General features: G+C 40.5%; 5 protein-coding genes across 8 annotated transcripts in view; 1 reads left to right on the top strand and 4 right to left on the bottom strand.

Annotated features, from left to right (window-relative positions):
• The window catches only part of LOC113030424 (uncharacterized), a 16,041-nt gene extending 5,391 nt beyond the window's left edge, over window positions 1-10,650 (bottom strand). The window contains exons 1-19 of one of the 2 annotated variants that reach the window (XM_026181868.2): window positions 10,425-10,650; window positions 9,503-9,582; window positions 8,856-8,930; window positions 6,540-6,610; window positions 5,476-6,452; window positions 3,966-4,005; window positions 3,846-3,883; window positions 3,635-3,765; window positions 3,470-3,548; window positions 3,276-3,334; window positions 2,584-2,634; window positions 2,411-2,478; window positions 2,249-2,292; window positions 2,108-2,147; window positions 1,596-1,630; window positions 1,347-1,474; window positions 1,106-1,220; window positions 575-996; window positions 283-487 (exon numbers count right to left, since the gene is read on the bottom strand). In XM_026181868.2, coding sequence (XP_026037653.2) covers window positions 283-487; window positions 575-996; window positions 1,106-1,220; window positions 1,347-1,474; window positions 1,596-1,630; window positions 2,108-2,147; window positions 2,249-2,292; window positions 2,411-2,478; window positions 2,584-2,634; window positions 3,276-3,334; window positions 3,470-3,548; window positions 3,635-3,765; window positions 3,846-3,883; window positions 3,966-4,005; window positions 5,476-6,452; window positions 6,540-6,610; window positions 8,856-8,930; window positions 9,503-9,582; window positions 10,425-10,516 — 2,750 coding nt within the window. In that variant the 5' untranslated portion in view covers window positions 10,517-10,650. The remainder of the gene's footprint in view (window positions 1-282; window positions 488-574; window positions 997-1,105; window positions 1,221-1,346; window positions 1,475-1,595; window positions 1,631-2,107; window positions 2,148-2,248; window positions 2,293-2,410; window positions 2,479-2,583; window positions 2,635-3,275; window positions 3,335-3,469; window positions 3,549-3,634; window positions 3,766-3,845; window positions 3,884-3,965; window positions 4,006-5,475; window positions 6,453-6,539; window positions 6,611-8,855; window positions 8,931-9,502; window positions 9,583-10,424) is intronic. The other variant, XM_026181869.2, reaches the window with a different exon arrangement.
• A 4,688-nt stretch (window positions 10,651-15,338) lies between these two features.
• On the bottom strand, window positions 15,339-28,438 carry gabrr3a (gamma-aminobutyric acid type A receptor subunit rho3a). 2 transcript variants are annotated; one of them, XM_026182634.2, is made up of 9 exons: window positions 28,072-28,438; window positions 27,384-27,496; window positions 20,851-20,918; window positions 20,530-20,753; window positions 19,231-19,313; window positions 18,453-18,590; window positions 17,502-17,654; window positions 16,143-16,336; window positions 15,339-16,031 (listed from the first exon to the last, which is right to left on the bottom strand). In XM_026182634.2, exons 1-9 carry the CDS (start codon window positions 28,212-28,214, stop codon window positions 15,735-15,737), a joined length of 1,413 nt encoding a protein of 470 aa, XP_026038419.1. In that variant the 5' UTR covers window positions 28,215-28,438; the 3' UTR covers window positions 15,339-15,734. The 2 variants fall into 2 exon arrangements, with proteins under 2 accessions (XP_026038419.1, XP_026038423.1); XM_026182638.2 differs by lacking the exon at window positions 18,453-18,590 and having other exon boundaries at window positions 28,072-28,362.
• A 13,509-nt stretch (window positions 28,439-41,947) lies between these two features.
• phldb2a (pleckstrin homology-like domain, family B, member 2a) lies at window positions 41,948-57,723 on the top strand. Of its 2 annotated transcripts, none has more exons than XM_026182102.2 (17): window positions 41,948-42,096; window positions 44,559-44,633; window positions 45,477-46,426; window positions 46,560-46,892; window positions 50,532-50,666; window positions 51,292-51,429; window positions 51,651-51,797; window positions 52,584-52,694; window positions 52,774-52,863; window positions 52,953-53,090; window positions 53,776-53,875; window positions 54,830-55,025; window positions 55,128-55,218; window positions 55,305-55,451; window positions 55,572-55,791; window positions 55,930-56,015; window positions 56,177-57,723. In XM_026182102.2, the coding sequence occupies exons 2-17, from the start codon at window positions 44,579-44,581 to the stop codon at window positions 56,315-56,317; spliced, it is 3,078 nt and encodes a 1,025-aa protein (XP_026037887.1). In that variant the 5' UTR covers window positions 41,948-42,096; window positions 44,559-44,578; the 3' UTR covers window positions 56,318-57,723. The 2 variants fall into 2 exon arrangements, with proteins under 2 accessions (XP_026037887.1, XP_026037886.1); XM_026182101.2 differs by having other exon boundaries at window positions 54,827-55,025.
• Window positions 57,724-59,673: 1,950 nt separating this feature from the next.
• Window positions 59,674-64,459, bottom strand: LOC113030556 (uncharacterized). The gene has a single exon (XM_026182098.2). The coding sequence runs from the start codon at window positions 63,792-63,794 to the stop codon at window positions 60,663-60,665; it is 3,132 nt and encodes a 1,043-aa protein (XP_026037883.2). The 5' UTR covers window positions 63,795-64,459; the 3' UTR covers window positions 59,674-60,662.
• A 1,447-nt stretch (window positions 64,460-65,906) lies between these two features.
• On the bottom strand, window positions 65,907-69,961 carry LOC113030636 (organic solute transporter subunit alpha-like). Its single transcript, XM_026182250.2, has 8 exons — window positions 69,886-69,961; window positions 69,636-69,787; window positions 69,374-69,447; window positions 67,949-68,107; window positions 67,684-67,795; window positions 67,422-67,568; window positions 66,290-66,395; window positions 65,907-66,179 (listed from the first exon to the last, which is right to left on the bottom strand). The coding sequence occupies exons 1-8, from the start codon at window positions 69,956-69,958 to the stop codon at window positions 66,025-66,027; spliced, it is 978 nt and encodes a 325-aa protein (XP_026038035.1). The 5' UTR covers window positions 69,959-69,961; the 3' UTR covers window positions 65,907-66,024.
• Between the last annotated feature and the right edge of the window lie 383 nt (window positions 69,962-70,344).

Raw genomic sequence — 70,344 nt, 5'->3', positions numbered from 1 at the left:
TCAATTTACAGACAGAAATGTCAAAAATGTTACAACTATCCCCGGTCTCCCCTACTGGTTAAAAAAAGATGAAAATAAGAGTTGGAATTGAGGTGTTTTGTCCTCCTATGGATGGAAGAGGAAAACTGGGGTTTTGTTGGTGTTCTTTAGAGCCCATATCTGGTTATTGTTGTGAGTAAAATAAAAATAAAAACAGTATGGGTCAAATGCATTGTCCACCCCATGAAATATTAATGTAAAAAGACCACAATAAATAAATAAATAAATAAATAAATCTGTAACCTGTTGGAGGACTGTGACAGCACAGATGGAGAAGCACCCAGGAGATTGCTGACAATGTTGACTGATGTGTTCCCCAGCCCTATGCTGACATTTGGGCCTGATAACAGAGCCTCCAGCTTAGACACCAGCTGATTCACCTGGCTGGAGTTCAGTTTGGACACGTCTTTCGTCTCGTCAAGCAGTGCGTTGGCTTGGGCCTCAGCTGCTGTCAACACAATTTGACGAGACAGTGACGCTATGATAAGGAAAGCATTGCCACAGAGTTGTGCACGCAACTGAAGTGATCACAAACCTGACGAATTTGTTGTTGTACTTCCAGTTGTCGTCACAGAAGTGTTCGGATTTGTGGTGGCTGTAGTAACGGTGAGTGTAGGAGACTTGGTTGTAGTTGTGTTACCCGTACTTGAGTTATTAGCGGTAGTGATAGCTGTAGTTGTAGTAGTGTTGACTGTTGCTGGCACTGAGACATTAGCAGCACTGGTGGTGGTGGTTAGATTCACTCCTTGTGTTGTATTCAGCGGCATTGAAGTTGCATTTACAGCAATTGTAGTGCTATTAGCAGAGCTGGTGGTAGTGGCAGTGCTGTTGTTGGTGGTGCTGGTGGCAGTGCTGTTTGGTTGCACGGTTGTCACATTTGGGCTGGTTGTGGTGGTAGACACGTTTTGAAGATCACAACTGTCCTGCAGCTGCATAACCACATTGTTTTGTTTTTGACTATTAAAAAGAAATAAAGAAGTAACATTTTACTTTGGATCCTTTTGATCTGTTGCAGCACATTTTGTATAAATGTGGTTAGTGTGCAGGATATTAAGGTCATACAAACCAAGTGAGGCTGCTAGACTTTGCTGCAGCACAGAAATCTGCAGGCTTTATGTCCGTGCTGACCCATGTGAACTCAGACTGCAGGCTGACATTGGCTTGTAAATTTCCACAAATTGCTGTGGAAACACAAAAGCACCAATGAGAAGCTTTGCACAAGCTTTGCACAAGTCGTCACTTATTTTTTGACTGCTTGAGCTGATATTTCAGTCCTCATCTTGTTTTATTTTGGTTAGTATACACACCCGCTCGGATCACATGCCCGCTGAAACTGATTTGTTCCTTAGACTGAAGCAGATACACCACAGCATTTGCTACATCACAGACGGGGACCTCACGGGCAAAGGCCAGAATCACGCTACAGCTTTGAAGGCTATAACGGAAAAAACAAAAAGACAACAACAACAATTTTAGCCTAGTGTTCAAATGCAACAGATGCATCAGTGAGATTTAATGTGAGTTTTAGACAAATGTTCTAACATAGCTGGACTCACTTTGTTGACGTGCTTGCACATGCCACGTTTGCGTCCTGTGTAGAAATGTCAGTTTTAGAAAAATAACTTTAAATGAACGTAATAAAGGAAACTACTAAAACGTGTTAATATAATAATAACACATGAAATGCAAATTCCTTTTGGACATAAACTATATTTTTCCTGTGAGATTCCATTACATGGTGAGTTTCTTGTCATGTGAAACTGGAGTATTTTTGGGGTAAAAGTCAGTAATGTTCAAAAAGACATTACTGACAAAATGACATCTCTACAGCTGATATCTTCAAAAATGAACAACTCAAAAGATGTTAATCTAGATGAATAGATTGAATCTCCTTTAAGTCAAATAAAGAAATTCAATTCAGTTTAATTGGTTTTTTTAAGGTTATCTTTTTCCCTAATGCACCCTAAATGCCTTACTTACATTTTGAAAACTTGCTTTGGCCCTAAATCATCATAACAGAGATAGAAAAACATGAAGGCAATAATATCATAATTTGGTGGTTGAATACCTTGTACTCAGATGCATTAATGGACACTGGACATAGACCTCTGCAAGGGAATATTACAAGATTGTTATTATTTTTTGTATTTTACATGTGATAAAAAGGTATTTATTTATTTAAAAACTGGTGACAAAAAACAAAACTTACTCTACACTTGGAGAGCAAGGTGGAAGCTGTCGCAGCTGAGAAATCTGTTACAGTTGAAGATATTAATGATTCATTGATGCTCCAAGAATTTATTCATATGATTTTTACATTAATGATTTGTTTATTTATATGTATTTGTGTTCTGTGTGAATGGAAGATTACCAGGTTGGTGACATTTAAATAGTTTATATTGGGATCTTGTATGGAAATATTAAAAGTGTAGTATGCATCTAAAAAACAAAGAAACAAAAAAAAGGAAAGATAATCAAGTCACCAAGCTTTCAGACTGTGTGATTTACATCATAATGCAAATGGTTTTGATAGGTGACACTAACCTGATCCACTGCAGTAGTCAGAGCAGTTGCAGTTGCTTGTGGTGATGTTGCCTGAAACAAAGTCAAAGCATGATGGTTTACAGTGTGGATCGAATCAAGGCACCTTCAAGACTCTACTTTTACACTTTAAGGGAAAAATACATTTAGAAAAAATATTTAGAAGAATCTTGTGCATTTTGCTTTTTTACAATCTTATTTGTTCAGTTTTTAATTGTCTGTGTTGCAAGTATGAAGCAACCCCGAGCTGCTGGCTAACCTGGCATGCAATCAAAAGCTTAATGAGTTTCCTTATGTTTCCAGTTATTATGATAAGCTAAATTAACCAGATGCTTTGTACAGAACAGGGTTTTTAACCATTTTCTATTTTTAGGCATCTGCTAAAACACTCACAGAACAATTAATCCTATATAATCCGCAAATGCTCTGTAGCGTGTCCACACGATTTGGTATCCAGGTATAATGTTAACTGTAACTGAGACTTAATTAATATTATTCTTTTGAAATGTGTGTTTCCTGACATGCCCTGAAGTACTTCCTGGTGTCTTTTAACACAAGTGTGTTGCTTCATCAGGTTTCAGTAGCAGTAACAGTCTAATTCATGTATTGATGCAATGATGTTGTTTGTTTGTTTTCATGGTTGGTCCATTTAAACTGAGCTTAACTATGCTTACATTGAATAGTTTGGAGCTCACCTGCACTGCAGTTAGTTGAATTACTTGGTGGAACCACATATGCAGCTGCAGACTCATTACTGTAAAAAACAAACAAACAAACATGGAATTTCACAAAACTAAAGTATGAATTTAAAAAGTATAATTTATCTTTGATTAATCAGTTAACATTTAGCACTTGGGAAAGCACAGACTGCCCGTACTGAGGATCTTACCATGCTGCGTTGTCTTGACCAGTGTAAATGCAGCTGTTTTCTACTGTGCTGCTGTTATTGCACACATTTTGAAGCTGACCTGTTAAGCGACACAGAGGATTTATTACATTGTTACTTTTATAACATCCTGCAAACGTATCAGGTAGGTAACTATGCATCACTCACCCACTCTATCTGCCTTTTTCCCCAGCACGTAAAAATCAGATGAAGTGTTAGTGGCTGCGCAGAGAGTGCGGAGGATACAACATGAAGACACCGCCTGACTCAGCTTCAGCGTCACAGAGCACGTGGTGTTTCTGCAGCATAAGATCAGTGTTAATGTAGGGATCATGAGATAAGCTTATTTCAATGACTTGAATGTCTTTACTTCACTTACCTTATTTCAGTTTTTGTCACGCATGACACTTCCATTCCCTGGTAAAACACAAATCAGGCTAAATTCAAGTGATCTTTTTCATTTACAGAAACCTACAGACACAATTATGTGCTCACTCACTTGAAATAGGCCCGTTGTATTTATGACATTAGTGTTCGAACTGAAAAGTAAATGGAGATAAGGTTAATGGGTGTCAGGACTAACTGATATGATTCGTCATCTCAGTGGAATTAGGACTGATTGTGCAACTGCTCATATGATCTCCAGCTTTATGAAAAAGTCAAACAAGCGTTGCTTATTTTGCTTAATGCTTATTCAAGGGGATACAAGAGGGGGGAAATATTGGAAATTCAGTGTGCAGGCATCTCATTAGCTGCAACTTTTGGCTGCTGTCAGCAAAGGAAATAATCAAAGTTAAAACTAAACTAAAACTAAAGTAAAAGCAGATGTGAAAAAAAACTTTTTGTTAACAATAATAAACTATAACATGACTAGAATAAAAGTAAAAAATGTGAAAAAATGAAAAACTAGCTGAAAAGATTTTGTTAACTTGGAAATCGAACTAAAATTAAAAAAAATTCTTAGTTTGAGCTTTTTTTTAGTTTGGTAAAAATGTTAAACTAAGAATGAAATTAATAAAAACTAAACTAAAACAAAATATTTTTACAAAAACTAAACTGAAATGAAAAAACAAAGAAACTAAGTGAAACTAAACTGATTTAAAACAAAAAGTCGAAAATGAAATAACAAAAAAACCACATTTTAAAAATACAAAACTACAATAACTCTGAATGTGTCACGGCTGCACAGCAGTCGTGTGGTGAATTGAGTAAAGGATCCAAGATGCAGGCACTGACTGGGGTGCGAGTGAATATTTATTTGCAGAGGTGATAAGGGGACAAAAACAGGAGGAGCAGAGCGGGGAGTAAACCAACCTAAACTGGGGAAAACTAAAGAACTCAACTTAAACCAAACACGCACAGGGGGAGGAACAAAATACACAATGAAAGATGGCGGAGAGACGCAGACTAAACACCAGGTTACACAGACTGATGCAGACGGACACGGCGTTAAACAGACGACGCGACAGAGAGCACAGGAAAACACAGGGCTTAAATACACGGGGAGTAATCAGGGAATGGGCCACAGGAGGGAGACACAGCTGGGAGCAATAAGGCTAACGAGACAGGGGAGAGGTAAAACTGAACACACTGACATGAGACATGAACTTTCAGAATAAAACAGGAAACTAACAGACACAGAGAATCAGACAGGACACTGAACATGACAGGCAGACTCATGAGCAGACACAATAACACCATGGACAGACAGAGGGAACACAGAGAAGTGGGAGCAGGCAGGCAAAGAACAGAAACCTAACAAATGGCAAAATCACAACAGAATACACACTCGGAATGAACAAAAGCATAAGGAAACACAAAACACTGAGTCCTCAGACTCAGGACCATGACAGAATGTAATCTCACCTTAAATGATAAACGTAACAAATCTTCACAGTGTGGGTTCGACAACACAGTTGCCACAATATATTACAGAAAGTGCTCCATGAAAATTCATAATCTCATTTTCCATCTGTTCATTTATTTGATAGAAATAGTTGCACTCATACCTGCTTTGTGTCCCATTGCCACTAACGTCCCGAGCTACACGTATCAAGCTTCTTTTCCGTTTTCTTTTTCTTGCTAATGGTGTTGTAGTGGTTGTGAAGTTGCCTCCTGTTGGTGTTGCTGCTGTAGTTGTCCCGTTGCCTTGTAATGTTGTTGCAGTGGTTGTGAAGTTGCCTCCTGTTGGTGTTGCTGCTGTAGTTGTCCCGTTGCCTTGTAATGTTGTTGCAGTGGTTGTGAAGTTGCCTCCTGTTGGTGTTGCTGTTGTAGTTGTCCCGTTGCCTTGTAATGTTGTTGCAGTGGTTGTGAAGTTGCCTCCTGTTGGTGTTGCTGTTGTAGTTGTCCCGTTGCCTTGTAATGTTGTTGCAGTGGTTGTGAAGTTGCCTCCTGTTGGTGTTGCTGTTGTAGTTGTCCCGTTGCCTTGTAATGTTGTTGCAGTGGTTGTGAAGTTGCCTCCTGTTGGTATTGCTGTTGTAGTTGTCCCGTTGCCTTGTAATGTTGTTGCAGTGGTTGTGAAGTTGCCTCCTGTTGGTGTTGCTGTTGTAGTTGTCCCGTTGCCTTGTAATGTTGTTGCAGTGGTTGTGAAGTTGCCTCCTGTTGGTGTTGCTGTTGTAGTCGTCCCGTTGCCTTGTAATGTTGTTGCAGTGGTTGTGAAGTTGCCTCCTGTTGGTGTTGCTGTTGTAGTCGTCCCGTTGCCTTGTAATGTTGTTGCAGTGGTTGTGAAGTTGTTGCCTCCCGTAGGTGTTGCTGCTGTAGTGCTGTTGCCTTCTAAGGCCGTGGATGTTGCACCTGTACTATTGCTCTGTAATGTGGTTACTGCAGTTGTTGTGCTGTTGTAAGTGTTCAGTGTTGATGAGGCCACTTGTGTTGTCTTACTGACAGTACTTGCAGGTGTAGTTTGTGGGGAGGTCGGTGTGGCAGTAGTTTCTGGAGGGTTTGGAGGCACGCAGTTCTCCAGCTTGGTGCTGAAAACCTGCTTGAGCTGAGGAAAAGAGCATATGGTTTGCTGACAGGATTTAAGCATTACATCTGGTGTTTTAATAAGCCTGCTGTCGTACATGTTACATACCCAGGCAATGATTTCAGATTCGTTCTTGATCTGTCCAGTGACATCCACCGTAATGTCAACAAAGTAGTATACTGCATTACAAAGCAAAGAGAATCATTGGCAAAAGTTGCTAAACTCTATAACGGAGGACAACATACCAGCTGCTTGTAACAAAGAGGCAATCTAAGGGCTGAGAAAGGGAGCCAAAAATAGAAATACCAAAAATGAAGTGACTCACAGTCACCTGATGTGTTGCAACTGAAGCTGGCTGCTCATTTTAAATGTCAAACTATATTTAATTTCCATGGCAAATATTGTGCTCTGTGGTAATTTTAACAGGGGTGGAGTTTTAGATAGTTAGCTTGTTTGTGTTGTTCTTGCCATTTGGAGCACTTTTGTTCTGTTACATTCCAAATTATATGGCTTTCATGGTGGTTAATGTTAACAGGCCATTCAAAAATGTGCCCCAGTTTTGAGAATTTTTTGTATTTTTATTTAGCCTAATTTACTTAAATACTATTACCTGTACAAGTCAACTACAGTGGGGGAAATAATTATTTGATCCCCTGCTGGAAGTGGAAGTGCTCACTTGCAAAAAAATGAACAGCCTCTAATTTTCAAATAAATAAATACATTTAAAAATAACATAAAAGTTATGAATTCATTTGTATGTCATTTAGAGAAATAAACATTATTTCTACCCAACCAGAAATCCGGCTCCTGCAGACTGACTGCGTTCCCATGTGACACACAGATTTCAATACATCGATCAATCAAGAGCAGATTCACCTGCTCTCAATTCATTATGTGTATAAAGCACACAGAATCAGTTTCTTTCATTTAAACCTCTCCGCCATCATGAGCACAACCAAAGAACGGTCAAAGGATGTCAGGGACAAGATTGTAGACCTACATGATCATCCTGGGGGAGGAGAAGCCTTGGGAGAAAGTGCTGTGGTCAGATGACGCCAAAAGGGAAGAGAAATGCTGAGTATGACCCAAAGAAAATCTCCCCACAGTCAAGCACGGAGGTGGAAACATCATGCTTTGGGCTAGGTACAGGGGACTTCGCTGCATTGAGCGGCTATTGACAGGGTCATGTACCATAAAACCTAGGATGAGAACCTTCTTCCCTGAGCCAGAATACTGAAGACGGGTCATGGATGGAACTTCCAACATGACAGTGGCTTAAAATATGCTGCAGAGGAACAAAGGTGTGGCTAAAGAAGCATATTAAGGTCATGGAGTGGCATAGATGGGCTCCACACCCTCGGGCTGCGCCATCTCCTACACACCTGCATCCCATTCGAGACAATCGCCGGGGGACTACTTCACCCGGCGCAGATGGCTGCTCCTCGCCAGTCCGTTAGTCACCCCTCGGTGGTAACTAGGCTCTTCGTAAGTTCTGTATTTACTGGAGAACTTCGGAATTCATCTTCATCTTGTGTCTATGTACTTAGGGAAGGACGTTCGGCGCTGGAATCCTGCCACCTGCCTGTCCCCATGCCTGTTCACCTCCCATCCTCGTTCCTGCCTCCTCAGACTCCCTCCATGGACTCTTCCCCCTCTGAGTTTCACGGTCCGGCTCTAATCATAAGCCCTGACGTTTAACTTTTTCTGGCTGTTACGTGCCATTCCTCAGTACTCTAGTAATTGTGTTTCTCCTCTCTGTTGCAGTTTTCCCTCAGTCCAGATTACGGGCGCTCCAGGGTTTTCTGTTCCCAGTTTTTCCCTGGCTTGAGTTTGTAGTTTTGGTTCCCTTGTTTTCATCAAGTTGCTTTGTTTATTAATAAACCTGTACATAGTTCTGAGTGGCTGCACATTAATCTGCTTCCAGGGTCCTTATCGTAAGTGTACACTGAGGTTCTTGACAGTGTGAGTTTTCCCCTGACCTTTGTCGTCGCGTCTGCTTTACCCCCGTGGCTCTTCTGTGTTCTGTTTCCCCAGTTCAGGCATACCTCTGTTTAGTTGCTTTCCCCCCGTTTGGTGTATCTGCCTTAATAAATGGCACACTTTTAGTTAATTCCCATTTTCGTCTCACTGTGGTCTGCATATGGGTCCTCACATAAAAGAATCCACCCAATCTGCCTCCGCATATCGTGCGGAGTCGCCCCAAATCCTTCCTGAGGTGTGTGCAAACCTTGTGACCAGCTATCAGTAAACTTGTTATCTCTGTGCTTGTTTCTCAACCAAATACTAAGTCAACCAAGTATTAAAGTTTTGCTTGAAGATCAAACACTTATATCACTGAGTGACATACAAATCAGTAACACAGATTAAACAAACGTTTTTCCTACAAAGCCAAGGGGTGAGCAGATTTTATCAGGGTTCATTTACCTGATATTTGTGGAGCTGTAGTAGAAACAGTAAAAGGGGAAGGAGTTGTAGTGGTCTGGTTGCAGGAGGCTTGCCCTGATTGGAAAAGAAAAAAGTTCTCAGTTACCACTGTTGGCAACTTCATGGAGAGTTTTGGGACCAAAAGCCAATCGTGTGTATTGAACACTAGACACCACGTTGATGGACATTAACATGATCCAGTTTCAGTGTACAAAGTTCCTAATGTGGTTTTTAAATCCTACACGCTGGAAAATGGGAATTCTGAATTTTTTCAGCACATAAACTCTGTTTTTAAAAAAACAGAACACTTTAAAAATTAATGCACTTTGTGGTAGTTGCACAAAGTCATTGAAATGCATTTCCATTCCCTCACTTCCTGTTCTCTGTGTGGTCTTTTTTAGTCTTCTCCATTTGTGCCTTTCTCAGAATAGCAGTACGACTAATAAACAAAACTAGACTAACTGGTTACAGTATATTATGAAAGAGTTCAAGGTATTTGTGTGCGTACTGTATGTGTGTGCGTGTGCATGCCATGCATTGCAGGTTATAATTAGAGGTTCAAAGCTGTTGGTCCACTAAACAGCCGCCTCCGCTCAATTGTCTTCGTGTTTTTTCATCTCTTTTGTGTCACAGCTGATGTCAGATACCTGCTAAGAGGACAACGATGACCACCAGGTGTGTCTGCAGCAAGTGGAAACATCTGATAAGCGAGCCTGGCTTCTTCACCCTGTTAAGTTGAAGAAGTTTAAGTTTAGTAAATAAACACAGGGGGCTAAAGCTTTATTATATTTATTCTGACATATGACAGAAGAAAGAGTCAGACTGAGTCATACTAATCTAGAAAAGCCCTACCATCACACCCATGCTAACAAATGCTGAAAGGCTGTAATTAAAATGTGTCTTAAAGGTTTTATCTCCAGTTCTGGTTGTTAACAGATGAGTAATGCCAAATGAAACACTTGAACGATTTCAAGATAGTGAGCGCGGTCTAATAGAACAAATTCATTACCTTCAAAGTGCACATGATGTATGGAGTACATACACCATGAATCAATAGTTATTTTTTCATGTTCATTTGAATCTCTTATTATTAGGCAGCAAATAATTTGCATGTACAATTCTCCAAACTTTGCCTCCTATTTTTTTAAATAACAAGCAGAATAACAGTGAGTAGGTGGACTGACTGTATAACTAAATGTCTTCTTTCACATCCATGGAAAGCGTCATTGTTATTGGCACATAGGGTGCATCCTCTCCTATATTCTTATATAACCAGTAACATCAGTCCTTAAAAAATGCGTGACTACTTTGCAAATACAAAATAACAACAAATAAAAAATGTAAATAATTCGATTCTGTGACTTAAAAAATGACTTTAATGTTATTTGATGCCGCATAAGGAAGTGATTTATAGATATGAGCGCATCTGTATGAACCATCTGGATTAATAATCCTGACTGAAAACCGATCCAGCTGCTGTTTCTGAGTTAAGATGTGTTTCCCTCCACATTAAGGAAAAGGAGAGACACCGCCACCAACACCACCTCCACCGCCACCATCTCGCTTTACCTGACTAAAGGAGCAGATATTTGCTGGCAAGGAAGTCTGCCTGAAGAAATCCTTGGATCCTTCATGACTCTGTCTTCATTTTTGTGGAACATAGCTTCCGATGGGCGAAGTAAAACGTTCAACAACAAACATTAACAGTCATAAATCTAGCCAGTGCTCTCGGCTGTGTGCTTTGTCAATTCTCCACCACTTTCTCATGCACAATCAATAGCTGACACATGTGGCACGCCCATGAGACGTCAAGGTGAGCGGGTGGACGTCACATACATTCTCTTCAGCTCTGGCACCTTTGGTTTAACATTTCAACACCACCCAAAGAGGAAGCTGTCTGATTGTAAAACTAGACCCAAAAATAATAACACAGTCCGATCGTCTGCCTTTAAAGTTCCCTGTAGGTTTTTGGAAGGAAGAGATTTGTGTGTTTCTTTTTCTTTTTTGTTTGTCAGTACAGGTGTGCCTCAGGGTGTGTCATAAACCTGTGTTTTCAGTAATAGAAACAACTGAAAGTGTTTCCAGGACAACACTGCAGGGCTCTAACATTGTGGCCCGACTGCTACGAAAAAAAAAAGAAGTCACGCACCATTACTCTGTAAGTGCCTGTTTTTCAGGACTGTGAGCAGTCTGTCAGAGTCTGTCTGTCACACACCACCACATGAGCACGCTCTCTTATTTCCTTCTCTGTTCTGCCTCTTATGCTTGTGTTTACAGTTTTTCTCAGTCCCTTTGGTGCTTTTCTCAGATCAGAATAATAATTCTCAAAACCATTAGTGCAACCTCCATAACATTTAGTCATTTCTGCACATTATGGTACCAATTTCTCCTTCCCCTGAACAAATTGCAAATGCTCTTGGACATGTATCAGTTGCTTTCATACAATTCTCTGCGGTCGACAACATTATCATTTTCTTATGTCATGTCAGTCAAAATGAACTATACCTTTGGATGCTGAAAGACTATTAGTTCCCAATAAAACTAATAGTCTTCATTTCATTGCTTGAGTCATTACATACAAAATTGGTGAAATGCTGTCAAGCAAATTTTATACCTTTTTTAAATGATTTTTTCCTGGAAATGTCCCCGAAATTGAACAATTTCTCTCAGGTGAACTTCAGCTTTCACTGATGAGGAGGTGTGTGAAGTATTAATTGTAACCACTGACAAGCCTCTTGTTCACAGTCACTCATGGATCAATCCCATGAACCCTCAATTGGCAAGCAAATATGAACCGAGCAGGACATAGTTTGTACCATCCATTCACGTCCGCTTATCCTTTTCAGGGTCGCGGGGGGCGCTGGAGCCTATCCCAGCTGTCATGGGGCGAGAGGCGGGGTACACCCTGGACAGGTCGCCCGTCTGTCGCAGGGCCAACACACAGGGACAGACAACCATTTGCACTCACATTCGCTCGCACATTCACACCTATGGGAAATTTGGATTAACCAATTAACCTATCCCCACTAAGTGCATGTCTTTGGACGGTGGGAGGAAGCCGGACTACCCGGAGAGAACCCACGCAAACACGGGGAGAACATGCAAACTCCGTTTGTACCATTTTTTACAATTCTGTGACACAGAAATGGGAGGTCAGCATGGTGGAAGAGGGGCAAGGATGTGTGTGTGTGTGGGGGGGGGGGGGGGGTTGTCAATCACAACCTCACAATGGATGAGGGCGGTCGGAAGATGCAACCAAATGTTGGAAGAACCACTGTGAACAACCTCGCAGAGGTGGAAGAAGGCCTGTTTTTACCCAGCAGCAAGAGGAAGCCATTTGTGCAAGGGTGATTGCATACAATGCAATAAAGTTGAAAGAATTCAAAGTGCTGTCATAGAGGATAACGGTGTATTTGGCCACATTGGATCTGTGTCTGACACATGATAGAATGCTGGTTGAATATCTCCCTCCCTACTCCCCATTCCTTAATCCGATAGAGGAGTTTTTCTCTGTCTGGAGGTGGAAGGTTTTTGACCGGCATTCACATGCGCAAATGGCACTGCTAGCAGCCGTGGATGCAGCATGTGACGACATCACAGCAGAGTCATGCAGAGGGTGGATTCGTCACTCAGAGGAGATACTTTCCTCATTGCATTGCAAGGGATGATATCCGTTGTGATGTAGATGAGAATATGTGGTCAGACAGACAGGAACGTCTGGATGTGCCAGCAGGATTTACGTATGTTCAGTTACAATATGTACCGTTATATTGTTCACATTTGTGCACAGCTCTACCAAAAGGGTGTTTCTTATGTTTATTCTAAATAGGTGACTGTAGAGTATTTTTCTTTTGCACAGTGTTGTAGAATTACAAACAGCCCACACAGTAAAAATGTGAAACATACATATTCAGTGTCTTGTACTCACTTACTTCCCTAACTACAGGAATGTCTAACTTTTCTGTAGATTTTCCTGTAAATGGCTGTACAAAAAGTGTATAGTGCTGTCTTGAGCATTTTTAGGTAGCGTCACCGAGTTCTGACCTTTTTTGGATTGGAAAACACTGAGAGAATACTGTGAACTGTCATAATGAAAACATGACAAAGCCATTTGACTATCTTGTTCATAAAGATGGTGTCAAGACTTCTCACTTTGATGACACCGGCAGTTTCATTGACATGAATACTTGCTTTTGAGGAATGGATTATCGATTTTGCAGGTTATCCACTAGGTTTTGCAGTTTGCACCAAATGTTTTGAGAAATACACTAACTGCTGTGCAAATGTTAATAGTGATTTGAGAAAAGCACCAAAGCGACTGAGAAAAACTGTAATTAAGGAAATGCACCGCAAAATACAGTTACAACCTCAAAATGTGGGTGAAAGCACTGCACAATATTCATGGTATAGCTTTAAAATGCTGACATTGTCAGAGCTTCTGTTTCTGATCTGAATAACATAAGACATCAAGCAAGAGGGATGAAAAGCTGAGTGATTTTGATATTCATGGAGCTCAGGTGTAGTGTGTTTCAGTAGGTTGTGAGGACTGTAGATAGATAGATAGATAGATAGATAGATAGATAGATAGATAGATAGATAGATAGATAGATAGATAGATAGATAGATAGATAGATAGATAGATAGATAGATAGATAGATAGATAGATAGATAGATAGATAGATAGATAGATAGATAGATGTAAAACTATTGCGGTAAAACTTTGATCAGGAAAGAATTAACTGAGAATGCAACAATGTGTGTATTATTTATTAAAGTAGATGCCCAGTGATACTAGTTGGATAACCTTGTAAGAGAGTAGCTATATGATTAGAGATGTTGCTAGCCCAATTTTTTTGTATCCTTTAGCTACTTCCCCTGTTTTTAATGGCTTTGCTTAGCTAGGTAATCATTTCCTAGCTGCGGTATCGTGCTAAAGATATAGAAATGAGCAGTATCTATGTTGCTCCTCACCAAAAGAGGAAATTAGTGCATATTTCTCAAGATGTTTAACTGTAAAAAAAACAAAGGGCTTTTTTTTTTGTAAAGCTTTAATATCTAATGGTCACATTTAGACCTAATTTGAATTAAGATGCCTCCCGCTGAGCTCTTCCATTGCAGGTATTATCAGTCTGGTGTCCTGCTGGCTTTCTGTTCCACAGCACACTGTTATGCAACTGAGTGAACCTTTTCCATTTCCCCCTCACATTCTACATCCACTAATAAATTTAACATATTTCCATGCGATTGCCTTGGAGGCTCAAAGCCCTTTGGGGTTACATCAGGTAGTCAGGTAAAATGCACCAAAATAAACATGCGGCATGGCTTGCTGTTGTGACCCCTTGTGAATAAGGGAGTGGCTGAAAATGTCTTTCTTTTATTTCCATGCAGTTATTGTGCACCGGATATTACCCAAGATATTTCATTTCGTATAGAAAAACCTGTGTTGCTTTCAGGACTGTGTGCAGCCTGCAACTTAGTCCTTATTTGGATGTAAGGTCAGATGTGTCTATTTTATAATTTGTGTCAACCTGTGAAGACCATTAAGTTTCCCATTGTGGTCATGAGAAGGTGTAGGTATGATTGCATGATTTTAATACCGAGTCACTAACACAGGGCACACATTTGACACCTGAAGAGCCAGGAGTTCTGAGGAAAAACAAAAGCTGTGTTCTCCTGAACATGCTTAGTGTTTTTGGTTTGATCTGCAGAGAGTGTTCAAGATATTCACAGAGGTCAGTAAAAGAACACACTACTGTCAAATAGATATGGATCTATAGCAGGATGTCAAATTTATACAGCCCAGTTTGATAAGTGGGGCAGATTGGAAAAACCCAGGTTGGGGTTTAACAACATATTTAATTCTTCAGATATCTTAATATAACAAAAAGAATGCTGCTGTAGTAAATGAAAGAAACCTGTCAGCATGAGTCTTTGGGCTTAAATTTTAGGACGTAATTGTGTAAAATTAAAGAAAACGTTTTTTTAACTCATTGCTAAGACTGTAATTATACAACAGTTAATTCACAGAAAATATCCCTTTTTCCCACTGTGAGTCCACAGAAAAAACAAAGTTCTACAGTAGATACTGCAAAAGGGGAAATTTTCTTTCATTGTACTGTTTATCTATTACTTCATTTCTTTGGTGTGGTATGAATGGCCCTGGGGGAAATGCAATTACAAGTCCAAAATTTATGCCCTTTTTCACATTTTCCCATTGGGTTAGATTGGGGTGTTAGCCAGGCTGATGAAGGCCCCCCGAGTCTTATCTTTGAAACCATTTAAATGAAATGTTTTTGAAATTCAACACATTCAGCAAATTTTTTAAGTTTTTGCAAATTTTACACACAATTTTCTGTCTGGTGAGGATGATATTAAACATGAACTTGTTTATAAGTGCTCCACTGGGCCCCTTCAGTTGAAAGTGTGATGCACTAAATATCAATAAAGTTCAAGGCAAAGAGAATGTGAAGCCCGAGTCAGACATTTAAGAGCATACACATATTTATTTTCTATATGTACTGTATTTAATGTACGTATGGATGTATCTGATCCAGCAATAAAACAAAATCCTACAAATGTTTATGCATTTTGGATAAAAACTCTTTCTGTTATAAAATCAAGCATGCCAGAAACACACGTAAACATTCATTAAACTATCAGCCGTTCACTTCCACGGCCGCTCTCAGGTTTTCTTCAAGTTACAGCCGAACACTTTTTCATTAGACATCAAGAAGGACATCTATACTCAGCAGACTTGAATTCATGTCATCAATTAATTATTATTATTATTATCCGTCTGTTTTTGTTCATTTGTGCAGTTGTGACAAGAGTCAAAAAAGGAACAGTTCTTTTGTTTTTTTCAGCTGCTTACTCAATGTGCTATGCATACATGCTCCAGTAAATGATGTTGAAGAGCAGGTAAGCCAGCGGGAATAATACCCTGGAGTATGAGTCGATCATGTAGCTGTTGCTCATGATGAAGCTGAGGTTTCGTTTTAAAGGGTGCTTGCGATGTAGCCTGGTGCCTTCTGTGGGTGCGGAGACAGTCGAGTTTCGAGACTGGATGTTCCTCTCTGTATTTGGGGTGCTGGCAGGGAGGGAGGCCAGGTCAATTTCATTGTCGTGGAAACACCCATCAAAGGCCATAGCCTCAGCAGCATTGTAAGAGGTGGGCATCTGCAGAGAGAGGAGAGCAGATCACTGTTAGTTTCTGGAGATTGCCTTATGGCTGCATACCGTAGCCTAAATAGGACAGGAGATTTGAGAAGATTTTAGAAAGAACTTGACCTTTGCTCTCTTCAGCTTCTTCATCTCCTCCACTGTGGTGAAATAGTTGACCGCAGCGTACTCGATGACTGACAGAAAGACAAACAGGAAGCTCGCCCATAGATAGATGTCTACAGCTTTTACGTAAGACACCTGTGGCATAGAGGCCGACACACCGGTGATGATGGTGGACATTGTCAGTACGGTGGTGATGCCTGAATACAGAAAAACCAGTTGTGACTGTTGCTGCAGAAACATTGCAGAGAATAATGTTATTGTAGCTACAAACAAGTAATAACAAGAAATTATCCTTTGAAGACCTTTTATGTACCAATGTGAATTCAGTGTATGAACAATTGTGCCATAAAAATCACAGCAAATGTGATAATGTAATCGAAATACTTTAGTCGTGGTAAAGGGCAGTGGGCTTGAAAGGGCATATCCTTTATCATCATCCTCAGGGTTTTGACAAGCATATAACCATGCAAGTGTATTTATGTTCATTAATTACAGAAGGCAAAGTCATTATTACATCATTGCTGGATGCAAACTAGCTTAACTCTGATTTAGTGCTCTTTTGCTCGTAAAGCTTTTAGAATTGGAATTTGGAGTCTGTCTGATTCCAAAAATAGCCCAGCCTTAATGATGGCATCTCCTTGCGTAAGCTAACTGTGTAGGAGGGGGAAAACATAGATGGTGAACCAGCAGACACCGTTGGATATGCTTATTTGCTTTCTTGCTGAGCGGCAGATTAGAACAGTGACACTCATCTCTCCTGTCCATAAGCCAGGAAATATCTACTGTTTGGCTGCTGGGAACTTCACTATCATTGTCATTGCAGGTCATTGCACCTAAGTGAGAACCTATTGTAAAACAATGATGTGAGTTAGTGAGTTTCACTAACTTATAACATAAGAATCTTGTGAACAGGATATTTTAATCCAAACCCCACTACTTTCCTGAACTTTAACCAAATAGCAGTTGGAAAGAGAAAGAAAATAACAAGTGAAATCATAACAAAAAGCACGAAGCTATCAAAATACCAAGCAAACTGGGGTCTCCTGGTTGACAAACTTCCTCCACTCCTTCCTCCTTATGGGGAATTTCTCACAGTTTAAATACGGGCAATTAGATCTCAAAAACAAGGTGTAATTATTTGATGAGACGATGTGCTTCCTGACTGATTTACGCCTAATCTCTCCAGTATTTGGCAAACAAGGGAGTGAAATCAATCTTACCATTTCACTCTCAAAAAGTTAATCAATGGAAAGATGAATTTAAAGTAAAAACTAGGCATGGTGATATTTTTTTATCGGTCCAGATGAAAATACAATTTCGGTAATTATTTATGTTGGTTGTATTGGCTCAACGGCTTAGTACCCAGGGAGACACGGGCAGGTACGGCTCTCCTGTCTATCCAGAAAGACACCCAGGACAGCATCACCATCAGCATGGTGGGAAAGTACGTCTGAAGCATGAAGAAGAAGATATGCCGCCTTAGAATGAAGTTTATGTAGAGCCGATTGTACCAACCTGAAACAGATAAATGGACACAGTGGAGTGCAGGCAGGTGCAAAGCAGGGTGATATCAGTAACTGACAGGAGAAAATAAAGTTGTCCTTATTAAAAATAAAAGTCTAACATGAACCTACGGGGAGAACCTAGAACTCAAATGAGAGAGCAAATCTCTTTAATGCCGGAGTTACATAACATCTTCGTAGATTGGATACTGTAGGTTCCCTCACAAAAAATTTTAAAACTGAGATGAAAATCTCTCTTTCTCCAATTCTAGTGTTTCTTTCTACACAGACAACAATAAAAGGAAACTGGGTTTGAAAAAGTAGACCATACAACTCTAAAACACCTTGCATAATCAATACCTTTCTGCTTTGCAGAGAGGGATTGATTCCCATGTCATCATTTTGGAAAATGTGGTTATTTTCTTTCTCACAGAGAACCTAAACAATCAATAGCACTCAGTCATGTCTGTGTACATATAAAAGCTTTCGCCCATACACAGTTACTGTAGCAAAGCATTATGACTGGAAATGGGAATAATGTGTTCATTGGTAAACTGTACAGATGCTGGTTATTGGATTTTGTAGCCTTTGCCGGTTAAGCTGTTTTCACAAGCTTGGACAAGTTAATCAACTGCTGGCTGCATCTCCATAGAAAACGATTGTAAGAGTGGTGTCAAATCTTTTTATGTAATGCGTATTTTCCAAAATGTTAAACTGTTCCTATTTAGAAAAACTGTAGGGGTCTGGAGCACTCTGGCTGTTTTCAAAATGAATACATCTCAGAGTGTCCCCAGACTCCTGCCGGACATACCAGTGCTGCTGTAGAAGGCTAGCCCAAAGGAAGGCTGGAAGTCTTCAATAAAAAACTGAGAGAGCACAATCTCGTCAGTCCTTAATGAATCATTCCCGTTCTTCCAGTAGAGCATTAGGTCGTTCTCATTGTAAGCATCTTCAAGAGAGGAGAGAAAGAGGGTGGGCGTTTGGGGTTGGACACCTTCGCGTATTGCCTCTCTTAGAAGTTTCATGGATGTTTCTCTCAGAGGAGAGGAGAGAGCTGCCAAAAATGGGACTACCAACTCTCCCCTGAGATCAGGATCCATGATTGAGACACACAGAGTGAGAGAGAGCGGTAAAGACCAAAGAATTCACAAACATTGCAGTAAATCCTGCATCATGAGGATAGACAAGCATAATGCACAGAGGCTGACTTGAATGACCCGAGGATTATAAATAATTTGTGCAAAAGGGGGATGGTGATGCTTACTACTGTGAGTATGAAGTAAGGTAATGCACTCTGAGCTGTCTCTGTCCCAACTGTATAACATTCAAGCATATCCAATTGCGTTTTTTTGCAGAAAATAGATAGTGTTTGAAAATTTAACAAGCTCAAAGCTTTCTCTAGCCCAAATTTTTTAAATTACATAATAGTGCATCAAATGTTGTGTAACATGTTTACCAGCAAAACATGTCAGCACAAGAACAAGTACATTTAATGTAGGAATTAACATTATTACTCTGCAAACAACACTGGATATCCTATTAGGTATTTGCAAGCAACCACGATGTCCCGACTGCAGCTTAATACTCACAGCTCTCCAGCTCCAGAGAGCAGTTCTGTGTGTCCAGAGGGAAACTGCTGAAGTCCATTGAGCAAAGAGCCGTCACAGTGATCCTGAAACACAGCTTTCAGTTAAATAAATACCTACATAAATATTGCAGTAATCTCAGTGAAACAGTGTAAAATAAAACTACTGGACTGAATTGATTCATTCAGTAACAGCATCTGTGCCTGACACAGTTTGTGGCTGCTGTTGGCCATTTGGGAATTTGTGCCATATTGTCATCGTCTGTGACTGAAATGGATATGTTGAATGCCGTCTGGGAGCTTACGTTCCACCTTCTCATATTCACTTCATACCCTGCCCACTAAACTGGGCTGTGGTGATGTTCATGCTCATCAAACAGTCTTAGTAAAATTTAAGCCATAACTCATTGTATCAGGACATGTAAGCTTAAAATTTGATGGTTTAACAACCCTTGCTAATTTGTATATACTGTACAAGGGGTTTTGGTGCAAATGCCTTCATTGGTCTGATTTTTGGCAAACCGCACCTCAGGGCTGAAAACTGAAACCAGCTGGAGCAAACACCAATACAGTTTCTCTAATGGCCATTTGAGCCTGGCCCCGAAAGTAAATCGATAACACAGGCTGTGCGTAAAACACAGATGTAGCCACTGTGACGTCACCGATTGGTGGTCTCATTTTGAAACTGTGTTTGTGTCGTGTTTTGAAGCCTGATGCTTCAGTTTGACAGAGAAATCAATACACTGTGCTCACAAGGTAACAATATGCCAATCACAACCCCACCCTAAAACATAAGTTCATCCTCCTTTTTGACTTCAGACCATAATTCACAAAGGCAATATTTAGAGGAAGCAGTAGGCTCCTTTTCCTATAGACTTCACACGAATTCATTAAAGAGTTGCCCCCTGCTGGCCACTAGTAAGAAAGCTGAATTAATGCATGTCTGCATTATCTATATTGGCTCATCTTCATGTGCAGGTAATTGTCCTAACACTTATCCAAAAAAGAATGAAATCCTTTAAAAATGAATGTTAATGTTAATCAGTGTTAATGTTAACATTTTTTATTTTAATGACACTATTTATCAGAGCCTGGAGTCTGTAGATCCACCTTACCATATAGTGTTAGCTAATACTTTAGCATCCCAATCAATTTCATCAAATTTAGGCCCTTCTAATTTCAAAAAGACAAGATAATGACAGCCAGTATTAGCCATTATTTTGGCTACTGGTTAATGACAGAAAATGCAATTATAGTGATCTCTCTATGAATACAATGAGACATATATCATTATTTTTTTTACCTAACACTGTAGAGAATATTTCCATCAGGATAAACCCTCAGCATGATGTTCTCCATGGTTGTATCATGGATAAAAGAACGCTTAGAGTGGACAAAAAACACATCTGGAACCCAGATTTTCTTCACCAGACGTGCATCGAAGGTCCGACTCTTGTTGCTGCTGGAGGGGAAGGCCAGGCGATCATCTTGCCAGTAATGCCGCAGGTAGAGAGTCATGGTGAAGTCCTGCAAAAAAACCCAAAAAAAACCAGTCATTTTCAACAGAGAAAGCAAGTCAGTTTCTTTTGATTAGATTAACTACTGAAATCTAAAAGGTGCGTACCATGTTTACTTCAGAAATGCTGTCAATGCTCTCCACCTGGACATCGATACCAACAGGCAGGGCTGAACCTGGACAGATGTTGCAATGGATCAGTTGGATAACATCTGTTTGCACATCTGTCAGAGATTACCAATGTGTAAATCCCACTTCTGAGCTATATGCAGAGACAACCCTAGTTTATACAGTCATGATACACAGTACAGTATAAACATCTGTGACTGAAGCAAAAAATCTTATGTTCACATTCTACATTTTTGAATGTCAAAGGAACCATTACCTTACACTGGAAATCTTTGTAAATGCACAACCTCACCTTTTATTTATTTATTTTTTTGGTTCACAGTAAAAATCAACTCCTCAAAATGTCGTTTTACTTGAAATGCATGTTTCAGTGACCTTTCTTTACAGTATTTGATTTAAACAAATGAACGCTGCTGCTCAGTTAAGAAGATAAATGTAAAAAAAAATTGTTTAATTATTTATATATCTTCACTACTTTCTTGGTTAAGCTGTTAATACTGTAACAGAAATATGTAATACTTAGCTCTCTACTGATTCTGAGAAATTACATCAACTACATCAACTCGTGTGACCTCATACGTTACATTTAGTACTGGGAAAATAAGCGAATCCTTTCTAATCTAATCTGGCCTATGGGAGAGGTAGCTCACTACCTACATGCCTATAAATTTCCCTGAGGTTACACAGTCAACATGCATGTGTGGACATTCAACAACACTCACTAATTCATTATGTTATCTTAAAGGATCCATTAATTGAAAATCTGCCACATTGTATTATTACATAAATATCCAGGGTAGTGTATAGTAAGAAGAATGGTTCTTGTCATTATCCAGCGGCACAATACGGTTAATGTTTGATTTGAACTGTAAACACCGACTGATGTTGTTGGAGGTTTTTTCTGTGCCATTGTTTAATGCAGGTAAGCACTCAAAAGCATGTGTTTGCAATCACAATGGAGTAATGAAGGTGGAGGGATTTTACTGGGATGCTGACATCCTGGAATAGGGTCAAACAGAGTTAGCTCACTTAAACTCGTTAATGAGCTTCAAAACTCTCTATTACCAACAAAAAAAAAATAAGGAAAGGAGGAAAAAAATGAAGAAAAAATCTTCGCGGGCCACAGGACACCACACATAGCAGACAAATGTAACAATCCAGCAAATGTGTTTGGAGCTAACAGAGTTAACTCACACTATCAGCTCAGTGATAATGTCAAGTTTAGGAAGAAAAGGTTTGAAGTAAATAAGAAACAAAAAAATGGGTCTCGAACTCAACTCTATTTTAAATAAATATGTTTTATTAGTATCATAGTCACAAAGTGAATTAACGAAACAGAACAAAGAAACAGAAAACAGAAAGATAAAGTGTTTTCCAATTCGTAACCACCACCGATTTGCTTGACCCAGTAGCTGAATAACAATGCAAACTGATCAAGTGACGGGTAATCTTACTTTTAATACTAATTTGTTACATAACAAGATTCTTGCTATTAAAAAAATAACCTGTCACACTACCCAGGGAGAAAAGTAACTCATCAGACAACCAAAATCCCCTCTGCAGTTAGCTTTGTGGTTATACATTCAGAAATTCTACATCCTAATATGTTTACTATAGTCAGTTGATTTTACCTCAGCAGGTTAGCACTGGCAGAATACCCTCAACCATCTCACCAGCAATCGGCTTGTTAGTTTCCTACAAAGTGGCAGCTTTAGTTGTGGCAGACATTCATTATCACCTGACAACAAATGATACAACTACTTAATGCCCTCTTTGCCTGAATGCTTTATGACCTGACTGACTTGGATACAGTCTTTGAAAATATTTTTTATTGAAAAAAAGAACAGTACTTGCAGTTACCAAAATACAATCAACCTTTCTTCATTTTCCTAAGTAAATAAACACACATATATATGAAAAAAAAAAACACAACGCCCCCCCCTCCCCCCAGTCCCACACAGATCAACACAACCATCAAACATATTAGAGGAATATAACAGTAACAAAAGTAGATTTAAACAGGCAATACCTCTAGACTAGCAAAATAAGAGATAAAGGGTTGCCACTTGTGAAAAAATTTGGCTGTGCAACCTCTCAACGTATATTTAATTTTTTCAAGTTTTAAAAAAAACATGACATCTTTAAGCCACCGGGAAATAGTAGGATACTTAACAGACTTCCAATGCAACAATATTAGACGTCTCGCTAGTAGGGATGTGAAGGCTATAATGTCCTTTTGTGTGGAATCAAGTGTAAGTGAGCGAACAGGAATCCCAAATACAGCAATCAGAGGACAAGGATGAAGAGTTACCCCAAGAACAGTTGACATAATAGCAAAATACCCTGTCCAGAAACCTTGTAGCTCAGGACACAGAAAAAACATGTGGCCGAGGTGACAAGGAGAACCGTGGCATTTATCACATTTATTTTCCACTTCTGGATACAATTCAGAAAGTCTAGATTTAGAAAAATGCACCCTGTGTATGACCTTAAATTGAATAAGTCCAAGACGAGCACAGGAGGTGGAAGATCGTACTCTCGCTATAGCCTGTTCCCAAGACTCCTCATGTATTCGAATTCCCAATTCTTCTTCCCATGTACACTTAAGCTTAACATTAGAGTGGTTACTAAAAGACAGAATAGCATCATAGAGTTTCGAAATGGTTCCTCTGTGATGAGGAATAAATGATAACGTAGTTTCCCACTGCTGTTCTGGAGGTAAAGAGGGGAAATTTGGGAAACACTTGGCAACAAAATTTCGAATTTGAAAATAGCGAAACAAATGGGTAATAGGGAGATTATAACGAGAAGACAAGTTGGGAAAACTATCAAAAACACCATCCACATATAAATGTTTGAACTGTTTTATACCCTTGTCACACCACACTGAAAATGTCGAGTCCAAAAGTGAAGGGGGAAACAAATGGTTTTCGCTTAGAGGACCCGAGGAAGACGGCATTACAAAATTAAAGTGACGTCTAAACTGAAACCAGATTTTGAGTGTGTTAAGAACCACCTGATTATCAGTGTACAGAGAGGGTCTCACAGGTAAAGAGGAATAGAGCAAAGCCGGTAAAGAAGAGCCCTTACATGATGATAGCTCCAATTTACACCACGAGGAACCAGAAGATTTTAGCCAGTAGCAAAGTTTATGGATGTGAGCGGCCCAGTAGTAGACTAAAAAATTAGGTAATGCAAGTCCTCCACTAAATCTGCATCATTGCAGCAAAGTTTTAGAGACCCTAGGTGGCTTCCCTCCCCAAATGAAAGAACCAATAATCTTGTCCAGTGAAACAAAAAAGTGTTTCGGCAAAAATAAGGGAATTGACTGAAATAAAAATAAAAGTTTTGGTAAGATGTTCATTTTAACAACATTAATCTTACCGATTAAAGAAAGGGGGAGATTACCCCATCTTTGAATATCAGATGTGATCCTTGATATAAGAGGAGACAAATTTGCTGATTTAAGGCCAGCTAAAGAGCGAGTCACGTTAATCCCTAAGTACTTAAACCCAGATGGACTGAGACGAAAGGGCAGATCAGACTGTTGAAGTTGACGTGCTGCCGTATTAACAGGAAAACACTCACTTTTCCCCAAATTTAATTTATAACCTGAAAACGAACTGAAGTTCTCCAGAATACTTAAAACAGCAGGGATGGAGCATGCCGGGTCAGTCATATATAATAACAAGTCATCCGCATACAATGATACTTTATGTGTAATTCCATTATGGATGATTCCCCTGAATACAGAAGAAGATCTCAATGTAATAGACAGAGGCTCGATGGCAATGGCAAAGAGTAAGGGAGACAAAGGGCAACCTTGACGACAATCACGACCCAGCGCAAAATAATCAGAGTAAACATCATTAGTATGAACACTGGCTTTAGGGGACGAATAAAGAAGCCGAATCCAGGAAATAAATTTATAGCCAAAACCAAATTTCTCTAAAACAGCAAACAAGTACTCCCACTCCACCCTATCGAAAGCCTTTTCAGCATCTAAAGAGATCACAAGTTCAGGAAGTTCAGATAGACGCTTTGAGTAAATAACATTGAAGAGTGTACGGGTATTAAAAAACAATTGCCGTCCCTTTATAAAGCCATTCTGCTCTTCAAGGCGACTTGGATACAGTCTTGAAATATGCAGCTGATTTCCTGTCAGAGGAACATCAGTAGTGATCTAATCACTCTGACACTCAACAAACCCATGGTGCACGCCTGCAGATGCCTTAGGGAATGGCATTGCTGTTCAGAGGCTCTCTATCACCAGATAAAATCTTCCAAGAACTCTTATTAGGCCGACGTAAACATCTGTGTAATCATCCACTGAAAAGACTGAGACAGACACTAAGCAACTTGTTTTGCCTTCTGACTGGAAAGAAAATGAATTCAGACATTACAAAAGAGGATGACCACTGTGAACATGCAGTAGAGAAAGTGATTACTGTGCAGGGTTTCTTTAAGGTAATGACAAAAAAGATGCAAAAGATAAAAAAATCCAGACCTGTGATTGGAAGCACACACACACACACACACACACACACACACACACACACACACACACACACACACACACACACACACACACACACAGGGAGAATTAGGAACACAGTTCAGATTATTTTATCCGTGCTACCGCAGTCATTGTCTCTCAAAGCAGACAATCTAGGTCACAAAGGGCTTTTTGGGCAGCATAATACCAAAAACAGCACAGTAACCTAAATCAACCTGCTGTGTTACCATTAAAGCACACTTAAAAAAATACTAGGAAAAATATTTGGAGTGAGAAAAAGTTAAAATAAATGTATAATAAATACAAATTTATTAACCTTTATTTAACCAGGAAGATCCCATTGAGATTAAAAACCTCTTTTTCAAGGGAGACTTGGCCAAGATAGGCAGCAGCAGATGTCTCACAGTTACAGAAATTACTCAAACACAGGCAGCAACAACCCACATGCAACAATAAGTGAAAGAATACAAATAAAATAAAAAATAAAATTCAATAAAATTCAAATAAAATAAAAAAGTCAGTTAAAATGATAATCAATCTAATTGAAACAGTTGCATGTTATGGACTTGACCTCAAGGATTCGTAGTTTAGATTTAAAATCACTTAATGAAATGAATTCAGTCATTTTCCATTCCTTCTGCAGTTTGTTCCAGGCCAAGGGTGCTAAATGGACAAAAGCTCTTTTACCAAGTTCAGTTCGGGCAAATGGAACAGAAAGCAACAAGTAACCATGCGGACGAAGAGAATACCGACCAGCATGTTTCATTACAAGCAGGGAACATATATAAGAAGGGAGCAACCCAAGTATCGCCTTATATATAAAACTGTATAAATGACAGTTCCTCCGACTTACCAAAGCAGGCCATCCGGCTGAGAGTATAACTCACAGTGGTGAGTCTGAAATTTACGGTTAGTGATGAACCTCAGAGAAGCATGATACACAGAATCAACCATTCGAAGACATTGAGCAGAAGCATTCATGTATAGAATATCACCATAATCCAGCACAGGCAAGAATGTTGCAGCAACAAGCCGCTTCTTTGTATTAAAAGAGAAACACAACTTATTTTGAAAATAAAATCTCAGTTTTAACTTCAGGTTTTTCACAAGATTCTCTACATGTGGTTTGAAGGTAAGCGAGTCATCAATTAAGATTCCCAGATATTTATAGGTGTGAACCAACTCTATTTTATGACCTTCAAGAGTGGTTACTGATGGGATTGTTTGGGCTCGTCTCCTTGATTTAGAAAACAACATGAGCTTTGTTTTGTCTGCGCTGAGAACAAGTTTAAGCTGATGTAATGAGTGCTGGACAGCAGAAAAGGCTTTCTGCAAGGAGTCGATGGCTTGGACAAGAGTTGAACCACAGCTGTAAATAACTGTATCATCAGCATAGAAGTGCAAGTTTGAATCTGGCACATGTAGACTAAGATTGTTTACGTAAATGATAAATAGAAGGGGACCTAATACAGAACCCTGTGGCACTCCGTTGTGCACTGTAACAAAGTCAGAACATAGACCGTCAGATTTAATGCACTGAGTCCTGTTACTGAGGTAGTTTGAGAACCATGTCACTGCTCTCTCAGAGAGTCCTGACTGGAAGAGTCTAAGTTTTAAAATACAATGATCAACAGTGTCAAATGCTTTTGACAAATCAATAAAAAGGGATGCACAGTGTTGTTTTTTATCAAGTGCAATAGTAATATCATTTACCACTCTAATTGCAGCTGTGATAGTACTGTGATTCTTCCTAAAGCCTGATTGATATTCAGATAAAATGGCATTGGTGTGCAAAAACTCCTTTAACTGCTCACACACAAGAGCTTCAAGAACTTTGGCCAGCACAGATAGATTAGATATTGGTCTGTAATTAGTTAACACTGCTGGGTCGCCCCCTTTTAATAGAGGAACAACAAAAGCTGATTTCCATACTGAGGAAATAAATAAATCCATAATAAATACAATGACCAAGTGTGTGCGTGTGTGTGTGTGTTACCTCCAAAGCCAGGGCGCATTGCAAAGTCATGGTCTTCAATCCGAAGCAGCTGCTCAGACTTAATTAGCAGAGACTTGGTGCTGTCCAACTTCTTCATCTTAAGATCCACCCGTCTGGAACGCAAAGAGAAGACATAACAGCTTAAGTAAAATCGTTCTCTCTGTCTAGATTTCTTTCTAACAAACACTTAAAACAGCACTGACAGATGGTGTTAGTGATGGCTAAATGGACTCTAGCACTCTGATTAAAAGCAAAGGCCGTAGCCAAAGGGAGATGAGTACTTTTGCTTTCCACTGCATTCTAGCACATGTGTAACTCAGCTTGATATTGTGGAGCCTCTTTCATTTATATCTGACTCCTGAATGACTTTAGTCACTGAGAGGATGTCATAGTTATCCTAAAACCAAACCAAAGTTCACATCGTTTTATGTTTTAGATTCAGCAACAATCAACACTAATTTTCTGAGCAATGCACATAATCTATGACCTTTCTCTGACACTGATCTACCATCAGTGGACGTAAACGCAAAAAGATGTAGTTATTCATATTTACATGTGAAAGCTCTACAAAGTAGGACATGGAAATGATGTCCATAAAATCACCCATGAAGGTTAGTTTCCACATAAGAAGAAGCTCTACAATTATAGTAAATCAAAGATTCATCTAAGAAACGCCACTTTTGCTCACCCTCCGTGCTTTTGTCTAGCGTTCTCTCCGACGTACAGCTCCTTGTTTCTTCTCTTGTTCGGGAAGTGGCTGCTGTTGAGCTGAGTGACAGGCCACAACCAGGCCAAGCACATCAGTCTTAAGGCCAGGAAGGCCACTCTCATGGTTAAGCAGGGGCTTCAAAGACAAGAGGAACCCAGATGTCCCTCCCACTTCGTCAGGGTCTCTCCCAGTCAATGTCACAGTTGTCCCCGTCCTCTACTGACGCTGTCCATGTCCCAGCAGCTCTCATTCTGTCCCGTCACGCGTGCGCCCGGCTGCTTCTGCGTTATCCCGCTCTCTCATCTCCTGTAACATGGTGAACATCAGTTGAGATATCCAGCAGACTGGCATCCCCCTGGCTCTGAGTTTGTTTGTCACTGTGCCATCCCTCTGCTTACGTCTCCTGACACATCATGTTGCTCCAACTCCAGACTGTCCCCACCCCCGTCAAATATCAATTTATTCCTATAATGACAAAGGAATACCATTAATTCCTCTCTAATCTTCTTTTCTGTGGTTGGTGAAATCTTTCAGTAACCTACAAACTGGAGGAAGCAGAGGGCGGGGATGGGGGGATAATACCAACAACAGTTTCATCATCATTTCTGACCAGATAAAAATAAAAAGGCTGCAGCCTACTTTTATACATTGTAGGATTCTCCCCCCCCCCCACACACACACACACAATTCTCAACCCAGTAGCGCTCCTGGGTGGTGGGAGGACGCAAGTGAGCCCATCAAGAGCAGACAGATTCAAACATATGTCAGGAGTGACGTCTGCAAACATGACGTGTGTTACTTATGGCTTCTGAGTGTGTCGCATTCAAGGCACATGATGACTCCTTTAATCCTCTCAAATACTTAATAAATTGAGTACAGTTAATACTACTACTGACATTAGACATTTCAGACAAAGGCTTCTGGCAAAAGCAGAACCCTCCCTGCCAGCAAACATACCTTTGGAATCCAATGCAAGTGAAAAAACATGACAATGCACTAAAAAGGAAAAAAATATAGAGCAAGAATAAAATTAATTGCAGCTTTCAATTTCTTAAACATGACATCTAAACAAAGACAGTGTAGACCAGCACAGTGCTGTGGATGCATTTTTGAACAGGACATGTCCTTTAACATGCACATTAAACAAATATGGAAGATAAAATGACAAAAATCCGTGTCTCAGAGGGATGCTGAAAAACTAGTTCATGCATTGATTATTTCTAGGTTGGATTGTTGTAATTCATTATTATTAGTCTGTGGTAAAAGTTCCCCCCGAAAAGCCCTGATTTAATCCAGAATGCTGCAGCAAGAGTACAAAAGCGACTAAAAAAACAAGAGATTATATTTCACCCATGTTAGCTTCTCTTCTTTTTCTCCCTGTTAAATCTAGAATTTAAAATAGTTCTTATCACATAGAAGGTCTTGAATATTTATCATATCTTAAAGACATCAGCACTGTTATTACTGGCGCAGCTGGCAGCCAAAGACAACATACCTGCAATGACTCACTCTTCAGTATAAGACCGACCTTTGACCAAAGCCTGCAGTAGTCTTGTAACAATAAGATCACTACAGACTTCAGTCAAAGGCCTTAAATTAATCACACATCAGTTATAAAGGTTAAGGCCTAATAATGCACATTTAACCCTACTGTATGGTGCCCAAGCATGTAAATCTAATTACCTAATTCTTGTAGTCCAAATGAGATATAGCTTGATGTTGTCATCTCGCTTGCTGTCAAGCATTTGAGCTTCTCAGTTGTTTATTGTGACTATGTGCTTATGTTTCATCTTTCTGATGTATTATTAATTCTCTTCTGCAAATGTATTTTCATGTCTTGCTGTGGCCTACTGAAAAAACCTGGCGAGCACACTGTGGTCAGAGATGTGGCTCACCCTGAGCAACAATCACTACCGAGTGCTTAATTAAATGGAAGCGTCATTACAATGTGAAAAAAATCATTTATATTTAGTCATTTTTATACAGTATTTGTACTTTCACATGCAAGTCACCTATGATCCACCAGGAGGTGCTGTAGCACTCAAATCAACCCAACCCGTGCCTATTTATTCCAGGAAGACCGAAAGGTGTATCATAGTTCAAGTAAGCATGACACACCCTTTTGTGTAAACTATGTCCCAAACTGAGAAATACATTATACTCCCTGAAGTCACCTGAGAGTAGTGATTACGGACATGGAAGTGGTCCAAGTTTCACTGTAGAAGCCCCAGATTTATCATCTTAATGAGCCACAGGTCAACGTTGATTCTCAAAAGAGGGTTAGTATTAGCAATATCTCAATCACAAAAGTCAGCCAGTCCATGAATATAGTTTTGTGGTCGACGAGGGATTTTCACACTAGTGATGGGATTTCCGGCTCTTTTTAGAGAACCGGCTCTTTCGGCTTGGCTCACTAAAAAGAGCTCTTTCGGCTCCGAACCGGCCCTTCAGGTTGTTTTGTTGCTTTAATTAATTTATTATTAACAATAATATAAAATTAAGCACAAAAGGAATTACTAATGTAAAAACAGTGGTTTTATTTATATATGTTTATATATAAATATATGCAGTGGCCCCTAGAGACAAAACACATACAAACTCCAAAACACATTTCTAGCGTTAACTGAACTTCCTTAACAGAGCTACCTAGATCACTTAAATTACACAATTGAAAGCATATGTGTATTGTTTGTGTATTTATACACAAGCACTCATATATATTCAAATAATTTAAAAAAAAAAGTTCATTTACCTGTTACTACCACACACCAAATCCGGTCGTTGGTACTTGCTAGCTTGCGTAGCCACCAGAGACGGGCAGTAACGCGTTACTTGTGATTGTGATTGTTGCTTAGAGTGAGCCACATCTCTGACCACAGTGTGCTCGCCAGGTTTTTTCAGTAGGCCACAGCAAGACATGAAAATACATTTGCAGAAGAGAATTAATAATACATCAGAAAGATGAAACATAAGCACATAGTCACAATAAAAAACTGAGAAGCTTAAATGCTTCGATAGCAAGCGAGATGACAACATCAAGCTATATCTCATTTGGACTACAAGAATTAGGTAATTAGATTTACATGCTTGGGCACCATACAGTAGCGTTACTTGTAACGCGTTACTGTAATCTGATTACTTTTTTAGGGTAACGAGTAAAGTAAGGGATTACTATCGCAAAAACGGTAATTAGATTACCGTTACTTTCCTGTAGGAACACTGCCTTACTGCCTTACTAAAACCGTGATTTTTTTGCAAGAATGTCTCATGACAGTGAGGTAAGCAAGCGCAACTTTCCTGACAACAGCTGTGTGCAGATCAACAATGGATAATATATCAAGTATGGGAGAGAGTATGAGCGTGCAGCGTTTAAAGCGTGGAAGTACTGACCTTACTTTGAGTTTGATTCCATAAAAAGTGACAAAAACATTAGTGTCCGTTGTGCGTGGGAAGAAAACTTCTTTTTACAGCGAAAAAAAACAACAACCCCTAAACAAGCTCTGAGTGCGCAACAATGTAATAGGAAATTCACAGAGAAACTTGCGGATTCTTCCACTGACCGCTGCAGCACACCTGCACCAGGGTAAACCTCCGCCTATGCTTTACAGGTGAAAATAGAGCAAAAGGACTGCTAGTCTTTGACTTCTTTATTTTCTGCTGTGTTTTACTTGCATCTATTTGAAAGAGTGAGTGAAAACACAAAGAATATTTTATTTTATGTGCTGGAATGTGTAGAAAATAGGTTTAAATGTTAAACTAATTTCTTCAAGTCAGAGAATGTTGCATATAATTAAATTTTTACTTGATGCATAAAGTTAAAAGATTAAAACTGATAAAACAAGTTAAAAAAAGAGACTTTTCCATTTGATTACATTTTGTATGATAGATTATGCAGAAAAAGTAGAATTGGGCTGAAAGATCTATCGCTTTATCACCTATTCAGGTTGTAAATCGTGTTTTTAAAAAGTAACTAAGTAATCAATTACTTTTGAAAATAAGTAATCAGTAAAGTAACGGTATTACTTTTTGGGGGAAGTAATCAGTAATTAGTTACTGATTACTTTTTTCAAGTAACTTGACCAACACTGGTAGCCACTAGGTAACAAAAGCTCAACACTGTGCCTAGCATCCTGGAGCACTTCTGTTGTCTTTTGTACGTGATTTGTCTCTATGGGCCACCGTAAATATACTTTTATTTATTCACGCCACATAAAATGTAATAAATAAATCATATAATACTAAAACCAACTATTCACATTTCAACTTTTAACTATTTCATTTTTTTTTTTTTAATTTTAAATTGAAGCGGAAAAAAAGTGCGAGAGAGAGGGCGAGAGAAAGGTAAAGAAAACCCAATGGCTCCCGTCGTTCACGTCAAAGTCCCGGCTCTAAGAGCCATTTCGTTCGCGACCGACACATCACTACTGCACACATATGAAAATTAGACCACTGAGAAGCCACACAATGACTTTCTGTTGTATGGGTGTTTCTTTCTCAGTCTGTTTTGCAGTGGTGATTATGTGGAACACACACGAAACACTGAAGTGAGGAGGGTTTTTTTTCTCTCATTTTCATTGGTCAGAATACTTTTTATAAAATAAAAGTAATAGCTTTGATTTAAGTCAGTTTTTCATTAGAAGGCTAAAGCCATGTGGTAGCTAGCTTAAAATGCTTGTCAAGTGGTTAGTTGGATGCTTGTCTCACTGGTCCCGGATAAGAAAAGGAGAAAATGGGTCGCTGATGCTAAAAAGACAATTCAGGATACCACAGATTTTTCCCAAGGAAGGAACAAGGAAGGAAGACTAAGAAGACGAGAGAGAACAGTCCTCTGATGATGAGGAGTGTTTTTGCCTGGTTTGTGTTGGGCTATACACCAACAGCTGGCCCAAGGAGGCATTGCTTCCATGTGTTGTCTGCCAAAACTGGGCTTGTGAAGATTCATGTTTTTGTCACTGGTTATATTAACTATGACAGTTTTATCACTTTATGATGATGACAAGCTTGAACTTATTCCTGTACACCTAGGTTTTTAAGTTGGGACTTTCTTTATTAAAGATTTTTTGGTTTGCTTCTTTTTTATTTTTGTGTTTTGTGTCTTCACTTTACTGGGACAGCTTCTGTTTCTACTTGTGACTCTAATTATACATCAGGGTTTTGATTTCTTTTTAATGTTCCTGTCCCTTCTATCCCTTTCCCCCTGATTTGCCTTAGTGTTAAATAGCCCAGTCTCTCTTTATCCTTTGTTGTGGTGTCTGCGTTTGTGCCTTGCTCCTGGTTATGTTCCTTTTATCACCCTGGTGCGCTCCATGCCACTTTGTTGTTTACTTGTTGTATTTTTGGATACCTCTTCATCCTGCAATAAAGCTTTGCTATATTTTATTTCTGCACATTGGAGTCTGTGGAGTCTGTGTTTAGGTCCTCAACCTGCAAAATATGACGACTTTTCCTCAGCCTGTGATTTTGAGACTCAGCTACATCACTAGCATTTCAGTCCTTACCACTCTCAAGACTGTACATTGAAACTTTGTATTTTGAACAACCAGACTGAACATTGAATATTTATCATGTCCGTTCATTGGTCCAGCCCACCTAAGGTCAAAGTGGGCAGTATTTGGCCCACACACAGTAAAATGAGTTTGACATCCCTGTTTTATAAATTGAAAACAATTGGCAACATTTTTGCTGTTTCAAATATGTATTTGTGTCTCCACATGAGATTAAATTTGCTGAAGGTGCTTTTAATCAAGAAATTAAGGCCTGGGATTGAGAAGTAGAAACTAAGACAAAATTAATAATATAATCAAAACATGGACAGCATGGCCCTAGTAGCATGCTTCCTTTAATCTGGGATTAAAGTTGATTTAGGGCAGACATGAGCAATGACATCTTAAAGAATCATGCACGTGCAGCTCGGTTCACTCACATGTGATCCCACAGCTGTTAGACAGCTGGGCAGAAACATCTCGCCTGTGCCCTCTAGAGGTCATCATCTTCCAAAATATGAGAAAAGCCAGCAAGTGAGCTATCTGCAGCTGTTTATGTTGGATATTTTGCATTTATGGAAAAGCAACAAAATAACATTAATATACTTTGAACCTTAGACTTATCCTGTTTGGGATAAGGTGCATAAAAACCTTCTGCATGCGACACGGCTGAGTTGCTTGACAAAAGTATGTGGAAAAACATGCTGACAGTATAATTATTATGTGTGATTTCATGATTCTCATTATGTTTGAAGAAAAAGACAGCCATGCTTTAAGGTTAAAAAAGTGTTGTCTCAATTTATTCACACTCCATCACACACAAAACATGTTTCCCCTTCCTTTTTACCTTTATACCTACACATCCTTACATAAAATCATGTTGATATATGTATTTGTGTGTGTGTGTGTGTGTGTGTTTAGACTACATGGAGTTATTTGTTAGGATGGAAAGAGAGAGAGCTGTTTGATGTGAGGTGTTCAGATTAAGGTGTTGTGTTGTGGAGCATTCACGGGGAGGCTGGTTAAACTTTTACCTGCACGGTTAACTAATCAGAGTTTCATTTGTGTCAGGTCAGGAAGGATGTAAAGTGGAGTCACACAGAAACAGCTCACCGCACACCAATGTGCTTTCATGCGCACGCAAGTCAAATAGTGTTACAGGTTCACCATCCTGACGCAGGTCATCTGACATGGCGGACACGAGTGGACTTGTGTTTATGCTGATCATGTTTTTGGATAAGCTGCCATCGACAAACTCAAAAGGTACTGTGATATTTGACGTCTCTTTATACAACATATGCTTATGTGTAATTTATTCTAATAATTGAAAAATAAGAAAGTCAAAGCCACAGGAAGAGCAGTGTGTGAATTTAACGTGAGGTTAATGTAATTTAAAGGTGACTCTGCAGTGTGTTGGCAATCAGTGCGAAGGAAATAAGCAATGCACTGTAGCGGCCGACTTGTTAAAATTATACCACTACGTCATGTGTCACTGGTGTTGTGTTTGTGCAGCAACAGTGCTTTGAACAATGGGCAGCTTTTGCAGATAGCATCATTTTTGCCTTTAAGTTTCCACAGCAGCTGTAAACACAGCTGTGTGCGTCCCTGATACCCTGAAAGTGTTACTGTGACAGCTGCACACATCTCAGGGTTACTCATTAGGCAGAGGGGATGTGAAAATGTTAGCAAAAAAATCTTGATTCCAGTCAAACACACAGCTTACATGTTATCAGTAATAAAAGAGATAAGGTTAGAAATCGTTTCAGTTGTTCTGATAGAAAATTGGATTTTATTAACCCAGATTCATGTTGTGAAAAATAGAATCGCATCAGTCAATGGGTGTAAAAGTGAAGGATTTCTAATTGTGACATACAATCATTTTTTAACGTCCATCATCAAATGATTCATCCAAACAAAGCAATATAAATGTGGTGGGGAGATCAGTGAGAATCAAGAACAGAAAACTAAGTTTAATCCAGTGGGCCATTATTTATAAATAAAGTTTAGTGTTAATTGCTGATTCATTCGTGACAATAACTTTGCTTTTTTACAGTCTTACTACCAGATGCCAATGTCACTTGCATCTTCCATGATGACTGCATCCTGCCCTGTAGCTTCAGACCCACAGGCACAGTGGTCATCCACTGGTACAAGCAGCAAATCCCTGTCCACAGTTACTACTACAACAAGGACCAGTTTGGACTCCAGAACAAGCACTTCAGTGGAAGGACAGCCTTGTTCAACTCCCACATCCCTCACGGCAATGCCTCTCTGCTCCTCAGAAGGGTCAAAGTTCAAGACAAAGGCAGATACAAATGCTACACGAGCACACGAAAGGGCAACCAGGAGTTGTTTGTCAACCTGGAGGTGAAAGGTCAGTCCAGTATGATGCATTTGTAACATTTATAATACAGAATATCAGACATTTAACCCAACTGTTTATGATTTTTTTGTGTGTGTGGCTTTTTTTTTTTTTTTTTTACTAATAAAGCTTTGAGCAGTAAAGTGGCAATGAGTGCATCCATTCATGAATTGCCCTCAGGCTCCTGACAACAAGGTGGAACATTTGTTCTACTTTTTTCCACTACAGTCCAGCAGACTGGCTTTTACATGTCCTAATGGAAAAGCATTCAGAAAGCAAACACCTAAACTGTTAGAAGCTGATATCTTGCGCTTCAGCTGTTGTCATAGTGATCATTTCACTAATCATTTCAGAAAATAGTTAGAAAAGGTGTTTTTACACAATACACATATTGTATGAATGTTTTTACGTTTTAATTTTAACCTGTATAAAAATACATAAGAATTAGTTACCAAATTTCAAGCATATGCAGCACATGCGATCTTATTTAACTCATTATGTGTTGTTATTTTTTAACACATCTATTCTCAGTGTTGCACCTTTCTAGTAAGCTGAGCACTCAAGACTAATTCAGCCAATCACACACACACACGCACACACACAGCACTTTTATCTATGCCTAAGTGCTTTTTCTAACATTCACACACATTTTGATGGATGCATCCAGGGTAGCTGGGGTTCAGTATCTTGCACAAGGATATTTCTGCATGCAAACTGGAGGATTCAGAGATCGAGATACTGGCTTACCGTCTGGTAGACCCTGTGCTCAAAAACCTGTGCTCTGAAGTGACATATTGTCTTTTTTTGTCACTGAAATATTGAATTTTTCTGGCATGAGGATAAAAAAAACAGTCTCCACCCAATGAGTAGATTTGTAAGATTGTTGCATTTTAACAGCATTTCTAGCAAATCCTCACAGCACCCTGATGCCAAAAATATAATGCAAAATTTGTGTGCTATTATATCTCTTGAGTACCAACATGTTCATTAAATACAGCATATTCTAGCTGCTCCATAGGCTGTACATAAAATTGACTTTATACAAAGTATACCAAGTATAGACTGCCCACAGGAGAAATAGAGAACCACAGAATTGAAATGCAGCAGAAAAGCACCACTTTCAAGATTTGCTTGAAAGAGAATCTCTCCTAAATGCCAGCACTGGTGCGGAGAAAGTGCACATTACTAAGTGTGAACATGAAAAACACTAGTTTTACTGTTGACAATACTGAACTGTAAAATGGAACTTTCTTGTTGCACAAACTGAATCAGGCTGCCATTAAAGCCACACTTTTATCTTTTCTGCTTTCCTTCCAGCACTGATCCAGTCTGTGATCGTGGAGATAACCGACGAGATGGTCACTTGCTCCTCTCAGAATATCTACCCCATTCCTCAGGTAGCGTGGGCCACAGATCCCCCTTCTGCACAAGAAGCTCTCGAAAATTCCACAACCAAAACCACAGACCACAAGGGTCTGTTCACTGTGGAAAGCATGCTAAGGATTCTGGGTAATGTCTCCAATTACACTTACTTTTGCTCAGTCATATCAGCTGACAAAACCCAGATTTGGACTGCCTCTCGGAAAAACCAAGGTGCAGTTTGGTTCCATACTAATACAGATTTCATGAACAGGATTATTTATGACTTAAATGTGCTAAAAAAAATGTGTGCAAACTATTTTTCAGAGGATATAACACAGGAAGAGGGTTACGCTCTGTCCATCCCATGCATCGCTCCTCACAGTCTCCAGAATTTTTCCCTCACCTGGACCTTTGACTCATCCAACGACCCCATAGTTATCTTGAGATATGACCACAGAACCAGACACAGCTTTAACCTGTGGGAAGGCGAAGCAGAGCTGGACCAGGACCTACTTCTTCTTGGGGATGGATCTCTTGTGCTTTTCAAACCACAAAGTGAAGAACACTCTGGGACTTACACCTGCAGCTTCTCAGGCCTGCAGAGCAGACACATCATTCAGACCAGAGTAAACATCACTGTAGCATCAATAAGTGAGTTTTCTTTTATATTATTTCTCAATTAAAGAAAAAAAATTGTTCTCTAAAAGAAATGTGCATTGCAGGTTTGGATGAACACAGTGTGCAGAGGTCCTGGTGGTGCACAGTGGCTTCTGCAGCTTTTGTCCTGATCACTGTTATTGTAGCTCTCCCTCAGTGTGTAAGGCAAAAAGGTACGTGAGTTATGCAATTATTAAAATTCGTATGTGCAACACTGCCATAATTCTGTTAAGCCTGTTAATTATTTTTATTTCTCATGGTTGTTTGTTTACATTAGGAAAAAAAGCTAAATGCTTTTTATCGGTAAAAGCTGTTTACAAGTAAAACTTCACTGGATTTTCATCTCAGTTTTTATGTGAATGATTCCACTGACAGTATGAGAGTGATACAAAACGAACAAATGAAGATAAAGAGAAAAGATGGTGGTAGAATTACGACTTCCAGGGAGAAAAGAAAAGTATTCAAAAACTGCTCTTTGATCGCTGATCTCTGATCTTTATGTCTGTTGGTTAAATTCTACACAATATTACACAAAACAACACAAAAAAGGTTTGATATAGCTTATCAACTAACATTAGAAATTGGTAGCGGTCAAGCGCGTCTGATGCATTATTTCCCGTTCCTGATACAGCAATGGAGAGCAGAACAGACTCACATAGGTGTAATGGAACAGACCCTGTTGAAGCTGCACATCACAAAGGTCTGAACACTGCTGCTTCATGCATAATCCGACACGATGGCGCTGATCGTAACAGAGAACCAGCGCAATCGGATGCGCAGGATGAACTTTTAAGGAGTGTGCCAAATGTAGATGAAGACTCTAGTGTGACTTCACTGCCAGACACTAAAGAAGAAGAAGATGAAGAAGAAACACCTTTGGACGGGAGTGATGGGCTACAACCCAGTAACCTGCAGAGGGATGGATTTGAAAATACTAAGCCTGTACTTTCTAAACCATAAAAATCAAGTGCATTTACCAACTGTGATCCATGTTAGTGTTTGGAAATCAATGAGCATCAAGTGGTGGAGCAACACACACACACACGCACACGCACACACACACACACACACACACACACACACACAGAAAGGTGATCCAGATCAAACTGGTAAAATTCAGCATGTGTCTGGTCATATTATCATCTTCATATAGTACCTGAATCATGCTGTCTAAACTATGATTGAACTTTGAGTTTGTGCTTTTTTCCCCTTTGGCTTTAAAATAAAACAAAGTGCCTATACTGGGCTCACCTTTGTCTGGCTTTTGATTTATTCTACATATCATCACCAAAACATACAAGCTCCATGTCCAAAAAAGTTGGGATGCTGTGTAAACACAGTTTACCATGCCATCCACAAATGCAGGAAAAAGCTCTAGCATGCAAATATGTGAACTCGGTCAAAGCTCAACTAAAATAGACTAAGGTGGAGAGCTGGTCGGTGGTCAGCTGAAAACGAAAATTTAAATTCACTTGCAAACATGGACGCAGTGTTCTCTGGGCTAAGACGAGAGACAATCTGTCTTGCGATCAGTATTCAGTTCCTGCATCTGTGACCTATGGAGGCAGATTAATGCCTGTGAAACTGGCAGCTGCTGGAAAGCCATCATCAATGCCGAAAGGTATGTACAGGTTTTAGAAAATATGCTCCCGTCCAGATGATTTCTGGTGCTGAACTGGCATACAAGCAGTCATAATCTTTCACCAGCTGGAAACATTTAGCATTGACTAAAATACAACATAGAAGACCCAAGGCTGTTGATAAAAGAAGAGTGGATGCTTTTCAAAATAACATTGTTTCTTAAAATGGTGCATTTCCTAAGTTTAAACATTTAATGTTTTCTATGTTTGATTGGGACTCAAATACAGTTTTGTGAGTTTTGAAAATCATCCTGAAGTTGGGACTCAGGGTTGTATACAAGTATTAAATATACTGGTTATTTACGAGACCAACAGAATTCTGTGTCTGTGCAGACGGTGGACTTGAGCTTGATTTGTGTTATGGTCGTATTGCAATATAAACATGGACATGATTTAATTGTTTGCATTGTACAAATGTCACACTGCCTAAAGACGTCTGGACAACCCGCCTTCATTACACCACAGCCACTTAATTATAAGCTTGGTGGCACAACAAAGACAAGCGTCTTGTTTTGCGGTTTCAATCGGACCTTAAACCAATTTTCGAATTAAATGGACGTTTTCCATCTAGATAAGCAACCCAAATAGCTGTGATGTGGGTCACTTTAGGGCCCACATCCTGCTGCTCAGATTAACTTTACTCGGGTCACTCCACAGAGTGGTTGTGGGAGGGTTTCATTTTTTCATTAGCGGTTACACAAACTCCTCTGAGTAAATCTACATTGTGCAGTTTTAGCATGTCAAAGTGTGTGATGGTTGAGATGGCAGGCTGGGGGTTTGCCAGCAGGCCAAATGACAGATTTATTTATTTACTACAGCATTAGATATCCAAGATATGGGGTTTGTAGAGAATAGGCAACTAGAATGAACTTTTCTATAAACATTTGTTGTTGGTTTCTTTATATATTTGTGAAATTGGAACAAAATAAAAGATCAATAGGGCTGATTGATATTTCCTAAGAAACCAAGCTTAAGTGAATCAAATCGCTGCTTCTTATTCGCCGAAACATGTGAGACTTTTTCACGTTATGACTCAGACCTCCCAAAAATTACCAGAGATGATCATACACCCACTCCCACAATCTGACACCAACTTCTTCCCTACTTTTTCCACAGCTTAGACTCCACAGAATGCCTTCATGCATGAGTTCAGTCTATAGTAAAAAAGAAAAAATGCTTACGCACACACACGTATACACACAGAGCCTGATGGAAATCTTTGTATGGTTACTTTAAATCATACCTTTCTTTTGGACAGGAAGTGCCTTGTCATTCCACTGCTCTATGACAATAACATTTCTTTGCTAGTAATAAACTTGAAAGTTGTTTTTTTGTTTTTTGTTTTTTTAATGAGGCCCCTTTAAAGATTTACATGTGTCATTGCACTTTCCTGAAACTTTAAAGAATGCACGAGAGAGGGAGAGAGAAAGAGGCAGACAGACTTGCGAGTGCGCGTGTGCACTTTTAAGACAAAGACCCCGCCACAGTATCTGGAAGTAATCATCTCGTCCCGGCTGCGCTACACTCACAACCCCCTCCCTATGATGTAACCGGAGTTTTTATGCATGATGGTTCGGGATGGTTTTCAGTGAGTTTTAGGGGATTTCTTTTGGAAAAAAAACAACGACCATTTCATTCATTCGGGTCCCTGAAACTGCTGCTTCACTCTGTAGCCCACATTTTCTCATTGAATACCAAGATAAAATGTATGGAAGTGTTTCCCACCACCAGGAATGAGATTATACAAACAGCAATTAAATCAGTAGGTATGCTCTGTGTTGCAGAATGGGTTTTTCACCCTTTGCCTGCACAGTTAGTTGGGAAGGGGGAGTGAGGTTGGCCCCGTTTCAAGCATAGCAATGGGGCCTCCTCCCGCCTCCACATACTGCTGAAACAACAATCTAGGAGTCAACATTTTTTTTCTTTGTAACTCTTTTCTTTTTTGGAAAACGCACACTATGAAAAACCTCCTCTGTCTGAAAACCTAATGTCTAATTTTCTGTAAGCAGAAGGCCAGAGACCACTGGCAGGACATTTAATTAGTTTTACTTTGAAAGTGGAGAATCAGCACCACCACGTGACAAACGCAGCCTTGCAGTAATTCACTCAGAGTCCACGATGGAATAATGAAAACATGATATTAATAATCACTGTGAGGTCAGAGGTCAGAAACAGCTAGAGTCACTTCTGTCATCCCTCCTTGCTCATCAGCAATTCTCTATCTAACCAGAGAGGGGCAGCAACCGCGTCTGATGCTCGAAAGTAAACACACACTCCCCCCCCCCCCCCCCCCCCCCTCCCCCCCCCCACCTCTCCCTCTCTCCTGTGGAGGAGGATCTCAGCGGAGAGTTGAGGGTGGGAGGGGAGAGGGTCTCCAGCCTGGTCCTTTGTCATGGAAAGACTTTAGTGTGCTGTTTTAGAGAGAGAGAGAGGGATTGAGTGGACTTCAGCTTCATCACTAAAAGATCCTATAAGTATGTAACGGGGACAGAAAGCAAAGGTCAGTCGCTTTTCTTTTCCTTCAAATTTCGCTTCAGCAGATGCCAAACTGGCTGGTCGGTACAAAGAGTGATGCTCCTGGAAAGTCAGGCGGCTGTGTCAGACTTAAGGTTGCGCGTTGTTTCTGTTTGTTGTACATCTGTCTGCGTCTGTGCTTTTACATGCTTGGAATAAATAAACGTGTAAAGAAAAATAACTCTTGTAGGCTAAAAAAAAGTTTATCTTTATTAACTTAACGTTGCCAGAAAATGCTGCCGCTATTCAAAGAAAGTAGATGACAAAAACAGCAGTGGTTATCAGCAAGTTCCCAGACTACTCACCACAATCCCTGTAGGTACAGTGCGCTGTGAAATCAGGACATTTTAATGATTTTTTTTTTTATCATAATAAAAAATAAAAAAATACAATCAAATCTTCTTTTTATATTACCTTAACCTCAAAGTTAATGCTTTGGTTTGCTGGTCAGAAAACTTTGAAGATTTCCTATATGTTAAAACACGTATTCTACGTTATATTCTGGCTCTTTGTAGACCCTCTAATTAGATGAAAATTAAACTAATTGTTAACTGCATGGGATTTCCCTTCACTTTTTTCCCTTGCATGGGAATAAAAATGACTGAGGCATAAGGCGACGGCAATTTCAGCACGTTAGGGCCTTAAAAAGCAGTGTGAAAGTATTCCTTTCCTTGTTGCCACACATTAGATGAAAGCCAGCTTATCAGTGGTCATTCCTCAAACTGTTTACATCTCCTTGTGTGTTTATGATCTGCACCTCCCTGCTGGCCTGCAGCCCGAGTAATGCAGTAAAAACTCATGCTCTTGACACGAGACAGTTTTTCTTTTAGGTCTGGAGAATGAACTCATACTGATTGATTGTGTCACTGTGTAAAAGGATACCCTGTTTCCTGTAGGCTCCCTCTCCCTCTTCCTCCAGACAGCAGGAGCAGAAAATCTTGGATCAGCCATCTCTGTCTCACTCTGTGTCTGTGCGTGTGGATACAGGAAACGTCTGACTCTTTAAAATCCCTCGATAGTATCACCAGAACCAATAACATCCTTACTTTTCTGTGATCTTTGTGAGTTATGACCTGGAGCGAGGGGATTTGAAGATGGATTTCTTTCTTTTATTTAACATATTTTATTTTTGCCTTCCTTTTTCTTTTCCTCAGAGGAGAGCGCACATCTTTATCCCCCACTCCACCCCACTGGAAAAGCATGAGATTGAGGGCTGTGTGATTATGTTTATATAATTATCCAATCTACTCATTAATTAGCCAATTAAATGTTTTTTCAAAGACATGTCAAAACCTATAATCCATCAAATTTTTTACTTCTTCTTTTTTTTTTTTTTTTTGATTTTGTGCATTCAGCATGAAGTGAGTCTGGACTTCAAACTGTGTGTGAATGACTGGTCATGAGTCTGTGGCTGAAACACTGATTAAGACGCAGGGCACTGCTTTTCAGATTTGGTTTTTATTGGTGACAGAGGGCCAGACATAAAAACTTTCCTCTAGACCTGTTTTAATACTCAAGTCTTTAGGAAAGTTTTTATACGTCCTTATTTTCTGGCATTTTGAAGGATAAGTTAGCAGAGTGGTGACTTATTCTGTGGAATTTGTATTTTTTACGTGAAATATTAAAGATACAGTCCCTCCAACCTTAAAAAATGTAAATAATTTCAACCTGTGGAGCTCAGTTATTGCTTTAGCTGGTTAATTTTGGAGTTATCAGTTGCTATCAGGCCAAGGGGGGGAAAAAATTAAATAAATAAAAAATTCACACACATTTTGCAAGCAGGAACTATTTTCTCTTTTACCAAAATACAGCCACCGTCCATATTACTCAGCAGAAGAAAGCACGTTGAGAGTGATAAGGTGTCGTGTTGCACATTAGCCATTCAGCCAAGCTTTCCTTTTAATGGATAGATGTGGGTGGCAGAAAGAAAAAAAAAAGAAAGTCTCCATGATTTAGTAGCTCATCCGGTTCATGCTCGGTGGAAAGTCACAGGTTAAGTAATTTAAGAAGTCCATAAAGAAAGTGGTAAGTTTTGTTGTCATTGGTTACCCAAACCCTCATATCAGGACAAATAAATCATCATTAAAGTTTGACCAATTTTCTAGGAGGACTGACCGATGGATGATGGACACCTCGCTCTCATTTAAGCCTGATAGTAACAATCTGATATTGTTTACATGATATTGTTTACAGTAAAGTTTCTTGAGCTTTTTGAGTAGCTGGGTCCTGATTTCTTATGTGAACACCAAAAGACATTTCTATAGCCAACATCTCCAAAACTGGAAACTTACTCAAAAACAATTTAGATAAATAAACAGCAGTAAAAGCCATAGAAAAATATGCAAAGTATCTAACACAAGGAAGAATCTGGTTTATAGTAAATTCCTGTTTTTTATTTTTTTAGGTTTTTCATTGATGTATATTGATTGCCTCTCCTTTCATGCACAGGACAAAGCTAAATCAATGTGATGAAGAGCATGCTTCCCCAAAGGAGTGCTGTCGCCACACTGGGCTACAGCTCAGGTAAAACAACAACTGTATCATATTACTGATTACTACAATTACATTATTCAGAAGCGACACTAACAGGAAATGACATCATACAATTACATTTAATATTTATTACATGCCATTTGAATGGAATATGTTTCCACCTTTACGGAGAGAACAGAGTCGGCTGAATCACAATAAAGTGGACTATGAGTATTTGGTTAGCTTTCCTGGAGCAGCTCCGTGTCTTTCCAGTCCATCCTCAAAGCTTCTGGGTTTCACTTAAAATGATATCTGAGTAAATGTGCATTGTGGAGCAGACGTCTGGACTATAATTTAGACACTGATCTACTGGAAAAAATGCTGAGAATTTTATTTGAGTCTAAAGAGCGCAGTCATACTGCAGCTATTCATGCAGGGAGAGCTCACACGAGAAGCAGTGCACTTCACTATTTATTTCATTTTGCAGGAGTTATGAACATTCTTTCATCTCAAACAAACTCCCTAATATTTTGTATATTCAACGTCCGGTCACCCATGACTCAAGAACCACCCCCCTGGCACAGATATTTTGGGTGTCCTCTTGCTGCCGAGACTATGATGTATTCTGGCTGGTCTTGGTCCACCAGCATTCTTCCATTTTTAGAAGAAACTTAACCACTGATTGAGCCAGTGTTTGTATTGGGCTCAGAACTGTATGAGAGTACATTCTTTGCTGGTTTCTCTACCCCCCACTTACTCAGCACATATGTGATAGCCCTTCTTTTAAGCTGAGCTGCTGTTTATTGTATTGAAGTACTTAAACTAACTTGACTGCCTTATGTAGGCCAAAAATAGACTGGCTTTCATGGTCTCTCAATTTTCACTTTTTTGCAGACTGTGTGAAGATTGAGCACAGCAGTGGCGGCTCAGTGGCTGGCACGATGCTGAGGGGCTCCCGCTCGAAAGCCGAGCTACAGGAACTCATGGAGACGCTGCAGCGCAGGAAGAGCGCTCTGGAGGCTAGTCTGAGGGCAGCAGAGTGCAGCCGCAAGTACTTGAGTACATCTGTAGGAACCCAGCCCACCAGGCCGCTGTCGATCCTCAGTAACACAGATCGTCCCCCTTCTGCCGCTAGAAACATCTCTTACATGACCAGCAACAGCGTGCCGCCGTCACCTCGCCAAGGTGATCGCCAGCTAAGCTCTAATGGCTTGCTCCGTCACTCCCAGGCTCGCCACCAATCCCAAGACAGCTTGCTTCTCTCAAATGGAAGCTCTATGGTCTCCCCTTATGGGGAGTCCATACCACGTTCTCCCAGGGTCAAAAGCGGAGCAGCCAGTATGCCATCCAGCCCCAGAATGACCCGCAGGCTCTACTCACAGGGCAAAGCTTCAGGAGACTCCCGTCAGAGGAAGTACTCCACGGGCTCCCTCAACAGCCTGGGTATGCACAGCCGTTCTCTGCCACGGCTTCACAATGCAGCAGATCCACCTGCGCTGTCACTGCCGTTACGCCACTCAGTAGGTTCCCACCGAGTGGTCTCTGCAGGAAACCGGCGCAGTCTCTCCTCTCTGGAGCAGCCTCCAGATGTGACAGTACCAGCCAGCATGCCCAGCACACCCAGGAGGGCTAGCCTGGCCTCTCTGAGCTCTATGGGAGTAGAGATTGATGGGACGGGGTTAGATCTGGGCATCGGAGAGAGGAGGTTGTCCTTTGGGAAGAGTGGTTTGAGTCCGGGACAACGGGTGGGCAGCATCACCTCTCTGAATGGCAAAGAGGAGCTCAAAGACTACCACCAGCATCAGAGAGATGAGCGACTCAGGGAGCAGAAAGTGCAGAGATTAGTGAGTTCTTTTTACCCAAATTTGTGCACTTTTATTTCACTTTAACAATTTATTCATACACCTGTCTGAAAATGTAATCAGTTCAATATTTTCCTAGAATAATTTTAACCAAATATCAATCAATTATCTGCAGGAATGCCAGCGTCTAGAGACCATCTTAAACCTGTGCACTGAGTTGGGACAGGTAGCGAGAGAGCCAGCGGGATCAGCTGTTTCTGACCTGCAGAAGATCAATAAGGAGCTGGAGAAGCTGCAGGTGTCGGACGATGACTCAGTGTTCTCCGACTCTCCGAGCAGCACAGCTCAAGAGAGCTGCTTTGGAGCCAAAGCCAGAGACTTCCAACTCTCTGAGGAGCAGCAGGCCAGCCAGCGTCAGCAGAGCGGCTATAGAGAGGCCAGATCCCACTCACCTGCTATCAGTCTCAACAGCAGTGCACCCTCGCCTTCTATGCATCACAGAGCCAAAGTAAGTCCAAAGAACCCGTTCTCTTTTATAAGCACAAGTTTAGGAAAAAGAAATAATATAATCTAGAAAATGATGGTATCAACTGAAGTATTCAGAAAGAATAAATCTACTTGTTGTTGTGCAGTTTTCATTATTATTCTTGAAGTATCTTGTAGTTTGTAACATGTATGATGGAGTTCAGTGGTACAGTTTTGTCCTTCTAGTAGTCAGGAGGTCGGAAGAGTCTGAGAGAAAAACTACTGGAATTTTCTAAGGAGAAATTTACATAAATAAGAAAAGACTTCCTTTGTTTTTTGGTTGTATGGAGTCATACAAACTGTGGGGGTTACCCCACAATGATATAAAGTTAATGTCACATTGCCTACAGTGGATGAACATCCAAAGTCTAATTTGCAGTCAGCATCATATCCACACTTTAATGAGACGCTGCATGAATATTCTGAAAAACTATATTGATTCAGGTGTAGTTATAGCTTTTGTCTACTTCTGCTACACTTACACACTAAGTGTAAGCAGATTTCACTGTTTCCCAGTGGTAAATATTAATGAGGTTGTGAAGCAGGGCTGGGAACTTGTATTTTCCCATCGGGCCTCATGAGAAACTGAGAGTCTTGTGGCTGCCGCACCAATAAGCTGGACTCAGTTCTGCTAAGTATTAATTTGATCTCTTTATAAGTTTATTGATGTAGCCCCCCACAGCAATCCCAGTTTGGGAAAATTAATTTCCCACCTTGGCAGTAAGGTAATTTATTTTTCTCATAAATCTAGGACTTGAATGTCAGGGAGATGTTTCTTGCAAATTTACTGCTGTAATTTGGTAAATTTGGTAAGTTTTTTTCTTTGAATCTCCATTACTTTTAAGCGTGCTTCCTGGTGTTACTCCACAACTAGCCTTTGGAGTTAAGGCTTTTAGCTAACAAGTTAGCAAACAGTTATCTATCAAGCATAGAGGGAGCTAAATTTAGGGTATTTTTCTGGTCTCTTGAATTTTTAAGTTTAAAAGTGCATCTTTTTTGGCATCTCATCTCCTAAATATGTGAATATTTATATTGAACTACATGTTTATCTGTTACTTGCTAACGCTACTTCTTTGCTAACTTTGTTGCTAAGCCTATAGCTTACTGAAGGTTTATTAGAAATAGCTTCAGAACCTAAAGTAGCACTGTTGGTTGGCAAAAGGCCTTTTTAACCAGTTGGAAGACTCGTTCATGCCCCTGGTACATTTGAACTTAAAAGCTCATCTTCTCAGTAACTGTAACCACACAATGGAAGGTGAGAGAGCTCTCCCTCCCTCATCTCCCTTCGGCTTAATTTTAAAGCACACTGGGTGGCTGTAGCTCAGGCGGTAGAGCAGGTCATCTACTGACCGGAAGGTTGGTGGTTCGATTCCTGGCTTACCCCTAGTCTGCATGACAAATATCCTTGGGCAAGATATTAACCCCAAATTGCTCTCCGATGCATCCATCGGAGTGTGAATGTTACTTAGAACAATGTGCTTGGATGAATGCACAAGTTGTGTAAAGTGCTTTGAGTGCTGAAGAGTAGAAAAGCGCTATATAAGAACCAGACCATTCACTATATTTACCTGTTATCAAAATTGATCACTTGCTTTAAAAATTTGTCACTTGGTGAAAAGAGAAAAATTGTATTACTTTATACTAACAGAATAAACTAACAAGTTCTTGCAGGTTGTTGATGTAATAATGAGTGATACATTTGGACAAGGATCCTAAAGCTATTTATCTTTACCCTGGTTACTTCCTAGATGACTTTCACAGTGACTGAGGAGCGAACACACACTTCTGTGGAATGCAGTTAATCTGACTCCTGATTGCTTGTTTATCTTTGTCCGTTTATATATCAGAGTGCTTTTTTTTTCAATCCAAGTTTTCCCATCCCACATTTCCTCCAAACTTCAGTTAAAACCTTGTTTTAAAGTTTTCTAGAGAGACCAAATATTTGTATTTGAACTCTGTTGAAAGAGTACATAAAGAAATGAGGGGTGGGTCAAAGTTTTGAGCTGCCACCCATTTCTTTATGTTTTGCTTCCACAGAGCCAGACTTGCTTGTAATATTTAAAGTTGTCTCGAGCTGTTTTGAATAGTTCTCCAGGGTTTCTCAACTTTGAACACTGAACTCTGAGCTTTGAATGTCCTTCAAGAAGCGTGGAGAACTTTTCCTCTGTTTTTGCCTTATGTCTGTACTATATTTCTATATGCCATATGTTTGCAGACATTTCTGCACCTATTTCCCATTTTACTAGCAACGTATATAGAAATAGGTAAGTGGATCAAGACCAACATGCACAGTACTGCATGACAAAATTGTGTCAGAGCTTTAAAAAATGATGTGTGCAGTCCCCCAAACTTTAAGGAAGGATAATTATAACAACTATTAGGCATTCTATTATAACTACTGTAAGTGTGTGCTGGTAGTTTCAGTTTATGTTTATGTGGGTTGTTCAGACATAAACAGAGAAATCACAGTTACGCACAATCTTCTCACAGCTTTGATGTTTTCTCTCACTACTATTTTATAAATGTGTTGCAAACTAATAACCAGATGAACATGTTTAAGGTACAAATATAAAAGAAATCAAATATATCAAATACTGGAGTTTAGGCTCCCAGCCAGACCACTAGGCCAGTTTCTTTTCCACTCTCGAGCAGCAACAACCTAGGGTTGTGTCTGGTTTTAATGAAGAAGTCCTAGTTTTGTTTCAGTCATTCAAATTGTTGGGGGGGAGAGACAGGAAATGACTTTATCCCACAGAGCATTAGCATGCGCATATGTGTGTGTGTGAGTGTGTGTGCGCAGCTCTGTGCTGTTGTGTGATTGGAAGAATGCTAGTGTATATGTGTGGCAGAGCCATGCGTTTTTCCAGATGTTTTGAACTTTCTGCTGAGGATAAATGGATGGAAGATGTTCCAAAAAAATGTAATTATAATTAACCCAGGTAATGTAGCAGATCCAGCTGTCATGTAAACACACGGTTATAAAATTAGGTTTCCAAGTTGATGCTATTATTTTCTGCTATGTGTCAGTCGTGACAGAGGTTTACAGACTCCAAATACCCTCTCTGCCATCTCCTGCATTCCTCAGAGCTTTGTGTGCAGTGAAAAGAGAGCACTCACAACCCATCTGGAAAACTAGAGCTGTTGTTCACATGAGCATCTGTCCAGAGAAAAAAATCAACATAGGTCCTTAAGGGAAGAATACCTGATATTACTGATATTACAGGATGTCTCGAATACACCTACATATGACTGTGAATGAGTGTTTGCAGGGTGGTGGTCGATGGTGCAGTATGTGGGAGTGCTTTAGCATGAGTGGTGGTGAAGTGCACTGATAGAGATTTCCATTACGGCCAGCGGAAAAGAATCCCTGCTGTCACTGATCCAGCTTGGATGAGTTAAAACAGCAGCTGCTGTCGTCTAATTCAATAAAACCTGATTCTGCACGGAGGCAAAGTATATCAGCATAATTTACACAGCAAAAAGAGAGCTGTTGTTTTTTGTGTAATTGCATAAAGTCTCTTTTTCCATTTGATCGGGGACCTTTGTTTGTATATTTGTACTTACACAATGCGCAGCCTCCTGGAGAGCCGGGCATTTATCTGCGTTCCTGATGTCGTTACAGGCTTTGGAGAGCGTGCAGCTGAAACAGGAAGTAACGCACATAGAGGAAGAAAGAATCCAAGTTTTGAATAACATAGAAGAGCTCGAGCAGAAGATCAAAGACCTGGACAACCAGATGGAGGAGTCTCTTCGAGAGGTAGACGGCACAGTGCAGCACAAACACGAATAGTTTGTTCTTCATTTTAAAATATTTAGCTAATCCGCTTTTCTGGAGATGAAAGAACCTTTCAGACGAAGACATGTGCACATATAATACTCCTTTTGATTGCTCTATACACATATAATACTCTATTTAATTGCTGGAGTGTTGATGGAGCAGCATGACAATACGGGATATATCCATGGAGGTCGACTGCAGGGTACTTTTAGTTGGGAGGACAGATGTTTTAATTCTATACAAGCAGGTAAATGAATCTTAAATAAAAGTGTTAGGTGTTTGTGAGACTCAGTGAGAATTAAAAACTGGTGACTTTATAACTGCTGGATGGTCAGGGTCACAGATAGAGATGGAAAACACCCTGCTGTGGGCTTTTCTACATTTAAAACTAGGTGTTATTAAGAAAAGCTCATTGGAAAGTATCAGTGGAAGAGTAATCATTGCTGATTAGAAATAATAAAGTTGTAAGTTAACTCAGGCTCCACAGATTAAAAACTGATGAAGCGAGCATCATGCTGAAATCCTGCGAATGTCCTATTCGGTGCACTAGTCCAAAAATGAGTCCAAAGGGATATTGTCACCCTTGCGTTGCTACTTCTTGCAGATGGAGGTGGAGTGTGCTCTGCTGGAAGGAGAACAAGAGTCGGAGATGGCCCAGCTGCAGAGGGATAAGGAGCTTCTGGAGCAGCTCAAGGGAAAAATTCACAATGTTGAGAAAATGAACCACACTGAGAAGTCACAGGTAAAAATGACAAGAAATGCAGTGAATTATTTCCTAGGGTTAGGTTTGTTATGAAATCTGAGAAGTATTTTTCTAGTATTCCACTAATTAGGATTTCAGTATACTGAGCTAAAAAACAACAACTATACTTTGTATATTCATAGATTTCTGTTAAGGCAGTTTACCCAAAGTTTTACTCTTTCACATGGTTTGAATTTTTATGTTTCCTGGTTGCTCCTCAGGAGACTGAGGAGCAGTCAAAAAGTTTGGAGGACTTGGAGTTTCAGAAGCTGGAGAGAGAAATTAAGCAGGACGAGGAAAAAGAGAATCAGGGCCAAGAGCTGCTGCGAGAGATCGCAGACTGTCAGCGCCTTACTGTCACCCGCAAGGTACAACATGTGAAGTTATAGAAGTGTGCATGCTGCATGTGGTGCATGTATAACTCACCCGACATCGTAACACCCTAACCTGTATTTTTCTTCAGTAACTTTAATAACTGGAGCACTGTGGCAGAATTAATCCTAACAAGATGTTAAACTTAACTCAGATCTTTAGGGTGTGCAATTTTTAAGTCTGGCCTACACAGGAATATGGACACTATCAAATAGCACGGCTTCTTTAAAAAAAAACATTTTATATAATTTTTCTAGAGGGACTCTGTTACAGATATTATATACACATAATGAATAGTGACTTTAAAAAGTGCATTTTTACACAATGGAAGGTAAAAAGCAAACATGTTTTTTAGTGATGATTGTAAATTTGCTTTTTTTTCTGTATTTTTGTTGAATTTACTACACTGTGGTTTGTTGTCATTAATCTTACTGCAGGTTTTGCATGAAAATAAAGCTTCAAAATTATGAGATTTGCAGCACAAAGCATGAACTAATTGCAGGAAACCATCAATGGTAAGCATGCAATGCTTAAGGCCAACTGAACACTTTTTTTTATTGAGTATCAAAACCCAGAAAGGGCACAGGAACTGGGTAAAGATATTTGCTTATAAAGAGGGTGTAGTATATCCCAGAAACTGAACTGCCTTTATTAGAATTTTCTGCCTTACTTTCTCAATATCTCTGCATTGCTTTTTATTTTTACCACGTTGTTCTGCCTCGCGCTTTGTGAACGCTGACATATGTAATGTGTACTAATGCTGCGCTCCTTATTTCTCACAGGAAAGACTCATGACGCTCAAGAAACAGTCATCTCAGATTACTTTACAGGCTCAGCAGGAACGGGAGAATTTCCAGAGAGAGAAGAACAATTTGCTCGTCATGCTTCAGAAGGTTTGAAAATTCTCTGAATGTTACAATTGTAAACACAGCCTTCGGTTTTATTTACTTAAAGAGTGCCTCATGTCTGCAGGAGAGAGAGAAATTGGTGTCTTTGGAAGGAAAGTATGCAGAGCTGTCTGAGGGGCAGACCTTCGCTAACAATCCTGTGGCCTTCAAAGAGGTAGGAGTCAGTGGCACAAACAGTGCAGCTTTAGGTTTTTAATATTAAAAATCCTATTTCTCCTTTTCATTGCTCTGATTTCTGTGCAGCACTTGCACACTCTGAAGGAAAGACGGAGAAGCAGCAAGGAAAATTCATCACATCCAAATGACAGTCAACCTCATAAAAGGAGCCAGCAGCTGCTCACCACTTATGGCAGATCCCTCGGACGCACGCTTCCTCCAAAGGTCTTTAGGTTTTTTCAGAAAATCTGAGCAGACGGAAAAGGTTGGCTCAAACTGAAAGTTAATGCTTGCTCCCTCAGTCTGCTATGTTAAAGAGCACTTAGCGTGTCGACTTTTTAAAACATTTGCAGTGGTACTTTCAAAATGATTGTGCTCATGGAGATTCTGGCCTGCAGATGCTTTGCCCTAGTTATTTGTTTATCCCTTGAGAATGATCCACCCAAACAGGAATTCTCAGTTTCAGTCTGGGTTGCAACATCCATCCAGCTCATGAAGTTTGCATTTCTGTAAATGTTGAAGAATGAATAGAATAGAATTCAACTTTATTGTCATTGCACATGCACAGGTACAGGGCAACGAAATGCAGTTTGCATCCATCCAGAAGTGCTTTAGTGATATAGATATATTACAATATATATTAGCAATAATATAGATATGTAAGTATATTACAGAAATGGGTCTATTATGGTATGTTATAATGTACACGGTATGAAGTATGTTGTAAATATTCTATAACTATAGGTATGTACAGGCTGTAGTGAGTACAAGCTATGTACAGGATATGAACAGGAAATAAAAATATGAAAAACTATACAGAATATGAAATAAATAACTTTACAGAAATCTGAGATATACAGCTATACAATGCAGTCCTAAACAGCACGTGTGCTCTTGTTTCCCCTCTCAGCCTCACCTTCCTTTGTCCCAAAGCTCAAGCTGTGGCAGTGTCATCCCACAAGGCTTCTGCTTCTCCCCTCGGGAGGTGAACCTTCGCCGCTTGCCCAAGAGTGAGTCACACTGTCCCGTCTCATCTGTGTCAACCTCTTGGTAGTAGTTGTAGTAGTAGATCGGCTCTGCTCCTGGGGCTGTATGACTGTGAGGTCAGGAAATGCTGTGGTCCTTTGAAAATCTGTGTCACTGCACAAAGCAAGATACATTTAGTCTAAAACTGATGTTAAAAAAAACACAGAACAGAAACGCTACATTATACAAGAAAGAAAATTGGGATTTTTAGCTTTGCTTGTTTCAAATCAAGAAACAAATGCAAATCTCTTTAATGAAAAAACCGAAATTACAGCATTTTTGCAATTTTTTGCATCAAGACAGTGATAAAATAATCATAAGATGCAGTCTGTCTGCTCTCAGTTTGCCTTTGAATGGGGTCGAGTTGGCAGTTATGGCACATCAAAAATTGTAAATATGTTACACTTACTACCTACATTCTGCCAGAACCTCATAGATTTGAAAAAGAAATTCATAAACTCATCTACAAGTAGTGATGGGGACAGGTTAACTATAAAAGGACTCAGGAGCTCAGCAAGCTTGCTTTTATATAGGAATATAACCAGAATACAACGAGTTGAGCCAAGTGCAATACTGCAACGATACGTCACAGACAAGCTGCACTCATCAGCACAGACTGACTTAGATTGATTGCAACGTGCTGGCAATCTGTCTGCATTTACAAATTAGACAGCAATTATTTGCAAGCCTTTGCCAAACTGTCTGAGAATGATTACAGGCAGTCTGAGTCAGACCACATTTGTTAGGTTACCACCAGGTAACCTGTGCAATTGCCTATTTTTACTCTGATTACCGGTACTCTGTTTTTATAAGACCTAATCCTGTTTGGCCATGTAGTTAATGCATTGCAGCTCTTTGGATGTGATTTTGTCTGTTAACAAACATGTGTCCTGATGGTATTTTCAGTTTGTTATTTTAATATTTTCTTCTGTCAGCAGGCAACAGCCACGCACATGTAAATGAAGACAGGCAAAGACAGAGTGATTTTTGCAACAGGTTGGTCTCTGAGCCCAACGTCTTCCTGGACTCTTTCTCTTACCCGGACAACAGCCAGACGTCAGACACCATCAGCGTGGACAGCTCTGACAGCCTGGAAACCAGCTTCTCTGCCTGCTCCCCAGACAACATCTCAAGGTTAGAGACAGGAAACACGATGAGCTACTCATCAAAGGAAGTTTCTTCTTTCTTTGATAGTCTATTTGTTACTGACAGCTTGTATTTTCCATTTATTATCAGTGCCAGTACCTCCAATATGGCAAAGATTGAAGAGATGGAGCGTTTGCTCCGCGAGGCCCAGGCCGAGAAGCTGAGACTCCTCGAGCATCGAGTACTGAGCCAAATCTAACCTAAATTGTAACCTTGCATGTCGGATGTGTGCATTTTATTATAAATGTAATTTACTTACATGTGCAGGAGCGGGAGATGGAGATACGCAGGCAGGCTCTGGAGGAGGAGAGGAGAAGAAGAGAGGAACTGGAGAAACGGCTGCAAGAGGAAACAAGCAGGAGACAGAAGCTTGTGGAGAGAGAGGTGAAGCTCAGAGAGAAGCAGAGATCACAGGTATTCATAAAAACTCACGAGAAGATGTTGAAATCCAATCTGTAGTTCACATTAGCTTTGTGTAACTACATTTCAGATAAAGACGAGTAAAATGTCTACTTTCATCTAATTTTATCGCAGTCCCGACTGTTGACAAGATACCACCCAGTAAGAAAAGACGACTTTGATCTTCACGGCCACATTGAAGCAGCCGGACACAACCCAGACGCCTGCTTCCATCTGGCCATCACTGACAAAACCTGTCGCGGGTTCCTCGTCAAAATGGGAGGAAAGATCAAGACGTGGAAGAAGCGCTGGTTTGTCTTTGACCACAATCGCAGGACACTCACTTACTATGCAGGTGAGTATCTTTCTTTTACGTCTCTACTTTGATGTGCAGCTTTTTTGGTGTGACAAAGTTGCTGCAGCAATGGCTGCTAACTTTGAGCTACGCTAGGATACTTTGACACAGCAGTTCTGTTTATACTCCCGGCTGCAGACAAACACGAGACCAAGATGAAAGGCGTCATTTACTTCCAAGCCATAGAGGAGGTGTACTATGACCATTTAAAGAATGCACACAAAGTGAGTCTGTTTACATGCGTGTGTTTGTGTATCCGTGGCATTTTACCACGTGGCATTGTATAGTATTGACACCTGTTTGTCCTTTTTTTCTCCTCCCCCTCTCCTTTACTCTATATTATTTGACTTTTTTCTCAAAAATGACATTCACTTACACACACAAGAGCCCCAACCCCTCGCTGACCTTCAGTGTGAAGACCCACGATCGGGTGTACTACATGGTGGCTCCGTCCCCTGAAGCCATGCGTATCTGGATGGATGTTATTGTAACCGGTGCTGAAGGACACATGCACTTCATGGTCTAACAGAGCTACAATTATTGTTTGCTAGGTTACCTAAAAAAATTTAAGCTTCAGTTTACACTTGAAGTTGTCTACAAATGAGCTTGAGCATAACTTCTGCTAAAATACAGACTTTGTAATGTAATCTTGTATAAGTAGATCAAAAGAAGTGGCATGATAGTTTCATAATCAAGCTGTTTACTTCTTTCAGCACTTAAAACTGTAGCTGTTGCATTTTCCAGTTTTTCTTTCCGCAGTACGCTCTTCCTGTTTAATCAGCTACCCTTCTAAACTGCGGTACACCCTAATGCTGCTTCACTACAGATGTATGGCTGTCCAACAGCTTCCTGTAAACTGTGGCCACCTCTTGCTTTCTTCCACCTGCAGTCTGGTTGCACTCGCCTTTAGTCAGACTGAAATTTTTTTCCTCTGAATGTCGACTCTGATGTATTACTTCGATATCGTCACTAATATTCAATTATTAGCATACTGCATTTTAAAGCCAGTCACTTTGAATGCTGCTGCCAGCGTAAGCTCACTTATGCTTACGTGTGGGTCACTTCCATTTAAACGAACAAACCATTTTTCTTCACACATGCAAATTAAATTTGTGAAGGATTATCGTACGCACTTTGTGACTTTATTGTTTTAAGTTATTAGCAGTTTTAGGCAAATATTTGACTCCTAGAGGCAGAAAATGACCACAGTGCAGTTAGATTCCTCTGTCTGTAGCTGTGGCTGCAGGCCTGACGTGAATGAAGCCATGTCGTGCAGCAGTGATGCTGTATGTGCTGCATCACCCACGTTCCTCACACCTTTCATATCTGCATTTTCACCAGCAGAGGTCCTCAGCGAGCCCTCAGACTGGAATGACGTAATCTGCTCTGGCCAAAGTCACTTAGTATATATGAGTAATTATTGAAAGCTTTAATAATCTACATGTTCAATCTAATCTGTTTACTTGTAAAGCCTAGTTTATCGTGCTAAAACAAATGACAGAGGTTGTCATCTAGAAAGCAAAACGATTTTTTTAATGTGTTTAATATTTGACGTATTCTCTGGCTGTGTTTGATAATCAAAGATCACTGTCACACCAGGTGACGAGCTGTCGGGTTACAGACTGCAGGGCTCACTGTAGAGTGCAGATCAGGCTGCAGAGCTGACAGTGTTGCAGGTGAAGTTGTTGCTTTTTTGGTTGATGTCTCTCTGTGACCAGAGGCGTTTGCCAGGTAAACATCTCATCCTTGTGCTGTTGTGCACTGTGTGAAACATAAGCCTTGAAACCCCCGAAATTACTGCATTTATATATACATATATACATATATATTTTTGAATACACTTCATATTTTATATTTTGTTTATTAACAGTAACTCTATGCTACAGATTTTTATACTCAACGTGTGTGATAAATAAATAATTCTGATCATCAGTCGTATTGTTAAAGGTATATCATTTCTTGTGTCGCTACAGTACATGCAGCTTACACAGTAATGAGCATGTGAACCAAACTGATAAGAAACCAAAAAAGTGAATGGTTTTCAAATACAAAGGAGATTTAGAAAAGGCAAACAAATGAAACGTGTGTATTGCAATTAGCACCTGTAAATAAATACATAAAGGAACAAATATGAGAAGATAATATTGGAACACAACACAGCTGTTGCAGATATACTGCTAATGCCTCCAGAATGTCACTTAAAGTTCAGAAATTGTGTCATAAATTTTTTTTGGTGCTAAAAAAAATAATTATATAGGATATAAAATATTATATTCCACTAAATAACTTAGTGTAATTCAATTTTAAACCTTATAGCATCTAATAACTGGTCTTATGTGCTGTTCATGTGCTCATTAACGCACTCATGTTTGAAACCCCGCCTTCCAATACCACAGCCTTTTATTGGTTGACCTAGTGGGGTTGGCATGGAAACAAAGAATGAAGCATGCTAAATTAGGTTCTAAAGAGGCACGTAGCCTCTCCAGAGGCAGAAACAGACACACAAACACAGACACGCCACAGAAAGCCAGGTTGGCCTCGGTGCATTATGGCTGCTGTAGTTTGTGTTAAATAATTGGGGCGGGGGGGCCTGTCTTCAGAGATAGCGAGACTGTGTGCACGGAAACAGACAAAACAATCTGTATAAACACTGCGGAGACAGATCATACAACATAGCATAAAAGTATTTTCCACTAACACACACGCACACCGTTGTTGCGCGGTGCTCTCGGCTGTTATCTTTCTCACTTACAGTATGAAATCCAGACTGCTGGATAATCATGTGAATGGATGCTGACACAAAGCAGCATTCACGTACACAGGATCTCACCAGTGTTTTCCAGTGATGGAGAGCATAATGTCGTTATTACCTTGTGGCACAGTACGAGCCTGCAACTCAATACCTCCTCAGACAGACGTGATTATAAATCTACAGACATTTATTTGAGTGTTTACATCTCAGTGTGCAGGTGTTATGCCAGGAAGCAAACATGTGTTGGCTCAGGGCCTTAGGGAGCAACTGTTCCTTTCTCAGGGAGACGTGTTGCCCTGGATAGCCTGCATCGACACCTGATGTGGTGCAATCCTCGTGTTTTTCTCTTCTCGGCCTGCGCCCTCTGGCTTTCAAAATCAAACAGAGGTCTTTTTGTGTCACCTCTGCAATCCTCATTTTGTAAATCAAAAGAACATTCAGGCTTTGCTCCCTCTTCGTAACGCAACAGTCCTCTTAACATCATCCCATGACTCAGATCAGTTTCCCATCCTCAACCTGGGGTTTTAACTTCATCTGCTATTAACCAGTCAAATTTTTCTTGCATTTTCTGTCTCCGTGCAACATTAATAAATGATCTTTGTTGCTCATTCCTCCTTTTTGTTTGGTAATAAAATTATCAGCAGTGATATTAAACTCCAAAGCAAATCATCGACTCAGTCAGAGTGGAATCATTCAGCATGTCCATTAGGTATGTTTTTACACTAAGAATAGCAATGACACACATTCCCAGACCCTTTTCCCTTTGATAATAAGGTAGGCTATGCATGTTAAGCGTTTTCCCTCGCAGCTGATTGGCCTGGCTCAGCTGGCATTCATGTGCTCACTATTCAGGTCAGTGAGCTTGGAGTGTGGATGACGCTGGAATGATGTGTCTGTGAGGACAAGCTGAGACTTGGCTGCATGTAAGATGGTGAAGATCAGTCAGGGAAAATATATAATATTACTCCTTCTCTTTGCTCTGATTCTTAGCCTTTACTTATATTTCAGATTTACATGTTCCTTCCATATAATCCGAGTTATTTGCAGGCATGTGTTCGTATCTCCCCATGTTAAAACTACAACAGTATGAAAAACGGTGTGCAGTTCACAACTTAGACAGATCCCACATGTTAGGTACTCATATTGTTTTATTGATTAAATAGGAAACAGGACAACATAGATGAGTCTCTACACAGAGATGCTGTTCTCATCCGAGTATAACTGGGACATGAATAAAGATGTGCCAGTTCATGAGCTGGAGATCTCATCCCACCATCCTTTCTGTCCACAATGCCATTTTTAATGGCTGCTCTCCACTGTCAATTTCATTGCGAGGAGTAATTTCCACTCTTTCAAACCACAGCCCCTCCCATAGTTCACAGTGAGATCTGAGTATGTTACATATGAGCAGGTGGACACACGGGCGCTGTACAGTTCAACATATTGTGCAAAAGCTTCATGGCATGTTTTTTTTCTGCTACATACATCCAGAGAAAGGTGTGGAATGTAAAATTTGGTTGTTGCATTTATCTATAGAGCTCCTGCGGTTCATCTCCTGGCATAAATAAAAGGTAAAGGGATTGGTTATTATCAAAGAGACTTGCTGAAAAGAAAGACAAAAAAGACTTGAAGGTTCCTACAAAAAGTGGGAGTAACAAAAGTTAAAAGTACTGTAGAAAAGACTGAAAAAATTCTGACAGTCTGTAGGAAAAGCACCCTCAAAAAGGCACTCGCCCATGTTGTGTGAAAGGGTGTGTGTGTGTGTGAGAGAGAGAGAGACAGACTGTGTTCCTATGACCTTTTATCTCGCTCATCCTTTGTTACCGATGCTGCTTTGTGTTCAGGTGTGACCCCGAACCTTTCCTGAGTGCATGTCTAGGGTGGCTCAGCACCAAAGAGCCGGGCTTGTTGCTTCAGCTGCCCACGGGGATGTTTTGTGCTTGAGTGCTGTCAGTTTCCTTGACTCTGTTCTTGTTGCTTATGAAGTAGTGAAGCCAAGAGATGACAGAAAGACCAGCCAGGATTTACAGTATAGAATGCAAAGTTTAAAAAATCGTGATGTTGGAAAAAAGTTGCAGTCAGAGCAGTAATCTGCAGTCGACTGATTCAATCCACTGTCTTATTTCCTTATCTGGGCGCTGCCACCTGTGGCTGCAGGTTTAGTACCAGCTCTGCGGACAGGAACCTTGGACACGGGTATCTTAGTGCGAGGGGGTTCTTTAGTCTGAGGGACTTGGGAGGCAGAGTGAGTCTGTGCACCGTGCTTCACGGGGATCTTTGAATCACGCGCTGAACTGGTGAGAACTTTCTGGTGTTGGGGGTGCTGACTGTCCTCCTGGGTGTGTTTTGAGGTGGCTTCTGCAGCACTGATTTTATCTTTGTTTCCTGCATCATGTGAGTTAAAATGGGGTCTTTCTTCTTCTAGCACGGGTGTGGGCGGATTTCTGTTTGATTCCTCATCAGCATGTTGCTGGCTGTCCCGGACAGGTAGCCTGCCCACTCTGCTTCCTCCCACGACAGGGATTTTGCTCAGCCCTGATGCTTTGGCTTGTGTTCTCTTTTCTCTGGGGGGCTCTTGGAGGCTTGTTCGCGACTCCTTATGTGGTTCTTCGGTTTTACACGGTGCAGTCTTCACACCCTCCCCATTTGTGCCATTTGGACTAGCCAATTGGCTATCCACTGTTGCTAGTCCACTTCCACTAGACTTAGCAGAGGCTGGAGCTTCACTTGGCTGAGGTTTAGGGGTAGGAGGAAGAGAAGTGACAGGGCAAGGAGCACCAGGAGGTACAGGGTGGGCTTTTGGCTGAGAAACTGGAATCTGACCAGAAGTAGAAAGTGGTTTGGCTACAGAAATTGGGGCAGGAGAGTCAGAAGATACAGAAACTGGGATTTTAGCCAGGGCAGGTGGGGGTTTTGATTGAAAAACCTCCTGTTGGGCTGGAGCAGATGGATCTTTACATGCAGATGCTGGGATTTGAACAGGGGTGGGAGGGGGTTTGGATTGAGGGACTTCTTTTTGAGCTGGAGCGGCCAGATCTTTATATACAGTAACTGGGGGCTGAGCTGGGGCAGGAGGGGTTTTAGATTGAGGACCCTCCATCTGAGCTGGAGCAGGCTGATCTTTACAGACAGAAAGTGGGACTTGAACAGGGGCAGGAGGGGTTTTAGATTGGGAAATTTGCGGTTGAGCAGGAGCAGGTTGATCTTTAGATAAAGAAACTGGAATATGACCCAGAGCAGTAGATGCTGTAGAAACTGCTGCATGAGTAGCAAGTGCTGGAATTGGTGCGAGAGTAGGGGGCGTTTTATCTAACAAGACCGAGGCAGAGGTGGGTTTAGTCGCAGGAGGAAGCTTAGCTGAAGAAACTGAAGCTGGAGTTGTTATAGATGCAGGGCTGGGTTGGGTTTTAGCTGTGGGAGGACAGATATCAGGAGCAGTTACATGTGAGGGAGGGCTTTTATTTTGTTCTGTGAGGGTGGAGGTGAGTGTAGGCTTGAAAAGGGCCCCAGATGCAGAGGCTGAGGTTGCAGCTGATGTGGGAGCTGCTGTTTTAGAGAGAGTACCCGGGTCAGGAGAAGATGGTTTTGTTGTAACTGTGCAGGCTGGTGATGCTGTCACTGGGGTTTTAGAGTCTACTGTAACTGAGATTAGAGAAGGTTTGCAGGAAGTGCTAATTGAATTTGACTTAGCAGGGGGAGGCTGGGAGATAGCAACAGGGATGGGTGGGCTGTGGGTTATTGATGAGGGTTTGGTGGAGACGGGGGGTGAAGTAGCTACAAGACTGGGTTTACTTACAGAAGTAGTAGTTTGAGGAGGCAGTACAGTCTGTGAAGCCAGTTTGCTAGCTGTAGAGGTAAGAACTGGACTAAATGAGGGAGCCTTTACTACAGAGGCTGGGGTGTTTGGAGGAGCTGTGGTTGCTGTAGAGATGGACATCACTGTAGATTTACTTGTAATCACAAAGGAAGACGTTGGAGCTGAAAGGTTTGTTGAAGTTACAGGAAACGCTAAGGGTTTTGTTGTAGTTGGCGCCAGAGCTGTGATGGTTTTAGCGCTGACAGAAGGCTCAGAGGCTGGAGTAGAGTCTGAGCTCAGTTTGACTGAGGGAGTTGTCAGAGTGGAAGATTTGGTGAAAGTTGTGGGGGTGGTGCTTGGCTTGGAAATGGGAGAAGAGGTTGTAGTTGCCTTCGACAGTGCAGTAAAGGGTTGGGGTGAAGTGGCAGTGGGGACGGCTACATGAGAAGGTTTTGCTGTGGAAGCAGTGCTGACTTTTGTGGGACTCAGCGGAGAGGAGATAGTGGGTTTGGAGAAGGGAGATGTGGATGTTGGCGTGACCTCAGTCACCACAGCGCTGATAGCACTGCTCGCTTTCCCCCACTCTGCTTCCACATCAGCCATGATGTCCCCACCCCCTGTGATGGAGTCAAAAGTCAGGAGAGACGAGATGTCCGCAAGCAACGAGCTCAGGCTGGTGTCCCCGGGCACCAGTGGTGGCTCATGGGTGGGCGACGGCGCTACATTTTCATGAGTTTTACTCACATTGCTTGTTGTTACCTGGGAAGTTGCAGTCTCTGGTGGGGATGGGGTTGCACTGTCCAGAGTTGTTGCACTCTTGACGTGCTCATGCCTCTCTGTTTCAGGGCTGTCCAGAGAGCGAGGCTGGGATTTGGGTGTGAGGGTGAGGTCCTCTTTGATGATTTCAACACTGTTGGCACGGGATGACATGAGGAGCGGACTAGGAGGGAGTTCCTCCTTCTCCTCTTTATCTTTCGATTTGAACTTAACATTTCCAAAGAGACCCTTCAGCCCACGACGCTGGCGACCCACTGGCTGGGACACGGTGTGGACTCGGCGGTCCCCCACTCCCCTCCTGCCACCCCTCAGCAGTGACAGGAAGCTGAGAGACTTGGCTGAGCTGGCTGAAGAAACTGAGTTGCGAGCAGGGGCGGCAGCCAGAACGCCATCTTCGCCGAGTTGCTCCTCCTCTGCCTGCTCCTTCTCTGCCTCGCTCACCTCCTGTCCCTTTTCCTTGTCCGGCTCCTGCTCAGAATCTGGCGCAGGACTCTCTGATAATCCATCTAGTGTTTTGCTCCTGTGAACAGGTGACTTGTTGTTTCCATCTCCTTTGCTTCGAATAGAAAAGATGTTACCTGGCTTGCGTTTGCCAAACAGCTTGAATCCTTTTCTGATTTTTCCACTTGGCTGCGATTCACAAGGTGGGGGGTCCATGTTCTCTGTTTGTACGTCCATCTTCTCTCTGCGTCCCCCTTTTTGTTTTTGTATCCTCCTGTCAGCTGCTGCAGATTTTATTCCCCAGCCAGTGATGGAGCATTTATATCCAGACCTTTTTCTCCGTGTGTAGCCTTGCGCTACCTCCTCTGCTCTCAGTGTTTCTTTATCACTTGTCCGTATCCCTCCCTCCGTCTTTCTTTCCCATCCAGCCCTTTCTCCTCTATTTCTCCCTCAAAAGCCCCTCCCCTTTGGCTCATTTTTGTCTGGCTGCCCTCCCTGGTTGCCATAGCAACTGAGGGGCTAAGCAGCTTTCGTCAGCAATGCAGAGCCAGGGGCTGTCATCAACCCACCCTGAACATAGCTTTCTCCTCCTCTCTTCCTGTCTGATGACTCTGTTTATATAAACAGCAAAGACAAATGCTCCATTAATAGGGCCACATTTTCAATTCTCAATGATCTGGCTTTATATAAAATGTCTCATCCAGATTAGGGCAGCGCTACCTCTACATGCAGCCTAATAATTGGTTTGTGCTGTGGATTTGCCTTAATTCTAAATAAACTGGCCTCATTTCAATCATCTGCATCACCGCAACTCTCACCAGTCTGTTAAATGTGTCATGAAGCTGTGATTTATGAATAGAAATTGACGTCTATTAATAATAATAAAGAGCAATAATCTTAGAATATAATTAGCATATTATTTGCCTTTCTTTTTCTTTTCATCTAATGTGTTGGATATGTGTTCAAAAAGCATATTTGTAACACCTTTTAGAAAACATTGAACCAACTGTAATCCTTTTTATTTTATTCATATTTTTTAGTGGTGGCTAATTTTTTAAGTTTTTTAAAATCCCACTGAAAACTCGGGCTTGTTGGTATGACCTTTTGAGCGTCTTGACAGAGTCACCACCAGATTTTTGAGATAGCGAGAAAAAGGGGGGCATTAAACTCTGTGAAGCAACTGCTAATTCAACATTTAAATCTGTGTGATGGCCCTGAGTTATATAGACCTGCATGCCTTTTCTAATTTGCAAATGATGTATATTTATGAGGGGGAACTTGTTATGTTTTAATTATCACCGGGTTAATGAATTTAGTTTGGGCGGGCAGAACTAGGGCGGCTCCTTGTGGCTGCTCGAGAAACAGCAGTAGAACGTACAGCAGCAAGTCTGAAAATAAAGCTGCTGTCTCATCCACATGCATTCTCTGGCCCGGATAAGTCTGTGTAAGTGGGTCAGCCTTCTTTGAAAAAATCTGGCTATTCTGAGCTGTGTTAAGATTCAGTGGGACGCTTAAAGATATATTCACTCAGGCTCACTCACTCAAAGGGAAGTATCTTAAATGCAGTGTTTGAAAAATTGTCATCGTCGTGAAAATGTCACTTAAATAGAGATGGTGTGACATCTGTTTTGCTCACAAGTACCTCTTTTCAAAGACAGTTTCATTAAAGTCTCTATTTTCTGCCTTAAGTCCTCAGTTTAGGTCTACGCAGACAGAAATGCAGAAATGAACTGAGTAATGCTTCAGCATTTATCTCCTTTGTTAAGCTAAAGGGGGAAAATAAACAAAAACATATGTCACTGTACACATCAAACACACGCAAACATTAGTTAACAAAATGAAAAAGTTGTTTTTATTCACTTCTCTCGAGGCCAATGTAAAACTCCCACCCTGTGCATTTGCCCCAGTGTGACAAAAAGCTCCAGTATTGTCTAAAAAAATGGTAAAACTTCTTTAAAAAAGAAACTGCATACAAAGATACACTGCATACATGTTTGCAGAGACTGATGACAAGAGAAGATTGATACTACTGACATTTCTTTATCATAAATGCGATATGAGGTGCATCTAATGGCCAAGAAAATGTCCTGCACAGCACTGTTTACATCTAATCATCTGCAAGAAACAACAATTCTACTATAAGTAATGTAAGTCAGTCAAATTAAGAGATTTTCCTTGTTGGTATTTCTGTCAGCATAACTTAAAACTTTCAGTACCCAGAATCTATCTATCTATTATCATGCATAAACATCAGAACTCAGAAAGAGATTGTACTTTTTCCATGGATATATGTCAAAGACAGGGCTGAAAGCAATGCAAAGGGTGCTTATGAATCCAGTAAAACGGAGGCATTTCTCTCTCCTTTCCTTAAATGAGGTAAAATGTTAGACTACTTTATGATCTCTTAACTTACATAATCATTTACATAGTTAAAGAGCAGTGATACACAGTGATTCACTGTCCTTTTTTAGACATCATGCTCCATGAGAGTAGCCTCTGGCAGTGCTGTGGTGTTCTCTTCACTGTCATGTGTCTCAACTGCCTCATATGTGCGGCGGTACAAAAACCGATTGACCAGGGTGATGATGAACATCTCCATGATCAGTATCTGCTGATTAAGCACTGCGGGACACACACACACACACACACACAAACAACAATAAATCAGTGTTGGGTAGTTTCATTTCACATCAGTTGTGCATATCTGAAAGGCGTTTAGAAATGTTTCTTACTGGTTCCACGGGCTTGAGAACTTAATGGAGGAGCACAGGCGATGTTTCCGTACAAGGCCACGATGTTAACGATCGATGTCTGCAGCTGGCTCAACACAAGTGTTAACTAAGGATAAAAACAATGTAACATTTACACAGTGGTCATGCTGATTGTGTAGCATGTCTACTAGGCTGATTTTCACTGAAAGTTGGTGGACAGGCTGGTGAAGCACAGGCAAAGGATAACTCCATTAAATCTTGGTGCATGTTCCAGTCATTTTCTTTAAATATACGATTTAGGTCATGGCTGTTGGTATTGCATTATTGGCTTTGGCATTTGCAAAATACTAAGTTCAGTTCAGTTTTACAGGGAGAAACGTCTGAACCAAAGTCAGGGAGAGGCAGCCGTCTGCCACGACTGTAAGGGAAAGAGTGGAAAGCAGAGGGCGATAGATCCAATGACACACATGGGAGAGAGCCAGATTTGAGAAATTATTACTAGTTAATTAACTGCAGTAGTGGTGTATGATCTACCCAAAAAACACCAGAGCCCCGTACTATGAAGCAAGTTCAGCATCCCCAGTGTAACTGTTCACCGAACCCTACATCAGCATTCAGGATAATTAGTCACGCAACGCTGGTTATGAGTTCAAGGGACGTTTAGGGAGCTGTTACACCATTTTCTGGAGAATGGATTGGTCATCAGGCAGTGATTTCATACCTGTTGATAGCTAATCTAGGACCTAAGCTGCTCTGAAGCCTTTTAGGTTCACGAGGTTGAGGTGATATACACAGGTAAGAAGTGAACCACCTTTGGAGTACGGAAAATCGAGGATTAACTCTGAAGTTATCCGAATAAGACAAACTCCCGCTTTGTAGTGCTGGTCTCTGAAGTTCAGTCAAATTTGTTGGTCACTTATGGGTTTTCTATGTTTTCACATTTTCAGCCTATCTGAGTTTTCACAATGTCAAAAGCATCCATGCTGGCATGGTATCCCTGTTCTCTGATAGAGGAAATTACCTTTTGATTTCTCTTCACAAATTGAGCGGATTAACTCATCACAAGAAAATTAGCTGTGTTAAGTCAGCTTCAGGAGTTACCCCCAACACATGTGAAGCACCTTAGCATCTGGTATTACAGCTGTTGACTCACTTGGTACATTGCATACTTTGGTATAATCCTGAGTGGGCGTAGATAGCGGTTCATGTTCATGAAGACAATGGCAACAGGCCAAAGGGAGATGATGGTTAGAACACCAACAAATAGGCTAATCCAAAGGGTTATACCATAGATTCCTAGCTGAAAAAAAAGAAACACACACACATTTATATGAATCTTATAGAAATATGTTTTAATTTAACGCACATCTATTTTAGTCCACTCAGATATGTAGAGAACCATTTCAAATACTTACATTAGTAGGATCATAGTTGCCATTGGTCCACAGTACTATAGACAGGACAGTGAACACCGTTTTCAGGATTGCATACTGAAGAGAGCCTAACTTCAGCAGGAATAACATTCGCCTGAACAAACCCAGTCCAGAGACAGACTAACATTACACATGTGTACCATGATAAGGTAATGTGCAGTCAATGCAGAATGACAGAATATATGATATGGAAATCTGACACAGGCTTGAGCTAGAGCCAGCGCAGTGATATGCAGACTCTCTTTACCTTGACATGGGGACGTCGGGTAAACATGGACAACAGCAGCAGCAGGGTCCTGTGCTGATCCAAAAGGGTTTACCAGAGAACTTCTCCAAAAAGGCATTGCTGCCACCCAACTCCTCAATCAACAGAAGCAAGATCTTGTAAATCACAACTGCAAAATAACTGTAAGGAAAGAGGTAACTCAACACACGTCTAAGATGTGCTGTTATGTATTGTTAATTATGCAAATCTCATAAAATATCAAATGAACGTAACCATCACAGGTAGAAAAATTCAAAAATGTATTTATAGTAGTGTGAAATGTGTGCCTGATCTAACCTGCTATGTTTGTGCAGGCAGCTAAAAATTCACAGTGGACAACTTGACTGAGACAAAGACCAGCTGTTAGAGCCACCAGCTTATAAGCTGCAAGTTGGTGGTTTGAGTCCCTGTTCAGATGTTGGCATCTGCTGACTGTTTTTGTACAGAATGCCTCACCAAAGTAAGCATTAGAAACAACTTGCATGATGGTAAATATAGATATAGATATATATGTTGATGCCAGGTTAATGCAAAGTATCCAAAAGTTCCATGCATCCAAATCCAGAAATTGAAGAAATCTGACCTGCATGGGAGGCCAAGCTTTTAATGTCCCAAACAAACATTAGCTACGTTTTTTCAATTAGCATAAATGCAACCACCAAGCCCTTTTGAAATAAGTAATAACTCAGCCACAGTAAAACAAACAAACAAAAAAGGATTAGGCTAATGGCTGTTTCTCAAGAGCAGGCTCACATCAGAAATGTGACGTATGGTGCTGCATGTTCATCTGGTCTGGATTTGTCCTGTTGCCTCAGGGACAGGACAGCTGGCTGTTTTTAATGCATATATAAATTCTGCATTATATCAAAGATTCTTTCAAGCTAATGTGAGGCAATCTGAAATTTAAACTAAAAGCTGGTCTTTCAACAGGATAAAAATCTTTGCACACTAATACATCGACTAGGGAACAGATTAAAAACCCCAAAAGAAAGCAAGTGGGAAAGCCAAGTCGCAGCTCAGATTTCAATCTAACTTCCATGGAAGAAAAAGTCTGATGGAGACTAATTATGCCAAACACTATCAACAAGTTTCCAGTAAAGAGTTTACTTACTTTTCCCAAGGATCACATTAGATCAGCAGATACTTTTGTTGAACTAATGCTTGAAAAAAGTGTTTTAAAATGTTCAATTTTTCATATTTATCTGTTGGTGCCATTTCAGAGTGGATCAAATGGCTCAATGGCGTTTTCTTTTTCTCTGTTATTTTGTGCAAAGTGTGAGTTTTGACCCATCATGTGTAATAATTCATTAAACTGTTAAACTGTAACAAAAAAAAAACAAAAAAAAAAAACAAAAACACTGACTACACTGGGAAATGTTTTGCAAGTGTAGTTAAAGGAAAACTCACCTGTTAGATGTCAGGTCTGTAATCATAAATGCCCTCGGGATCCACATAGCTAAGCATGACATGGTGGAAATGACCTGAAACGGTAAAATTGTTGTGTTTAAAAACATGCAGCTGCAACGCTTATAACGTTTGAAGACGTCTGTTAATGTACTGTGGCTTACTTTCTCCATTAACAAGTTGTTGAAACTTGTTAATGGTTGCAATCATATTTGTTTTACAATCAGTGGCATGTTATAAAACTTAAGCAGGCCTGAATACTCACTGGTGCTGCACCGTTTACCCAAATGACCAAGGTCTTCTTGGGGTAGGGTAGTTTTTTGTAAATATAGGCACACTGTTCCAGGTACACAAGCAGGGAGACACAGGACATCAAGGTGAGCATGAAGTACAGGCAATAGCCAAATGTATCTAGCTCTGATTAAAAAAGAACAATAGGAGACACATAGAAACAGCATGAATCAGACTTTCTTCAGGTTAAAATCTAAATGAATATAGTAGTGTGTATAACTTACGGTTGAGCATGTCAATAGCCAGCGGTCGACCCTTCAGACAAGCTGGATCAATGGTTCCATTTAGAGCTTCCATGGTAGGCAGACGCTTGTCTTAAAAAATAGACTAAAAATAGACTAACAAATATTAACAAGAGTAAAATTAAAAAAATATAAATAGTGTTGCAGTCATAAAAGTAAAACCTGCTTCCCCTTTACATTCCAGAGTCTTCAACACAGAGCTGAGTACCTAGCACTTAAGGGATTCTGAAGAAGTGAAGGTGGGATAAGAAGTGGCAGGCAACTTTATGAGAACGCATGAGCAACTGGTGATGCATTTATTCACAGGTTTAAGTGACTGTAATTAAAAAACACAAAGGTCAGAGTTTTAGTGAAAGGCTAAGATTCATTGTGCGTCAGGAAAAGTGAACTTTGGCAGGGTGTGTTATTTCCTTCTCAGTGCATAACGTGAGCTGTGAGCTA

This window comes from Astatotilapia calliptera, chromosome 10 (assembly GCF_964374335.1).
Source record: "Astatotilapia calliptera chromosome 10, fAstCal68.1, whole genome shotgun sequence".
Classification (NCBI taxonomy): domain Eukaryota; kingdom Metazoa; phylum Chordata; class Actinopteri; order Cichliformes; family Cichlidae; genus Astatotilapia; species Astatotilapia calliptera.
This window is presented reverse-complemented; position numbering and strand designations above follow the sequence as displayed.

Coding starts and splice junctions, on each gene's coding strand:
- gabrr3a (XM_026182634.2), bottom strand. CDS start 28,214: ATGAGAGTGGCCTTCCTGGCCTTAAGACTGATGTGCTTGGCCTGGTTG. Junction 27,497..28,071: donor GCTAGACAAAAGCACGGAGG/GTGAGCAAAAGT, acceptor TTTGCGTTCCAG/ACGGGTGGATCTTAAGATGA. Junction 20,754..20,850: donor GCATTTCTGAAGTAAACATG/GTACGCACCTTT, acceptor GTTTTTTTGCAG/GACTTCACCATGACTCTCTA.
- phldb2a (XM_026182101.2), top strand. CDS start 44,579: ATGAAGAGCATGCTTCCCCAAAGGAGTGCTGTCGCCACACTGGGCTAC. Junction 50,667..51,291: donor TGGAGGAGTCTCTTCGAGAG/GTAGACGGCACA, acceptor TACTTCTTGCAG/ATGGAGGTGGAGTGTGCTCT. Junction 55,452..55,571: donor GAGAGAAGCAGAGATCACAG/GTATTCATAAAA, acceptor ATTTTATCGCAG/TCCCGACTGTTGACAAGATA.
- LOC113030556 (XM_026182098.2), bottom strand. CDS start 63,794: ATGGACGTACAAACAGAGAACATGGACCCCCCACCTTGTGAATCGCAG.
- LOC113030636 (XM_026182250.2), bottom strand. CDS start 69,958: ATGGAAGCTCTAAATGGAACCATTGATCCAGCTTGTCTGAAGGGTCGA. Junction 67,796..67,948: donor CCCGACGTCCCCATGTCAAG/GTAAAGAGAGTC, acceptor GGGTTTGTTCAG/GCGAATGTTATTCCTGCTGA. Junction 66,396..67,421: donor CAAAGTATGCAATGTACCAA/GTGAGTCAACAG, acceptor TTTTATCCTTAG/TTAACACTTGTGTTGAGCCA.